The following is a 72089-nucleotide window of genomic DNA, read 5'->3' on the forward strand; positions in this document are numbered from 1 at the left end:
TCAATTGGTGCAAGGCTAATTGGACATGAAACTAGACACATAATGGCACAACTTTGGTGAAGAAACCATGCCCATAAAACCAAACCAAGTAGACCAAAAGTTTGCCCTAATCCGGGTGACCTGTAGTCTGCCTGGGCAAAATGATCAAATGAATAGTGTTTGGTCATTTAGCCATAACTCAGTGTAGAAAGGTCTAATTGACCTGAAATTTTACCAGAAATAACCTGAGATATAGAGAAACAACTTTCATGAAGAACAAAAATCCAAATTCTGGCCATAACCTACTCAAATTTCCAACCAAACTTAGGTCACCAAATCTGGCAGAACCAAATTGCCCAGAAAATCTGGGTACAGGTCACTCCGGCCAGTTATGGTAAAATGACCATAACTTGAGCTACAAAACTCCAAATGGAGTGATTCAAAAAACGAAATTCAACTAGACAAAATAAGGAACAACTTTCATGTTGATCATTTTGCCAAATTCCCAATTCAAAAATAACCAATGGAACAGTAAATACAAAGCATAAAAACTGAAAATTCTGCCCAATTAACATTAAGCTTGGAAATGGTATTGGCAACTAATACCAACAAATTTTGAATACAAAATGTGGTATCTTGGAGAACTTAGGTTCAATAAATTTATTATGTATTAAAAAGTCAACAATTTGAGTGAATAGTAATATGAATAGTAATATAAAGAAACAAAGTATAATAACTAAGTTGGTAGAGGAAATTAAGGTATGAAATTTAGAATCCATAAAACATTCATCGGTTACTTGGAATAGAAATAGTAATTCACCTAAATAGCTTAATGAACATTTAAGTTATGTGAGTATATAGTTAAGATTTATTTCCATTACTAGTAGGTCTAATAAAACATAAGTAATACCACTTGAATAGGAAATGACATTAACCTAGATAGATTGTTGAGTATAAATGGGATGAGGTTTACATTAGGATTTAAGTTTCCATTACAAATAAGATAATAACACCTTGTATGAGTTATGAATTCATATAAATATTGTAATAAATAAATGAATCACATGAAAATATGAATGGAACATTAGTTTTCTTTATAAGAGAAAGGAAAAATGTTTTGAGTACAATGGTATATGAACACCATTGTTGTGAATTGTGATCAATATGAATGATGTAAGGAATGTATAAATTATGAAATTTATCATGAAATAATAAAGTCATAAAACACAATATATTAATATTTAATGATATTATGTGCCCTTGTATTGCCTAGACATGTGTGTCAGATTGGATAGTTTGGCATGCCAATAGGGTATTGTTTTAGCAGTACTGCGAAAGGCTATATGCCTGTATTCATGGCTTTATGCCTGTATTCATGGCTTTATGCCCGCATTCATGGCTTTATGCCCGCACTCATGGCTTAACGCCCGATTATGTGTTATCATGGCTTTTTAGCCATACTGACTGCATACGTGGTTGACGTTCTGCGTCCCATGGTATGACTGCCAGAGGCATCGCGGTGTCCAGTGCCAACGACCCGTTATCCAGTTTAGTCAGCCTGTCATAGGTTACTTGGGCAGTGAAATTTATTGAAATAAGTTAAGAATATTAGCAATTAAAAATATTAGAAATTAAATAAAATAAATGAGTAAGATGACCTAAAATAAATTAGAATAGTTATTTATTAGAAAGAATCGAAATGAACTGGACCGATATCAAAATTTACTTATTATGAAATAATCTGAGACAACCTAGAAAGTATTGAGAAAATGCTAAAAGATTAGCAAAGAAAATTATAACATACATAAATATTGCAAATGTGACTTACATGATAATATAAGCATAAATTTATTATTTTTAGATCATTTTTCTTTGTACATTATTACTGTACATTGGCGAAATAAACACAAAGAAGACTAAATTAGGATAAAACATATTAAATTTTAGAACCGCATGTGAAGTATAAATAAATCTTAATTATTTAAATTATGTTTTATTTCTATCTTTATTTGTATATTATTTCCTTGTTATATTATTGCACCACTAAGCAGCAATGCTTAGAGCGATGGAATTGTTTCCTCGCGCAGGTACTGAAGTTAAAGCCTAGCGAATACTAAACAGAGATTTTGGAGTTCTGATCTGCAGAGCGTTCAAGGTTGTCACCTCCTAAGCAATGCATGTAGATAGGGCTCACATTAAGCATATCATGTACTTTGTGTATGTTATTTATTTCTTATATTGCAATGTAAATTAGCAAATTATAATTAATTTGTATATCATGTAAATTAAGGATTTATTTAATTATTACAAATGATGTAAATTAATGCAAATTTGAGAATTTTGCTATAATAATGGAGCATGAATGAATTTGTACAAATGAGTATAGATTTGAATTACATAATGATTTTTCAAATGATGATATGAGTATGGATGAGATTATACTTAGAAAATATTGGTGCATTTTCAAACAGATGAATAGTAAAACACGTCAAACGAAAATAAAATAGAGGAAACTCCATTAGTTTCTTCGTCGAAAAATAATCGATATTAAATATAATGAAAACAAAATTTTTAAAGAAATAAAGTAAAGTAAGTTAGGGTGCTCCAGCACTGAATGTAGCACGCCTCGCTCGGCTACACTGTAGTTGGGTGAGGGGTGTTACAAATTCTTCCAAAATTAATGTCAATCATACTTGTTATTATAGTTTTTATCCTAAAAGACTAGTCACTAATACATCAAAATTCATTCCCATATAAAGGAATAGCAACAGAACATATAGTTCTAACACTAACATACAACTAAGTAGTGCTGGGATCAAATAATAACTAATTGTTTCTTTCAAAAATTAAGAACTTACCAGCAGCTACATCCGAAGTTTCTGTTCTTTCTCCTTGGCGCATAGTGGACGCTCTGACTGGGGCGCTACCATATTCGGGTTAATTCACTGTGTTATAGTGGTGAGGAGTACCAACTCTATTTCTATCTCGACTCTGACTGACGGTCTGTGAACTCCGGAGAGCAGATCGAGGTGCTCTAGTAGAATCTCTAACAAAGTGTCTAAGCTTTCCACAATTGTAGCAGGGTCTAGAGTCCTTACGACAAATACCTCCATGTAGCTTACCAAAAACATGGCAGAAACGGGTAGAATAGGAAGTTCTGGTTGTTCGACGACTAGATCTTGGTGTTCTCTGCCCTGATGATCCGCCTTTGTCATATCCTTGAGCTCGGGATTCCTCAAATTCTTTTCTCTTCCCTAAATTACTGCTCGAGCTCTAACCCATATGTTTCTCTCTCTTCTCCATTTCACACTGCCTTTGTGGGGGTTGGGTTTGTGCTTTAGCTTAAGCTGACAGAGTATCAGCCATTTGTTGAAAGAAAGTGGCCATTTGCTGGGCCATTTGTGCGGTAATTTGTACAGGTAAAACTGGTACAGTCGGGCCTTCGACACTTTGTGGGGCTGGGGCCTCAACTTGTACTTCTGCCATCACAGACCGTTCTATTGTCTCATTCTTCTCTTCCATATCTTTTCATCGGATTTTCTATTCCTGTACAACCAACACAAGGAGATTCCTCTCCATTAGTTCATATTTATGATGTAAATGTACTATATATATCAAACATTTGAGCTGTTGTAGTTACTGACAATAAGATTTCAAATTCACAGTTTAAAATTTACTTTAAAACCATTGCTCTGATACCACAAAACATGTCACACCCTACTCCCCCATAAGATGTAACATGATCCCGTAGTACACCTAGTCAAGCATCTATAGTGAGATATAAAATAATATCACAATCCTTTTAGTGAGCATAAATCACAATACAATTTGATTCAAAGTTAATTCCAATATCCAATAATTTTTATGCTCATTACAATTCAAATCATAAATTTGCATTTTTCCATGCAAATTGCCCATCACAATTCGAAACATGTTCAATCACAATTTTCTAAAACATAATTTTTTCAATTTACAACAATGCTTAATACTTGTGGAAATACCATTTCACAAAGCTAAATTCATACATACTATAACAATTTCAATAATCATTGAATTAAATCCAATGCTTGTTAAACATAATACATAAAAAAAAATGTCATTTAATCATATGAAATATTCAGAACAAAATCAGTTAAAAACTAGTTGTGCACAAACCTCTGATATCTATCTCTTGGCTTTGACTCAGTGTTTCCTTCCCCTTCCCTGAGTCTTTGCTAATTGAAACACACAATTTGAAGTGTTTCAGTACTCATTTAAACTGTCTCTAAAGATAATGCTTAATAATTAATTTATTAAATACTATTATTTCATTAGTCAACCTAAGATGTTGACCCTCTATGCAGTCTAGGTGAATTAGGTCTTAATGTTACCAATATGTCACATTTGTAGCCTTTTAGTGTTGGTACATGTTACCCAATTCATTCTCATGTATGTTGCATTTTATTGCAATTTGCCGGATTCCGGTATACTAATTTGACCTAGCCGGATCACCTAGTTCCCTCGGTTTTTGGTTTCGGTCAAAACTACAAACTTGTAGGTCTATGTCTTATTGCACGCGGGGCAAAATTTCAGGTTATTCTGAGTTATGTAGACCAAGTTATGGTCAATTTACCAATGCTGGTCAGAATGCATCAAAATAGTCATTTTAGGTCATTTTTAGGTCACTTTCGGTTCGGCCAGTTTTTGGACCTGAATTTGTGCAAGCTATTTGACTTGCTTATGGTCATTTATGGGCTTTAGTGTCTTCATAAGAATTGTAGATATATGTCTCAACTATTCATGGTAAAAATTTCAGGTCAATTAGACTGTTTTGAGTGAGTTATGGCCAAAACACTAACTGCTGGCCAAATGGTCAATTTTCAGGCCTTAAATGCACTAATCCGGATTTGGTCATTTTTCAAGTCATCTTCCAAGCAGAATTTTGGAAAGCTTCCTTCATGAAAGTTGGCACATTTTGTGCCTAGTTTCACCTCCAATTGGTCTCATACCAATTGGAGTCACACACTTAAGGTTGTAAGCCAAAACACACACTGCCCTATTACACATTATTCATCACTCATCAAAGGACACATTCAACACTTACCAAGTCACTTCCTTCATGCCATTTCTGTTTTGTACCATAACATAAACACATTTTACTTAACATTGTTGGTCATCTTGGCAGCTTGTAACCACACTTAATATGCACATTATAGTACAGAATTTTCCAAGTTCAAATTACAAATAATTTAACCACATGACCTAGCTCATTTATATGTCCACATTCAAACCTCTATTCACATATACATGCTGCCATAACAAGTACCATAGTTCAACAATATAATTCCATAACCCAAACCATGAAACAACACATTTTAGTCCACACATCAAAGTTGCCAAATTGTACATCTCTCCAATTAGCTTCCAAGCTTCCAAAATCAAGTGTACAATCACACACATATTTAGTATACATTACCCAATTTATTCCTACACATATAAATACTTACATCAACACTTTAATCTACCATTTACATGCAAAGATAAACTGCCCTTATTGAAGTTCCATGGCTGCCAAAACCTCTCCCTTAACTCATCAAACTTCAAAAATCCTTCCACAATTCAACTACCCATGACATCCATACAAAGTTTAATGAAGCAATAATAAAAAACACATACTTACCACTTTTAAAACTCTTCAAAACCTCACCAAAACTTGATCTTCTTGCTGTCTATCTACTGCCCAAGTGGTGTAGAGCAATTTTAGTGAAGGAAGCATTAAAGGATCATGGCTTGATCATGGGGAATGGGATCTCCAAGGTGGGACGGCAATAGAGGTTTTCTTTCTTCCATTTTCGGCTGGTTTTTGGGAGGGTTGAAGAAGATGAAATTTCTGTCCAAATGAAGGCTTAGTGGTCCACTTAAGTGAGGTGAGTGGAGCACTAAGTGAGGGTTAAGTATTAATTTATTCTAAAGTTTCTAAAATCCACATTTAATTCCTAACTTTTGCTATTTAATTTATGTACCACCAATTTAATTTTTCATGATATTTTCCAAGTGTAACATCATTTATTTTTAATGGATATTTAGGTCAAAAGACAACTCGGGGTGTCAAATGACCACAATGCCCCTGTTCGGGTTGCATTCCCAATTTTTCGGTAACACTGAGTTTTGTCGTTTTCTCGATTTCCCATTTTTTTTGTACTAATTAATTAATTTTTCTTTGATATTTCTAATGATATTTATTTTTCAATAGGTCTTTAATTATGTCTTAAAAATATTTTCTAGGGTTCCCTACGGTCCAGGGCTAATTAACGGTCCACGCCGCAACTTCCCGGTGCGGTCACCCATCGCTAGGGTTCTCGGCTCATTTAACTTGGTTACATTTCATTGCTATTATTTTTCCTTCGTTTTTCTTGTATTTTCTTTTCTTGTATTTCATTATTTTATGTCTCCTCATCAATATCTAAGTGTAGTTTTAAGCATCCTAGCTGTCTGGATAACACTGGTCACAGGAACAGTAGAACGCACTACAGAACTTAGGGGTGTTACAATTCTCCCCCCCTTAAAATAAATTTCGTCTCAAAATTTTACCTGGCATTAATCTCTGAATAGCTGTGGGTGCTGTCTTCTCATATCCTCTTTACATTCCCAAGTAGCTTCCTAGCTTGAATGATGGTTCCACAGCACTTTAACCAGGTGTATCTGTTTATTCCTCAGCTGCTTCACCTCATATGCCAGAATTTTTATGGGTTCTTCCTCATATGAGAGGTCTGGATTTACCTCAATCTCTTCAACTGATAGTACATGGGATGGGTCAGATCTGTACCTCCTTAACATGGACACATGGAAGACACTGTGTATCCTTTCTAGCTCTGGAGGTAATGCCAACCGATATGCCAAAGGACCTACTCTTTCCAGAACCTTATATGGTCTGATGAAACGAGGACTCAATTTCCCCTTTCTGCCAAATCTCATAATCCTCTTCCAAGGAGAAACTTTAAGGAATGCCTTATCACTCACTGCATATTCAATGTCTCTTCTCTTCAGATCAACATAGGACTTCTGACGGTCTGATGCAGCCTTGAGTCTATCTCTGATCAATCTGATCTTTTCCTCTGTCTGCTGAACAATTTCTGGCCTAATCATTTTCCTTTCACCTACTTCATCCCAACATAGGGGAGTTCTACACTTCCTGCCATACAAAGCTTCATATGGAGGCATCCCAATGCTTGATTGGTAGCTGTTGTTGTAAGCAAACTCAATCAAAGGCAAGTGTATATCCCAACTACCTTCAAACTCAATCACACAAGCCCATAGCATATCCTCCAATATCTGAATTACCCTCTTAGACTGGCCATCTATCTGTGGGTGGAATGCTGTGTTGAAGTTCAATCTAGGTCTTAGGGCTCTCTGAAGACTACCCCAGAATCTAGAAGTGAACCTAGGATCTCTGTCTGATACAATCGATACTGGCACTCCATGCAGTTTTAGAATCTCATTTATGTATAATCTGGCCAATCTCTCCAACTATAGTCCATCCAGACTGGCAAAAAGTGAGCAGACTTGGTTAGTCTATCAACTATAACCCATACTGCATCATGACTATTCTGTGTCTTCGGAAGTCTCATCACAAAATCCATAGTTATCCATTCCCTTACAGTGTTTCATAGGGTGCCGTTTGTATGCTAGCTTAACACTTATTATTGTATACAAATTCTGTTAGTGGAAGGTATCTGTCCCATCTTCCCTCGGATTCAAGGACATAAGTTCTCAGTATATTCTCGAGGGCTTATTACATTTTACAGGTTATTATTATCATTTCATTTCATTATTTACAGAAACTCAATGAGTTTCAGAATTTACCTGAATTACTTGTTTCGACTATCCATCCGTCTGAGGATGATAAATCATACTGATATCTCTAAACTTATAGCAATTATTGCGGTACAGGTAGTTCACATTATTGTAGCCGAGTTACTGACGCTAGCTACCTTACAAATGTAGTCTTTCGACAGGCTAGTTCTGAAGTTTTAAATTTCTGACTAAAATTCTCACATTTATTTCTAGTAATAGCACTCTATTCGGGCGTAACTGTATCAATTTATAGATTACTTACAAATATTCTTATTTTATTGTACCACAAGGAAGCACGTAGCTCTATATAACAATCCCATGTCGGTACTGTAATCTGTAGCTTACAATACAAACATCGAGAATATTACATAGTCACTACGTTATAACCTCATGGTCTAGGTTTTCTAACATCTTATCTTTCTCGAATCCACTAATATCCTAAATCGATTCTGATTACAATATCCCTTGACAATTACTAACAGTAACATCTTCGCCCTCATCTAGAGCAATTCTATTACTGTAACTTACTTTTAGGTCCTCTTGCCTTACATTAAGTAGGCTCACTAATTAGCTTTATAATTTATGGTGTTTTAGAAAATACATATAGCTAACAATTCTTCCAAAATTAATGTCAATCATACTTGTTATTATAGTTTTTGTCCTAAAAGACTAGTCACTAATACATCAAAATTCATTCCCATATAAAGGAATAGCAACAGAACATATAGTTCTAACACTAACATACAACTAAGTAGTGCTGGGATCAAATAATAACTAATTGTTTCTTTAAAAAATTAAGAACTTACTAGCAGCTACATCCGAAGTTTCTGTTCTTTCTCCTTGGCGCATAGTGGACACTCTAAGTGGTGCGCTACTATATTCGGGTTGATTCACTGTGTTATAGTGGTGAGGAGTACCAACTCTATTTCTATCTTGACTTTGACTGACGGTCTCTGAACTCCGGAGAGCAGATCGAGGTGCTCTAGTAGAATCTCTAATAAAGTGTCCAAGCTTTCCACAATTGTAGCAGGCTCCAGAGGCCTTACGACAAATACCTCCATGTAGCTTTCCACTAATTTCACTATCTAGCACCCAAGCTCCAATTTTTCCATGAAACCTAATCTCCAATAATTGAATTTATACACATTTCATGCAATTTCTTTGCCCCAATCATGTATACTACTTCAACTAAGCTTAATCTCGTCATCAATTTCATTCAAAGACATCAAACTCTAACTTTTCTCCAATTTGGCCAAAACACTAGTTTAGATTCCATACATGTTTTCTTTCATTTTCTTATGAAATTTCATCATAATCTAACTTAATTTAAGGTTTGTATAATTAAATGAGCATTAAAGAACTTACCTCTTAATGACTTCCTTTCAACTCTACAAATCTTCAATTTTCTTCTAATATCTTATTTCCCCTTGCTTTTAATCTCTCTATCAAAGATCTCTTTGATGTTTACTGTAAGTTAAATGGAAAACTCATGAAAGATAAGCAAGGGATTGAGCTTGGAGGATGGGTGTCTATGGAGGAGGAAGAAAGAAGAAGAAAGAAATAATGAAAGAGGGAGAAAGGAGGTGGGGCGGCATGAATGGGAGAGGTGAAGGAGCAGAAGTATGAAAAACAGAAGTTTATATCATTGAATTCAAAAATTTTCACCTAGGGTCACATGCATCATGCAAGATTTATTTTTATCTATTTGATTTCAATGATAAACAACATATTAAAACTCTTTTAATATGTTTTTAGATATGTATTTGCCATTTAAGATTTTAGAATTAATCAGATTAATTTTAGAACCCTATATTAGATCAAGAACAAGTGCACTAACCTCTTGATGCTCTGCAGTGTGTTTAGCACCTTTGGGATGCATCTTTAGGACACCAAATGTTGTCCCTCTAGCTTGTCCACACCAAGATCACCTATGGCAACCCTTGAACAGCTTCTAAAGCTTTTTCTATTAATTAGAAAATCAAGTTTTGCCTTTTAAGAGATTAAAGATATAAACAGGACACTACAAATGATTTCTAGTATTTTTAATTTAAGAGATTGTTGGGAAATCTCTTTGAATTGATGAGAGTTGAAGAAGATGAAAGGGAGAGGTGCTTTGGGGCAGCACCAATGAAACAAATAGCAGCTAGGTATTTTTCTTTTCATCCTTTCCCTTACATAGCTAGGTACCACTTAAAACCCTTGCCACATGTCACCTTCTGATTGGCTCTAGGTTTAATTGACCCAATCACATTGTGCCAAGTGTAAAACCTATATTTAATCTTGACTTTAATCATCTTACATGATTAAAAGACATATGGCAAGCTTATGTGAAGTGCCATGTGTCACTATCTCATGGTGCCACATGTCACCTTGTGAAATGACCAAAATATCCCTGTGTCTTAATTTTGAGTTCTCAATCCAAAATAATTATTCCTCTTCTTCTAATCAATTTATATCAAATATAAATTAATTAATCAATCTCTATTAATTAATTTCTCATTAATTAAATTCATATTTAAACACTTTAAATATAAATTTAACTTATACTATACATCCAATAACCTAGATTTGGTTTCAAGCCATGCTAGGGACTTTGCAATCTAATTGCAAACCGAACCTATTTAATTAATCAATTAAACTCTTTAATTAATTAATTAAATCATATTTAATTTGGTGATTACTTGTGTATGTATGTGACTTACTAGGCTCATCAATAATTGGCAATGAGATATGATATCAACTCTTAATATCATCAGAACTCTTTCTTACCATAAATGATTTCTCTAAACCATTTTATGCACCTCATAGACCATGGTTAACACCTAGCATAGCATGCCATGGCTACCCAATCAGTAATAAGGTTTACATTAAATGATCTTATAATCATATGTTACCATGCACTAGAATCTCTCTGTTACAAAATCCCAACTCAAGCTAGAGTCATGGTTTATGTCAAACCCCATTTGCTATAAATATTATGTTTTCTTTTAATTCCAGTTCTTGATTAAAAAGATTTTCTCATCAGAAACTCTTTTCTGATTAAATCTATCTGTTCTGGCCAGGAACTTGAAACATCAAGAATAATTAAATGAACATAGGATTTTATCCCTATTTACTTAGAGGAACAAATTCCATCTTGATCAACACCTACCTCCATATATAACTAGTAGGAGCCAACACATGCCCATATACCCATACACAGTATAAGTATGAAAGCAGTATCAAACTCAAACCATCTATATACAAGATAACTGTGCTATCTCAGGTCGAAAGATTATATGCACTGATATGATTTATGACAATACATTGACAAGAGTAAACTCCATGTTCTTATCATAAATGTCACTGTTTCGACCTACTTATCATGTGTAAGTGCCTATCATGTTTGTTATATGGCATGAGACTCATCATTCCATCTTATTTACATCTCATATAAATAACTTGGGAACAAACATGATTACAATCTTTCTGGATAAGTCATGTCCTTATTATGAAGTATCCTCGATTGTGAACCTATTTATGATACTTTGTGCTAGAAATACTGTCACTCATATTCTTAATAACTTAAGAATAGAATTTCTAACAAAATATTAATGGACTTTTTCTATTATACATAAATATATTATGTAAACGAAAAAATGAAATGCCTTTTATTAATAAAAACATGTACAAGATACATACTAAATGATATGCTCTAGGGCATACTACTAAAAATCTCCCACTAGCACTAGAGCCATTCATTACAATACCTTAGACCCATCTTCTCAGGATGTCGGTCTAACTGTGCTTGTGACAAAGCTTAGTGAATGGATCAGCTGGATTTTTTAGCTGATGCTATTTTCTGCATGGCTATATCGCCTTGCCCAACTATCTCTTTGATAATGTGATAGCGCCTTTCTATGTGTTGGATTTCTAGTGAGATCGAGGTTCCTTATATCCAAACAGCTTCTTTTGCAGCATCTGATGCAGCAAAATACTCAGGCTCGGTAGTGGAATCTATAGTCATACCCTGTTTGGAACTGTTCCAACTGACTGCATTTCCATTACAAAGGAACACATACCCAGAGGTAGACTTTCTATCATCGATATCTGATTGGAAATTAGAATCAGTATGATCATCCAATTGCAAGTCACCACCTCCATATATTAAGAATAAATCCTTAGTTCTTCTCAAGTACTTAAGGATATTCTTGACAGCTATCCAGCGTTCCAAACCTAGATTGGATTGGTGCCTGCTAGTCAAACTAACAGCATGTGCGATATCCGGCCTAGTACACAGCATTGCATACTTCAAACTTTCAATAGCTGAAGCATATGGAATCCTGGCCATTTTATCTCTTTCTTCAGGTGTCTTTGGAGACATCTCTTTAGAAAGGTGGATACCATGTCTCACTGGTAACAATCCTTTCTTAGAAATAAGCATGTTAAACCTCTTTAACGCCCTTTCCAAGTATAGACTTTGGGATAAACCAATTATTCTTTTCGCTCTATCTCTATAGATGCAAATCCCAAGAATATAGGTTACCTTCCCTAAGCCTTTCATGGAGAATGTATTTAACAACCATACCTTTATAGTTGTCAGCATACCTGTGTCATTAACTATCAATAGAATATTATCCACATATAAGATAAGAAAAGTGACAAGACTATCACTAATCTTCTTATATACATATGGCTCATCCTCATTTTTGATAAAATCAAATGACTTAATAGCTTCATCAAAACAGATGTTCCAACTCCTCGAAGCTTGTTTTAACCCATAAATGGATCGCTTTAGCTTGTGCACTTTGGAACCATCTTGGGATTCAAAACCCCTAGGTTGTTCCATGAAAATGTTTTCTTCAATGTATCCATTGAGAAAAGCTGTTTTGACATCTATTTGCCAAATCTCATAATCATAGCATGCAGTTATTGCTAATAGAATCCTAATTGATTTAAGCATGACAACATGCGAGAAAGTGTCCTCATAGTCGATTCCCTGCCTTTGATGAAACCCTTTCGCTACTAGCCTTACCTTATTGGTCTCTACCTTTCCATCAGAACTAATTTTATTCTTGAAAACCCATTTGTTCCCTATAGGTACAATACCTTCGGGTGGGTCAACAAGATCCCAAACTTGATTCTTATACATGGAATCAATCTCGAATTTTATAGCATCAATCCATTTTGAGGAGTCTATATCTGATATCGCTTCTTCATAGGTAAGTGGATCATCTCCATGATCTACTTCTTCATGAGTAGACAACTCTTGTTCTTCTTCATGAAGGGAACCATATCTCACTGGTGGGTGAGATACCCTGGTTGTTCTACGAGGAACAACTGTAGATGTTTCATCAATAGGTGTAGGTTGACTAAATAGATCTATATCCATCTGATCTGTTTGTTGGTCAGAATTCTCCAATTCCAACTCTATTTGCCTTCCTTTGCCTTCTTCTTGAACAAACTGTTGTTTCAAAAAATATGGCATCTCTACTTATCACAACCTTTTGTGATGTGGGCAAATAAAAATAATGTCCAAAACTATCTTTTGGATATCCAACAAATCGACCCTTTTCTGATCTGGTTTTCAATTTATCAGTGTTTAGCTTTTTGATATAAGCTGGACAACCCCAAATCTTAACATGCTTAAGACTTGGTTTTCTTCCATGCCCTATCTCATAAGGTGGAGAAGATACTGATTTTGTTGGAATCCTATTAAGAATATACAAAGCTGATTCTAATGCAAATCCCTAAAAGGAGATTGATATATTAGTATAGCTCATCATACTACATACCATATCCAATAGGGTATGATTTCTCCTTTCAGATACACCATTTAGTTGTGGTGTTCCTGGAGGAGTCAGCTGGGAAACAATGCCATACTCTCTTAAGTATTCATCAAATTCAGTAGTCAAGTATTCACCTCCACGATTTGATCGAAGAGCTTTAATACTTTTTCCTGTTTGATTTTCTACTTCAGATTTAAATTCTTTGAACTTTTCAAAGGATTCATGTTTGTATTTCATCAAATACAAATACCCAAACATTGATTTATCATCAGTAAAGGTAATAAAATAATGAAAACTGCCTCTAGCCATTTCTTTAAATGGACCACATACATCACTATGTATTAGCTTCAAAATATTTTCAGCTCTTAGTCCTTGTCCAACAAAGGGTGATTTAGTCATTTTGCCCTGAAGACAGGATTCACAAGTTGGAGTAGGTCCAAAACCCAATGAGGATAAAATCCTCATTTTCCCCAGCTTTGCAATCCTATCTTCTGCAACATGGCCTAACCTTAGGTGCCAAATATATTTTGAACTTGAGTCGATTTTCATCATGGCATTGCATTCTTTTAGATTGCTTGCATTAGATTTGTATTTAACATTATTATCTAGATAATAAAGACCATCATTCATATAGCCCGAATTAACATATTTATTTTCAAAATAAATATTGTAAAAATCATCTGTGAACTGAAATTCATAGCCATTTCTAGTCAAACTAAATATAGAAATGATGTTCTTAAAAGCATCAGGTACATATAAAATATTATCCAAACACAAAACATGTTTATACATGTATAAAGATTTAGATCCTATGGCTAAAGCTTCAATAGTTGAGCTTTTGCCAACCCGAAGTCTAAAATCTCATTAGTGCAAGCTTCTATTATTGGCTATACTCTGGGTAGTTCCTATTTCTGTGCCCATCATTATGGCAGTGGAAACACTTTCCTTTTGCCTTTGTCAGCTTTGGTCTTCCCTATCTGTTTAGCTTATCTTCTTGGAAGGATTAGGAATATGAGGTTTTTTTTTCTTATTGCCCTTCTTCTTATTGGACTTTCCAGCAAAAGAAGATGCAATCAAAGCTACCTCTTTTCCTTTATTGCCTAGCATATTCTTTTGGGCAATAACCAACATGTTGAGTAAACCAGCCAAGGTGCATTTCTGCTTATGTAACACCCCTATGTTCGGTAGTGCATTCTACTATTTCGATGACCAGTGTCAGTCCGGACAGCTAGGATGCCTAGAACTACATTTAATTGTTAGTAAGGAGACATAAAATAATGAAATACAAGAAAGGAAAATACAAGAAAAATAAAGGAAAAATAATAGCAATGAAATGTAACCAAGTTAAACGAGCCGAAAACCATAGCGATGGGTGACCACACTGGGAAGTCACGGCGTGGACCATTGACTAGTTCTGGACCACGGGGAACCCTAAAAAATATTTTTAAGACTTAAATAAGCATCTATTGAAGTATAAATGTTTTTATAAATATCAAAGAAAAATTAATTAATCAGTACAAAGAAAAATGAGAAATCGAGAAAACGATAAAACTCGGTGTTATCGAAAAATTGGGAATGCAACCCGAATAGGGGCATTGTGGTCAATTGACATCTCGAGTTACCTTTTGACCTAAATGTCCATTAAAAATAAATGATATTAAACCTTGAAAATATCATGAAAATTAAAATGGTGGTACATAATCTAAATAGTAAAAGATATGAGGAAAATGTGGGAAATTGGAAACTTGGACTAATTTAATACTTTAATCCAAGTTAGTGCTCCACTAACTCATAAATTGGGACACCTTTATCAGCCATTTGGGACAGATAATGCCATCATCTTCAACTTCCTCTCATCCAGCCGAATTGATCCACCATGAAAACTCCATTGCCGCATCATTTTCCAAGCTTCATGCACCTCCATTTAAGCCCTTCTTTTCCACTAGTTTCCTTCATTAATCTTTGCCTACACACCTTGGGCAGTAGTTTGGGAGCAAGAAGGGAGAGATTTGAAGGAGTTTTGATAAGCTCCACTTGAGGTACATGTTCATTTCTTCATCCTTTCTCCATTAAAGCTTATGTGGGTGTTGTGGTGAATGGATTTATGGAAGGAAAGTTGAAGTTTGGTGAGTTATGATGATGCTCCATTTTGGCTGCCATGGAACTTCATATTGTATAGCGTGCTTGTGCATGTAAATGGTAGTTTGAGATGTTGAATTAAATGTTTAATTGTATTGAAGTTGAATTCCATGTGTGAAGTTGAATGGTAAGCTTGAAAAGTGAAAATGGAAGTTGATGTGTATGTGTAATTTTTGGGCAGCCTCAAATTGGAAATTGTAATATTCAAATTCATGAAATGTTGTTGAAATATTGTACAAAAATTTGATAGCATATATGTTTGTGGAATAGTAGTGATAGGTATGTAATTTGATGATGGAAGTTTGTGTGATGATTATAAGTATTTATGTGTATACATTATTGGGATTGAACTTTGTGAATGGTGACTGCATTTGGTGTATTTGAAGTGGTTATATTCTATCCAATTTGACCTATAATATAGAGAATGGAATGGTTTTGGTTAGTGCCAAATGCAGAATATGGTGGGGAAATGAAGATCTAATTAGTAAACTTGCGTTTGGTTTGGTGTTTTGAAAGGATGTAGAGGGCAGTGTGCAAATGGACCTATAACCCTAAGTGTGTGGCTCCAATTAGTATGAGGTCAATTGGAGGTGAAACTAAGCGCAAAATGTGCCAACTTTTATGAAGAAAGTCTACCTAAATTTTGTCCAGAAAGTGACTTGAAAAATGACCAAATCCGGATTAGTGACTTGAAAGCCTGAAAATTGACCATTTGGGTAGCAGTTAGTATTTTGACCATAACTCACTCAAAACAGGTCCAATTGACCTGAAATTTTTACCATGAATATTTTAGACATATATCTACAACTCTTATGAAGACACCAAAGCCCAGAAATGGCCATATCCAAGCCAAATAGCTAGCACAATTTCGGGTACCAAAACTGGCCAAAGTGAAAATGACCTAAAAATGACCTAAGCCTACCATTTTAGTGCATTCTGTCCAGCATTGATAAATTGACCATATCTTGGTCTACACAACTCAAAATGACCTGAAATTTTGCCCCGCATGCAATAAGACATAGACCTACAAGTTTGTTGTTTGGACCAAAACCCGAAAACCGAGAAAACTAGGTCGTCCGGCTAGGTCAAAATAGTATACTGAAATCCGGTAAATTGCAATAAAATGCAATACACTTGAAAATGAATTTGGCAACATATACCAACACTAAAGGGCTATAAAATGTGACATATTGGTAACATTGGAATTTACTCACTTAGAGTGCATCAAGGGTCACTATTATAAGTTGACTAATAAAATGAATTGAAGGGAATAGTATCGAGAAAATTTAGATATTGGATTTTATGGTTGGAAACAAATTCATTGAGTACTGGAACACTTTAAATTGTGTGTTTCAGTTGATAAGGATATTGAGAAGCATAAAGAACATTGAGTCAAGGCCTAGGAGCGACTCAAATCAGGTTTTTGCACAACTAGTTTTTAACTGATTTTGTTCTGAATATTTCATATGATTAAATGATATATTTTTCTTATGTATTATGTTTAACAAGCATTGGATTTAATTCAATGATTATTGAAATTATTATAGTATGTATGAATTTAGCTTTGTGAAATGGTATTTTCCACAAGTATTAAGCATTGTTGTGAATTGAATAAATTATGTTTTGAAAAATTGTGATAGAATATGTTTTGAATTGTGATGGGCAATTTGCATGGAAAAATGCAAATTTATGATTTGAATTGTGATGAGCATAAAAATTATTGGATATTGGAATTGACTTTGAATCGAATTGTATTGTGATTTATGCTCACTAAAAGGATTGTGATATTGTTTTATATCTCACTATAGATGCTTGACTAGGTTATTACCCGTCTCTCTCATCTGTTGAGAAGACAATGGAGTTAGTTGTGTTTTGATTACCATAGTATGTGCACAGGCTTAGATTCTCCTCTTATTAGAGGTTAGATCTAAGCTTTTTTATATTATAGCCCTTTCGAAAGATTCATTATTGTGATGTATACTGTGCATGATGATTCGATCTCCCAACCATAGGGAGTTAGAATCTGATTCGACCTCCCCAACCATAGATAGTTAGAATCACCCCGAAGATGGCCCTTTCGGATTAGTCTTGCATAGTTAGTGAGATAAAGAATTATTTTTGAGATAAAGAATGGTTTTCGAATAGTAAAGAATAGTGATTTCAATTAAAATTTATGTATAATTGATTTTGCTAGAATTACCTTAAATGGTTAGTTATAATTTGATAAATTGAATTTCGTGATCAAAGTCATTTTATACAAATGATTTATATTATTGGCAATGAATATTTTGAGTTTTGGAATTTGATGAGTATCCAGATTTCCAAATTATTTGCTGTAATTTTTGTTAAGGTATATTGTACTATGTTTTAAATTATAGTTGTGCACCACTGAGTTCACCACTCAGCGATAGCTTTGTATGCTGTCGCAGGTGAAAAGAGCATAGATGTAACACCCTCCCTGTAGCAACTCCGTACATTCTACTGTTCCGGTGACCAGTGTCGGTTCGGACAGTTAGAACGTCCGAAAAAATATTTAAACTAAAGTGAGGAACCATAATTAACTCAAATATTAATAAGAAAAATTTAGTAAAAATTTTAGAAATAAAATACAACTAAGTCAAATGAGCCGGTGCCCAAGCGATGGGTAACCCAATGGGAAGTTGCAGTTCTCGCAACTAGGAGCCCTAGACCCGAGAGAAAATTCATAAAATAATTTTTGGGACTCTAGAGAAGGGTCATTGAGGTTCCTATGGCATTAGAATGCCAAGAAAATATTTAGAAAATTTTTTTAATCGGTACAGACAATTTTGACCCGTTAAGCCAAACGGAGGGCATTTTGGTCATTTCGCCTTCAGAGACGATTTTTGGCCGACTTGTCCAGTTGAGTAAATAATTATTATGACATAAAATATGAATAAACATTACTAAAAATTAAATTGAAAATGAGTAGAGATGAAAGAAAAGAAAAATAAAGAAAATTAGGAATAATGACATCACATGATGTCATTATCTTACTCCCAACCAATCACAAGTTAACAAGCATTCTTAAAACACTTAAAAGAGTCAAAATAGACCAAAAAAAAATTCTGGTCTTCTTCTTCTCCTTCAGCTAGCCGAAACCCTTCTCCCCTCTCCCTCCATTGATTCTCAACCAAAGCTCCCTTTCTCTCTTTGTTTCACTACTAAACCCTAGACACCTTTTATTAAAACTTGTCCATACCTCTTGGGAAAGTGTTTGGCAGCCTAGAAAAGGAAAGAAAGTGAAGTTTAAGTTTGGAAAATTCTGCCCTACAAGAGGTTAGTGCTTATTTATGCATATATTTCTTTTATTCCATGTTAGGGACTTGAAATTAATATGAAATTGTGAAGTAAATGGACTAAAACTCATGTGTATATATACCATGGAATTCGGCTGCCCAGTGAGGGTTATGACTTTGATGGTTTAGATGGGCTTAGAGTGGATTAGAGAGGGTGTTTAAAGTGTGTATATATATATATATATATATATATATATATATATATATATATATATATATATAAGGAATGAAAGTGTTAACTAAGGTGTGTGGTGTAAATCATAATGGGAAATTAGGGTTTTGGGAGTGAAATTTGTACTTGGCTTATGAAATGATGAGTAAACATTTTAATGGTCAATTAGTGACCATTTGAGGTAAGTTGACCATAATTTGAACTGAACTAGAGTGTTACAAACCAAATTGGTAGGCTGCCTAGTGACAGCAGCAGGTGAGGCTGTGAATCCAGCCTGTTTGGACTGCTATATCTTTGGCTGTGTAGGTTTAATTGGCATTTGGCCAATTGGAAATGAAACTAGACACATAATGGCACAATTTTGCTGAAGAAACCATGCCCAAAAGACCAAAGCAAGTGGACCAAAAACTGGCCCCAATCCGGATACCTTGCAACCAGAATCTGCAGAATGACCAAATGAACAGTAATTGTTCATTTGGCCATAACTCATTGTAGAATGGGTCAATTGACCTGACATTTTTACAGAAACAAGTTAAGATATAGACAAACAACTTTCATGAAGAAATCTACCCCAAATTATGACCAGAACCTATCCAACAAGGCAGTGGCAGTCACTGTTCACTGCACTGTAGATATGGTCAATTCTGCAATTTTCAATCAGGCCAGCTGTGGTTTTTGGACCATAACTGGAGCTACAAAACTCCAAATGGAGTGATTAAAAAAAGGAAATTCTACTAGACAAAATAAGGAACAACTTTCATGTTTATCATTTCCTCAAATTCCCACTGTAACAGTCACTAATGAAACAGTAAAGTTAGGGTACAAAAACTGAAAATTCTGCTCCCTTAGTTCTAAGCTTAGAAATGGTATTGGTGATTAATTCCAACAAGTTTTGAATGCAAAATGTGGTACATTGGGGGTGTTAAAACCAATGTACCTATTTTCTATCCAAAAGTCAACATTTTTATTGACCAATGAAGTGAATAGTGACACCAAAACTTGAAATTCAAAAATTGAAGAATTCAAAAATTGAAGAATTCAAAAGTATCAAATGCCCTAGTATACCTAACAAGATTGGTTTGGATAGTTTGGCATACCAATAGGGTTCAGCTAGCAGTACTGCACATGGCATTATGCCATTTTGTGATTTCATGGCTTTTGGCCATTCTGACATTGTGTTGATATTTGGCCTTGTGCCTATGGTCATTACAGCTTATTAGCTGTTTTGTTGCACACCGGGAGATGCATACGTGACCGATGGTGTGACGGCCCGAGGTACTAGATACCCAGCGCTAGTATACCCGTTTATCCAGTCCAGTCGTCCAGTATAGGTTACTTGGGCAACCAAAAGAATGAAAGTAGATAAAGTTAACAAAATAAATGATTATAACAAGTACAAAACCAGTAAAACATCGATACATTCAATACATATTTATTTTCTGCTATTCCTTTTATTTTATTATTGCACCACTAAGCATTATTGCTTAGCGCGTTGCTTTTGCGACGCGTAGGTTCTGGAGATACTGATCGAGAGCCCAGTAGACCGCAGACTGGGTGAGACCATCCTGCAGCTCTGCATAGTATCCGTGTCACCTCACCTTCTACAGTGCATTGGTAGGACACTAGGTTTCATTTTAGTATTTTGTAACTAATTTTTATTTTATCATATGTAATTGAACTTATGTAATGTATTTTGATGTCCATGTAAATAATGAGAATTGTATTTGTGAATGGAAAAGTGAATATCTATCTGTGACTTGTACATGATTATCACATGAGATGAATGATTGAGAAATGAAATTGAAAAATATGGAGATTGTGATATTTGAGTTGAGATGATTGAATATGATTATTGGAAGTGTTTTTCACAGGTTCCGAAGAACTGTTTCCTCCATTTTTAGCTGGTACTCTGCCAGATTTTCTTTAAAAATTTTCGGAACCTCAAATAAATTATAATGTCAATAAATGACTTAAATGAATTATATTTCACAAGTTATATTCAAAACTATGATAAAAAAATTAATTAAGATAAAATAGAGTGTTCCGGTACATCGTGTGACATATCTTACTCAGATATACTATAGACGGGTAAGGGGTGTCACATTTAGTGGTATCAGAGCACGGTTTAGGCGTTTCTGGGCCTAGATTGAGTCCATACCATGCATTGCATTTGTAAGAGTCGAGGTGACACTAATGCAGATCTGTTTGTTTCTCTTATTTTGAATACGATATGGACCCTACATCTCAGAGGGCAGTTGAGGAGGAAGTGGAGAGTCATGCTCCACCTGCAGTAGCTAAGACTGGGGGTATGGGAGAACTTGCTCCGCCCGACTCAAGCGAGCACCTTTCGGCCTCCACGAGCCATGTTCGAGAAATGGCGAATTTTTCAAACAAATGGCTGGGGTAATGCCAGCACCACCACCACCTCCACAACCAAAATCACATCTAGAAAAATTGAGAAAGTTTGGAGCAGTGGACTTCTTTGGCAAGAGAGAAGATGATTCTGTTGCAGCCGAGAATTGGTTGAACAGGACAGGCAGAGTTTTAAAACAACTCCACTGCACTCCAAAGCAAAATTTAGAAGCTGCCATATCTTTGTTGCAAGATGATGCATATGAATGGTGGGACACAGTATCCAGTGAAGTGCAGTCAGAAATAGTAACTTGGGACTTCTTTCTCTCTGAATTTAAGAAGAAATATGTGGGTAGTGTATACCTGGAAGAGAGAAGAAGAGAGTTCATTAATCGAGGCGACAGTGTCGATTCTTAAGTATGAAAAGGAATTTGTTAGATTGAGCCGCTCTGAGAAGGAGATAGTCCCTAATGAGGCTGAAAGGTGTAAGAGATTTGAAGAGGGACTAAATGACAACATAAAGATCATGATCACTGCCTTGGGAATTACCAACTTCACTAAGTTAGTGGAAGCTGCAATAAAGGTTGAAAAAGTAAGAATCAGTGAGCAGACTAGAAGGGAAAGACAGCAGAAGAGGGGCCCAGGTCAGTCTAGTTCATCTCCTGCATTTGGGAAGAAGTTCAAAGGTCCACCTGCACAGAGTTCAGGTCAGCCACAAGGTCAGGGTCAGTCTCAGGGGCCCAGGCCACAGTTTACCCCTAGGAGAGGTCAGTCCACACCATCAGTGGGCAGCTCTCCAGGGATGGGGTTCAGGGGACCAGCCCCAGCATCTTCTGCATGTCCACATTGCCTGAAGTGGCACAAGGGGGAGTGTTGGAGAGTGGCGGTGCACTAAGGTGTGGGTCAACAGAGCATCAGTTGAGGAACTGTCCACGCAGAACCACTACAGCTGCTCCAACGCAAGCAGACAGACCTGCTCCTGCACCACAAAGGGGTAGAAAATCTGGCAAATCTGAGGCAGTGGGATCATCTCAGAGGCCTGCATCTGAACCAGCAGAGAGGCCTGATAACAGACCACCTGCCAGAGCTTATGCCATTAGAGCTCAGGAGGAGCAAGATGCCCCAAACGTCATCAGGGGTACGTTCTCCCTCTACAATACATCTGTGCATGCATTAGTGGATCCAGGATCCACTCATTCATACATCTGCATCAACCTACCCGTAGAAAGGGGGATACTAGTAGGGGAGAGTGACCAAGACATTCTGGTCACTAATCCATTGGGCCATAGTGTAGTGGTGAACAAAGTATACAAGGGTTGCCCGTTAAGGATTCAGGGGTATGAATTTTTGGCAGACCTGATTGAGTTGCCCTTCCACGAGTTTGACGTGATTTTGGGAATGGACTGGTTGTCATGTCATCAGGCAATAGTTGATTGCGAATTGAAGAGAATTTCTCTGAAAACTTCAGAGGGGAATGAGATCACTGTTGTGGGTGAAAGGATAGATTTCCTGTCCAATGTCATCTCAGCCACAGCTGCAAGAAGAATGATGAGAAAAGGCTGTGAAGCCTACCTAGCACATGTGGTGGATACTAGGCAGGCTAAGCCAAACCTGAGTGATATACCCACAGTAAGAGACTTTCCAGATGTATTCTCTAAAGAATTGCCTGGTTTGCCACCAGAAAGGGAAGTCGAGTTTGCTATTGAGACACTGCCGGGTACAGCACCAATTTCCATTGCTCCTTATAGGATGGCACCCACTGAATTGAGGGAGTTGAAAACTCAGTTGCAAGAGTTGCTTGATAAGGGGTTCATACGCCCCAGTGTGTCACCATGGGGAGCTCCAGTGCTGTTTGTGAAGAAAAAGGATGGGACTTTGAGGCTATGCATCGATTACCGGCAGTTGAATAAAGTGACTATGAAGAACAAATATCCATTGCCTAGAATTGATGATCTGTTTGATCAGTTGAAGGGAGCAGGAGTATTTTCTAAGATTGATCTCGAATCGTGAGTATCATCGATTGAGGGTGAAGGATGTAGATGTGCCAAAGCGCATTCAGACCCGGTATGGGCATTATGAGTTTCTGGTGATGCCCTTTGGCCTAACAAATGCACCAGCAGCATTCATGGACCTTATGAACCGTATCTTCCATCTATACCTAGATCGGTTCGTAGTGGTCTTTATTGATGATATTTTGGTGTATTCCAAGACCAGGGAAGAACATGATGAGCATTTGAGGATTGTTCTGCAAACCCTGAGAGAAAAGGAGCTGTATGCTAAGTTTTCCAAGTGTGACTTCTGGTTGAATGAGATTGCATTCCTTGGACACATAGTGTCAGCTAATGGGATTAGGGTGGATCCCAAGAAAATATAAGCAGTGATGGAATGGAAGCCTCCCAGGAATACAACTGAGGTCAGAAGCTTCTTGGGGCTAGCTGGGTATTACAGGAGATTTGTGAAGGGATTTTCCTTAATAGCTGCTCCAATAACCAAGTTGTTACACAAGAATGTCAGATTTGACTGGAATGACAAGTGTCAGACCAGTTTTGAGAAGTTGAAGGCTATGTTGACAGAGGCACCAGTGTGCTGCACAGTGTCAGGAAAGGACTTTGTGGTCTACAGTGATGCCTCTCATAATGGGTTAGGGTGTGTATTGATGCAAGAGGGGAAGGTGGTCGCTTATGCTTCCAGGCAGCTAAGGCCACATGAACAGAATTACCCTACCCATGATTTAGAGCTTGCAGCAATTATCTTCGCACTGAAGATATGGAGGCATTACTTGTATGGTGAAAAGTGCTACATTTACACGGACCACAAAAGCCTGAAATACTTGCCAACCCAGAAGGAACTCAACCTTAGACAGAGACGATGGATTGAGTTCCTGAAGGACTATGATTGTGTAATTAACTACCATCCTGGGAAGGCAAATGTAGTTGCTGATGCTTTGAGCAAAAAATCCATGACAGCTTTGAGATCATTGAATGCCCGTCTATCTTTGGTTCGAGATGGAGCTATTTTGGCTGAGTTACAAGTGAGGCCAAACCTGTTACAACAGATTTTAGATGGGCAGAAGGCAGATGAAAAATTAATGGCTATTATGAGCAAAATCTCAGAGGGAAAAGCAACTGACTATGAGGTGAGAGCAGATGGGTGTCTGTACTACAAAGGAAGAGTATGTGTACCAGATGATGGGGAATTGAAGGCCAGTATTCTGAAAGAGGCACATACCAGTGTTTATGCTATGCACCCAGGAAGTACAAAAATGTATCATGATCTGAAGCTTTAGTATTGGTGGCCTGGTATGAAGAAGGACATAGCTGACTATGTGACTAAATGCTTGACATGTCAGCAAGTTAAGGCAGAACATCAAGTTCCATCAGGTTTGCTACAGCCTATACGCATACCTGAATGGAAATGGGATCGGGTCACCATGGATTTTGTAAGTGGTCTACCTCTCACCCAGAAGAAATATGATGCAGTATGGGTGATAGTAGATAGATTGACGAAGTCAGCACACTTTCTGCCAGTTAGGGGACTACTCCTTTGGAGAAGTTAGCGAGTGTATATTAGTGAGATAGTTAGGCGCATGGAATTCCACTTTCCATCATATCGATCGAGACCCAAGGTTTACATCGAGATTTTAGAAGAAGTTGCATGAGTCCTTGGGTACACAACTCCACTTCAAGATGACTTTCCATCCTCAGACGGATGGGCAATCAGAAAGAGTAATCCAGGTCCTTGAGGATATGCTGAGGAGTTGTGTCATTGAGTTTGAGGGAAGTTGGGATAGATACCTCCCACTAGCAGAATTTGCATACAACAATAGCAACCAAGCTAGTATCCAAATGGCCCCGTATGAAGCACTGTATGGGAGGAAATGTAGAACTCCAGTGTGCTAGACGGAATTGGGCGAAGACAAACTGGTAGGGCCAGACCTGGTGAAACAGACTGAGGAGAAAGTAAAACTAATCAAAGCCAATCTGAAGGTTGCCTCAGACAGACAGAAATCTTATGCCGACCTGAAGAGAAAAGAAATAGAATATGTGGTTGGCGACAAAGTGTTCCTCAAGGTGTCACCGTGGAAGAAGGTATTGAGATTTGGAAGAAAAGGTAAGTTGAGCCCTAGGTTCATTGGCCCATATGAAGTCATTGAACGTGTGGGACCAGTAGCCTACAGGCTAACTTTACCACCAGAGCTGGATAAGATCCACAATGTGTTCCACGTGTCTATGCTAAGAAGATACCGCTCAGATCCTTCACATGTTATCTCCAGGGAAGAAATTGAAATACAACCGGATTTGACATATGAAGAAGAACCCATATGGATCCTGGCTCGAGAAATGAAAGAGTTGAGGAATAAGCAGATTCCACTGGTGAAAGTGCTTTGGAGGCACCACAACACCGAAGAGGCAACTTGGGAAAGTGAAGAGACGATGAGGCAACAGTTTCCTCAACTGTTTGCATCAGGTAAATTTCGAGGACGAAATTTAAATTAGAGGGGAAGATTTGTAACACCCTCCCTGTAGCAACTCCGTACATTCTACTGTTCCGGTGACCAGTGTCGGTTCGGACAGCTAAAACGTCCGGAAAAATATTTAAACTAAAGTGAGGAACCATAATTAACTCAAATATTAATAAGAAAAATTTAGTAAAAATTTTAGAAATAAAATACAACTAAGTCAAATGAGCCGGTGCCCAAGCGATGGGTAACCCAATGGGAAGTTGCAGTTCTCGCAACTAGGAGCCCTAGACCCCAGAGAAAATTCATAAAATAATTTTTGGGACTCCAGAGAAGGGTCATTGAGGTTCCTATGGCATTAGAATGCCAAGAAAATATTTAGAAAAAATTTTCAATCGGTACAGACAATTTTGACCCGTTAAGCCAAACGGAGGGCATTTTGGTCATTTCGCCTTCAGAGACGATTTTTGGCCGACTTGTCCAGTTGAGTAAATAATTATTATGACATAAAATATGAATAAACATTACTAAAAATTAAATTGAAAATGAGTAGAGATGAAAAGAAAAGAAAAATAAAGAAAATTATAGATAATGACATCACATGATGTCATTATCTTACTCCCAACCAATCACAAGTTAACAAGCATTCTTAAAACACTTAAAAGAGTCAAAATAGACCAAAAAAATTCTGGTCTTCTTCTTCTCCTTCAGCCAGCCGAAACCCTTCTCCCCTCTCCCTCCATTGATTCTCAACCAAAGCTCCCTTTCTCTCTTTGTTTCACTACTAAACCCTAGACACCTTTCATTAAAACTTGTCCATACCTCTTGGGAAAGTGTTTGGCAGCCTAGAAAAGGAAAGAAAGTGAAGTTTAAGTTTGGAAAATTCTACCCTACAAGAGGTTAGTGCTTATTTATGCATATATTTCTTTTATTCCATGTTAGGGACTTGAAATTAATATGAAATTGCGAAGTAAATGGACTAAAACTCATGTGTATGTATACCATGGAATTCGGCTGCCTAGTGAGGGTTATGACTTTGATGGTTTAGATGGGCTTAGAGTGGATTAGAGAGGGTGTTTAAAGTATATATATATATATATATATATATATATATATATATAAGGAATGAAAGTGTTAACTAAGGTGTGTAGTGTAAATCATAATGGGAAATTAGGGTTTTGGGAGTGAAATTTGGACTTGGCTTATGAAATGATGAGTGAACATTCTAATGGTCAATTAGTGACCATTTGAGGTAAGTTGACCATAATTTGAAGTGAACTAGAGTGTTACAAACCAAATTGGTAGGCTGCCTAGTGACAGCAGCAGGTGAGGCTGTGAATCCAGCCTGTTTGGACTGCCATATCTTTGGCTGTGTAGGTTCAATTGGTATTTGACCAATTGGACATGAAATTAGACACATAATGGCACAATTTTTCTGAAGAAACCATGCCCAAAAGACCAAATCAAGTGGACCAAAAACTGGCCCCAACCCGGATACCCTGCAACCAGAATCTGCAGAATGACCAAATGAACAGTAATTATTCATTTGGCCATAACTCATTGTAGAATGGGTCAATTGACCTGAAATTTTTACAGCAACAAGTTAAGATATATACAAACAACTTTTATGAAGAAACCTACCCCAAATTATGACCAGAACCTATCCAACAAGGCAGTAGCAGTCACTGTTCACTGCATTGTAGATATGGTCAATTCTGCAGTTTTCAATCCGGCCAGCTGTGGTTTTTGGACCATAACTAGAGCTACAAAACTCCAAATGGAGTGATTCAAAAAAGGAAATTCTACTAGACAAAATAAGGAACAACTTTCATGTTTACCATTTCCTCAAATTCCCACTGTAACAGTCACTAATGGAACAGTAAAATTAGGGTACAAAAACTGAAAATTCTGCTCCCTTAGTTCTAAGCTTAGAAATGGTATTGGTGATTAATTCCAACAAGTTTTGAATGCAAAATGTGGTACATTGGGGGTGTTAAAACCAATGTACCTATTTTCTATCCAAAAGTCAACATTTTTGTTGACCAATGAAGTGAATAGTAACACCAAAACTTGAAATTCAAAAATTGAAGAATTCAAAAGTATCAAATGCCCTAGTATACCTAACAAGATTGGTTTGGATAGTTTGGCATGCCAATAGGGTTCAGCTAGCAGTACTGTACATGGCATTATGCCATTTTGTGATTTCATGGCTTTTGGCCATTCTGACATTGTGTTGATATTTGGCCTTGTGCCTATGGTCATTACAGCTTATTAGCTGTTCTGTTGCACACCGGGAGATGCATACGTGACCGATGGTGTGACGGCTCGAGGTACTAGATACCTAGCGCCAGTATACCCGTTTATCCAGTCCAGTCATCCATTATAGGTTACTTGGGCAACCAAAAGAATGAAAGTGGATAAAGTTAACAAAATAAATGATTATAACAAGTACAAAACCAGTAAAACATCGATACATTCAATACATATTTATTTTCTGCTATTCCTTTTATTTTATTATTGCACCACTAAGCATTATTGCTTAACGCGTTGCTTTTGCCACGCGTAGGTTCTGGAGATACTGATCAAGAGCCCAGTAGACCGCAGACTGGGTGAGACCATCCTACAGCTCTGCATAATGTCCGTGTCACCTCACCTTCTACAGTGCATTGGTAGGACACTAGGTTTCATTTTGGTATTTTGTAACTAATTTTTATTTTATCATATGTAATTGAACTTATGTAATGTATTTTGATGTTCATGTAAATAATGAGAATTGTATTTGTGAATGGAAAAGTGAATATCTATCTGTGACTTGTACATGATTATCACATGAGATGAATGATTGAGAAATGAAATTGAAAAATATGGAGATTGTGATATTTGAGTTGAGATGATTGAATATGATTATTGGAAGTGTTTTTCACAGGTTCCGAAGAACTGTTTCCTCCATTTTTAGCCGGTACTCTGCTGAATTTTCTTTAAAAATTTTCGGAACCTCAAATAAATTATAATGTCAATAAATGACTTAAATGAATTATATTTCACAAGTTATGTTCAAAACTATGATAAAAAAATTAATTAAGATAAAATAGAGTGTTCCGGTACACCGTGTGACATAGCTTACTCGGATATACTATAGACGGGTAAGGGGTGTCACAATAGAGCAATTGAGTAAGCTTCTTTGAAGACACATTCAGATCAGCTCCAGGTATAACATAGGTATACCCATGTACATAGGTTTTGATGTATGCATGTAATAATATGTATGTAAATTATTTGAGCAGTTGTATAAAAACTCTTGTAAAATATTTTGGTATGTAATTAAATGTAAATTATTGTGATATAAATGTTAAGTCTTGTAATCAATGAAATGTTCTTTATAATGAGACTGGTTTGAAAATGAATTGATTTGATTATTGAGATTTGAATTGTGAGTTAAAATGAAGTTATTGGAGTTGTACTTGAGAAAACATATTGGGAGTGTTTTCCTTTTCATGTTTGAAGAACTGTGTAATGGTCGAGCTCCAACCACTTAAGGAATTGTCTGCTTTGGCCATAAGCCTTACGGTTTTGTCCCATAGGTGGAATGGAGAACTTCACAGGAGGTCACCCATCCTAGGATTTCTCTCAAGCGAGCATGCTTAACCCTGGAGTTCTTCCAACTCTCCAGACCATTTCACCAAAAGGCGCCTCTAGTGATTAGTTCCCCCATTTTATATATCATTACTTTTTGAACCCAAGACCATCTCCGTGCTTTATCGATGTGGGATTTTCCTAAGGGACCTTTTTGATACCACTAAAACATGTCACACCTCACCCCTCTGTAAGGCATAACATGTTCCTGTAGAATACCTAATGAACTACCGAACTTCACCTATCGATAATTCATTAAGTACACTACAAGGGATTTTAAAACTATTTTATTGCATTTTTAAAGTGGTGAGCATTTTGGTAGGAAGTAAAATAATTTATTCAAAGCTTATAAACTAGTAAAAATTTTTATCCATTTTAATTTTTACCACAAATTTTATAAAAATTTTGACAGAGTTTCGTTTGTATTTGAAAAAAAACCGTTCTTCAAAAACCTGTAAAAAGCACTTCCAAAAATTTTTCACAACTCCCAACCACCAAATAATTTCAAGTCAATACATCTCAAAATTCTCAAAACAAACTATTTCATGTCATTCCATCAATATTGTATGCACAATTTAAATTTATAGATATACAATCCAAAAATAAAATTATTACAATTTATTATACAACTGCTCACTTTACATTGATACACACAACATCACAATATTTACATCAAAAGAACTGCAAGGGTATAAAACAATACCCGTACAAAAAGATCAATGGAATCTTCAATATTAACAGCAGCTTACTCTGTTGCTTTCTCCTTACTCTTATCTACGACAGCAAAACAAGCTATCGCTGAGTATATAAATACTCAGTGGTGTACAATAAAAATTTTAAATACAATACATAAATCATTCATTGCCAAAATACAATTTAAATACTTCACAATTACATTTCACAAATTATCAAAGCTCATAATAACACAATTTAGTCAAATAATTTAAGAAACACAGTGTTGCCAATTCATACACACTTAAAGCCATGACACAAAATTTTTGATCAATGCCGCGTTGTCCACCACGATAAAGCAATCTATAACCTTACTAATCGAAATCAATGAGGGAGGTGGCTAGCTAGCTAATGAGTACTCATCCGATCTACAACCTCAACTGGTAAACCAAAGAGGGAGGAAAGACAACCGATCTCACCCCATAAATGGAGGAGGAATAATAAGATACTGTCATGCTAAGTGTGAATCAAAAATCAATTTCAAATATTTTATTCAAATGATTCGTGAGAAATCTAATAAATTTCCAAAGTGATAATTTCATTCACAAGATGGCAACACAATTCATAGTTAACTTCAAATTTTCATAAATCACACTAAATCAATTTTTCAATGACAAAAGGCTCAAATAAGGTTTATTGTGCACAAACCTAACGTGAGTCGCCTCTAGGCCTTGACTCAGTCTCTTTGATCTTCCAAGTCTTTTTTAGCTGAAACACACAGTTTTACAGTGTTTCAGTACCATAGCTTAGCATAAATCCAAAAATAAATTTAACTTCACTTTTACCTAGCTCTAATGTGCTAAATTCGACGTTCTCGAAATTTTTGTGTTTCGGGTTACTATTCACTATACTTTTCAAGTCAAATGGTTGACTTTCTAAGATTTAATAGGTATGGAAATTCCAACTTCACCCACATACCACATTTTGGTCACCAAACTTCTTGGTTTTGGTCATTTTCTCAACACTTAAGTCTTTTAGGCAAAATTGTAAATTTTCAGTTTTTGGTGTCTCGGTTGCATTGTTCCATTGGTCATTTTACTGTTGGAATTTGGCAAAACTTCCTTCATAGAAAATGTTCCTTATTGTCTTAAGTTTATTCTCCTTTTTGAATCACTCCAATTGGAGTTTTGTAGCTCAAGTTATATGCAATTTACATTTACTGTTCATGCTGCAGAATTTATTTCTGGCAGATTTATTGCTCCAACTTCATTCAGTAATTTGATCAAGTTAAGTCCATAATTTGGTATAATTTTCTTCATATGAAATGTTCTAATATGTCTTAGGTTTCCATCGGTTCAAGAATCACCTTAATCGGAGTTTTCTAGAGAGAGTTATAGCCATTGAAACTTTACTGTTCATGTGGTAAATCTGCAGTTTTGCAGATTCAGTGAGTCAACTTTGCTCACTAATTTGATTGGGTTAATGGCATAATTTGGGTTGGTTTCTTCATGAAAGTTTTAGGTCTATATCTCATCTAACCACTGGTAAAAGTTTGGGTCATTTACACCTTCCTAGCTCAATTTATGACCCAAACACGATTACTGTTTATGTGTACTGTTCATACTACAGATTTTCAAGTTTGGTCAGTTTGTTCACTAGGTTTTGGTCACTTTTTAGGTATGCTTCCTGAATGAAAATTGTGTCATTTAGTGCCTATTTTGAGTCCCAATTGGTTCCATACCAATTAGACTTGTAAAATTTCATTTTTGGTCCCTCAAAGTTGACTTTTGGTCATGCTTCATACCCAATCCGAATTTGATTCAAACACTTCTAACACACTTAATTAGGTCACAAATGACCATTTGTCACTTCACATTAGGTCAAAGACACCATTTATAAGTTTTTCACATTTTTTTATCACAAATGACCATTTGTCACTTCACATTAGGTTAAAGACACTATTTATAAATTAGGTCACAAATGACCATTTGTCACTTCACATTAGGTCAAAGACACCATTTATAAGTTTTTCACATTTTTTTATCACAAATGACCATTTGTCACTTCACATTAGGTCAAAGACACTATTTATAAGTTTTTCACATTTTTGGTCTCTAACCCTAATGTCCAAAACCCATTTTTCACTTCACATTAGGTCAAAGACACCATTTATAAGTTTTTCACATTTTTGGTCTCTAACCCTAATGTCCAAAACCCTAACTCATGTCATTTGTTGCATTTAGCTACTTTCAAGGTCTTTAATCATAACCATTCACTAATTTAAGTTTCTAAACCCATTTAAACCATTCAAATCATGCAAATCACCCTCCCCCTTCATGCTGGCTGAATTTCAGTTTGGTCCCTCAATAAATTTTCTTTCCATTTTAAGTTTATTTACAAGTTAATCAAGCTAAAAATGCAACAATTAAACTAACTTCACATCTTAAATCACTAACCTTATTAGGTGTCTTTGAGCTTTCCTTTTTTTCCTCTTTCTTTGATAACCAATCTCCTTCTTAAGTGACTAGAACAAGTTTTTATGAAGTTTCTATGGAAGCTATTGAGGTTTAATGAAGGATTGTAAGCTTGAGTGCAAGCTTTAATGGAGGATATCCATGGGGAAATGAGGGAGAGTGAGGGTGGCAAGGGAGAAAGGAAGAAGAAGACCTTTGGTTTTTGTTTTTCTTTTCTTTGTTTTGTTTTTATCCTTATGGAAGACCCAAAAATCTAAATAAGTAAATAAATTAATTATATTCTTTATGGCATCATTCATGATGTCATCACCTTTTTGACTTTTTCATTTTCTCTTCTTTTTTTTATTTTTCTATTAGTTCTTTAATTTAATTCTCGATTCTGAAATTTTCTTTTCTCCAATTTTACTTCACAGTTAGGTTAGGAGTCAACTCTCGGGGTCAATTGACCAAATTGCCCCTCGCCGGTTCATCCCGGTTTGCAATTAATTCCATATTTCTTTCAGCTCCCTGACCTAATTATTTGAATGGCTTAATAGTTCTTTTTCGTGATTTTCTCTTTTCCACTGTGTTCGTAATGGTCCTAAGGACAGCGGCGTCACATTTTACGGTTCGAAATTTGAGTTTAAATCGACTTCGCAGTTGTTCCCGAGAAGGTCACCCATCGCTGTGACTCTCGGCTCTTTTAACTTCTTATGTTCTGTTTTTCTTATTCGTACTTAACTAATTGAACATTACTAATTATTTGTGTTTATGGCTTATTTAGTTGTCTTAAGTGTGGTTCTAATCCCCTTAATTGTCCGGCCCGACACCAGTCACCAGAATAGTAAAATATACCAGGCTATGCAAATAGGGGTGTTACAATTCTCCCCCCCTTAAATAAATTTTGTCTCGAAATTTTACCTAGTATTAATCTCTAAACAGCTGTGGGTGTTGTCTCCTCATGTCCTCCTCTCGTTCCCAAGTAGCCTCCTGGCCCGAATGATGGTTCCACAGCACTTTTACTAACGGTATCTACTTATTCCGTAGCTACTTCACCTCATAAGCCATAATCTTTATGGGTTCTTCTTCATATGTGAGGTCTGGATTCACCTCAATTTCTTCCACTGGTAGTACATGAGATGGGTCTGATCGGTACCTCCTCAACATAGACACATGGAAGACATTATGTATCTTCTCTAACTTTGGAGGTAGTGCCAAACGATATGCCAAAGGACCCACTCTTTCCAGAACCTCATATGGCCCAATGAAACGAGGACTTAGTTTCCCCTTTCTACCGAATCTCATAATTCTCTTCCAAGGAGAAACTTTGAGGAAAACTTTCTCACCCACTGCATACTCAATATCTCTTCTTTTCAAATCAATGTAGGACTTCTGACGGTCTGATGCAATCTTAAGTCGATCTCTGATCACTCTAATTTTCTCTTCAGTTTACTGAACAATTTCGGGTCCAATCATCTTTCTCTCACCCATGTCATTCCAACACAACGGGGTTCTACATTTTCTGCCATACAAAGCTTCATATGGAGGCATCCCAATACTTGATTGGTAGCTGTTGTTGTAAGCAAACTCAATCAAAGGCAAGTGTGTATCCCAATTGCCCTCAAACTCAATCACACAAGCCTGTAGCATATCCTCCAAGATTTGAATTACCCTCTTAGACTGGCCATCTATCTATGGGTGGAATGCAGTACTGAAGTTCAATCTAGTTTCTAGGGCTCTCTGAAGACTACCCCAGAATGTAGAAGTGAACCTAGGATCTCTATCTGATACAATGGATACTGGCACTCCATGAAGTCTCACAATCTCATCGATGTACAACCTGGCCAATCTGTCTAAACTGTAGTCCATTCGGACCGGCAGAAAATGAGCAGACTTAGTCAGTCTGCCAATAATGACCCATACTGCATCATGACTCTTTTGTGTCATCGAAAGTCCTATCATAAAATCCATTGTTATTCTTTCCCATTTCCATTCTGGCACTGGTAGTGGATGTAACAATCCAGTTGGTACTTGGTGCTCTGCCTTCACTTGCTGACAAGTTAAGCATTTGGAAACAAACTTTGCCACATCTTTTTTCATACCCATCCACCAGTAATGCTCCTTTAGCCCTCTATACATTTTTATACCACCAGGGTGCATGGCAAAAGGAGACTCATATGCTTCTTTCAAAATGATCTGTCTCAAATCAACATCATTAGGAACACATATTCTGGCCTGGTGTAGCAGTAGACCATCATCCCTGATTGAAAACTCTGGTTTCTTGCCCTGTCTAACTTCTTCCAATATCTTCTGATACTTTTCATCATTCTGAGCAGCCATTCTGATCTGATCAATCAATACTGGCTGTACATGCCATGCAACTGCTGTCTATCCCTCATCATTAATCTCGAAGCTAGCATGCAATGATCTTAACTCGTGTACCAAAGACAAAGGAGTAACCTGTAGACTTGCCATAGTCTTGCAACTTAAGGCGTCAGCCACCACATTAGCTTTCCCTGGCTGATAGTCTATCAGACAATCATAGTCTTTTATCAACTCTAACCATCTCCTCTGTCTCAAATTCAACTCTTTCTGGGTGCCCAAATACTTCAAACTCTTATGATCTGTGTAGATGTAACATTTCTCCCCATACAAATAGTGCCTCCAGATCTTAAGAGCAAACACTATAGCTGCAAGCTCCAAATCATGTGTCGGATAATTCCTCTCATGCGATTTCTGTGACACCCCTTACCCGACTACAGTGTAGCCGAGCAAGTTATGCCACTCAGTGTGCCGGAGCACTCTATTTTATCTTAATTCATTTTTATCATAGTTTTGAAAATAACTTGTGAAATATAATTCATTTATTGAAATTGTAATTTATTTGAGGTTCCGAAAATTTTATAGAAAATCCGGCAGAGTACCGGCTAAAAATAGAGAAAACAGTTCTTCGGAACCTGTGAAAAACACTTCCTATGATCATATTCAATCATCTCATCACTCTCAAACTTCAATATCAAAATCTCAACATTTTTCACCATTCATTTCTCAATCATTCATCTCATGTGATAATCATGTACAAGTCACAGTTATGTATTCACTTTTCCTTTCACAAATACAATTTTCATTATTTACATGAACATCAAAATATGTTACATACGTTCAATTACATATGAGAAAATAAACATTAGTTACAAAATACCAAAATGAAACCTAGTATCCTACCAATGCACTGTAGCCTGTGAGGTGACACGGACACTATGCAGAATTGTGAACGGCCTTACCCAATCTGTGGTCTACTGGGCCCTCTGTCCAAATCTTCAGTACCTACGCGTTGCAAAAGCGACGCACTAAGCATAAAGCTTAGTGGTGCCAATAATACAAGAAAATATAATATGCAAATAAAAATAATAATTTCCTTGCTATTGTGTTCATAAGAAATGATTAATTACTAACTTATTGTTTAGTCGAGGGCTAATCATGTTTTATGATATTAACTTCTTCATGCATTTCGTTATTTTTTTTTTTTCATGATCTTGAGCTTCCTTGTATTTTTGTAATCATTCCTGATACTTAATTTTCGTATTTTCTTTAATAATCAGTTCACAGTTATACTTTTCCATTCATTTGGTTGCCCAAGTAACCTATACTGGATGACTGGACTGGATAACGGGTCGTTGGCACTGGGCACCGCAGTGCCTCGGGCCGTCATATCATGGGACGCAGAACGTCAACCACGTATGCAGTCAATATAGCTAAAAGCTATGATATCACATAATCGGGCATAAAAGCCATGAATACAGGCATAAAAGCCATGAATACGGGCATAAAGCCATGAACACAGGCATAAAGCCTTTCGCAGTACTGCTAAAACAATACCCTATTGGCATGCCAAACTATCCAAACCAATCACATTAGGCCTACTAGGGCATTTTGCATTTTTAAGTTTCACATTTTTGAATTTCAAGTTTTGGTGTCACTATTCACTTCATTAGTCAAACAAAAAGTTGACTTTTGCATAGAAAGTAGGTACATTGGCTTTGGCACTTCAAACATACCACATTTTTCATTTAAATCTTGTTGGAAGTGATCACCATTACCATTTCTAGGCTTAAACCAAGGGAAACAAAATTTTCAGTTTTTGAAGCTTAACTTTACTATTCCATTAAGCACTGTTACAGTAGGAATTTGAGGAAATGGTAAACATGAAAGTTGTTCCTTATTTTGTCTTGTTGAATTTCCTTTTTTGAATCACTCCATTTGGAGTTTTGTAGCTCAAGTTATGGCCAAAATAAGTTTACTGTTCACGTGTACTGTTCATGCTGCAATTTTGGGTTTTGGCAGATTTGGGTCCAAATTTGGTCAGTAGTTTGATCAAGTTAAGTTCATAATTTGGTCTAACTTTCTTCATATGAAATGTTCTACCATGCCTTAGGTTTCCATCGGTTCAAGAATCACCTAAATCCAAGTTTTCTAGAGAGAGTTATAGTCCTCCAAACATTACTGCTCAAATGAAAATCTGCAGAGTTGCAGGTTTGATAACTCAACTTTGCCCAATAATTTGAATGGGTTAATAGCATAATTTGGGGTGATGTTCTTCATGAAAGTTGTTTGTCTATATCCTATCTTGTTTCTGTAAAAATTTCAGGTCAATTGACCATATCTACAGTGAGTTATGGCCAAATGAACAGTTACTGTTCATTTGGTCATTTCTGCAGGTGCTAGTTGCAGGGTATCCGGAATGGGGCCAACTTTTGGTCCTCTTGCTTTGGTCTTTTGGGCATGGTTTCTTCAGCAAAAATGTGCCATTACAAGCCTAGTTTCATGTCCAATTGGCCAAAAACCAATTGGACCAACACAGCTCAAGATATGGCTGTCCAAGTGGACTGAAATTTCAGTCACCTCTTTGCACTCATGGGCGGCACTGCCCATTCCACTTTGCCATGCAATAATTCACTCCTAATTATGGTCAACTTACCTCAAATGGTCACTAATTGACTATTAGAATGTTCTTTAACAATTTCATAAGCAAAGTCAAATTTTCACTCCTAAACCCTAGCTCAAAGTCATGGTTTTCACAATTTCTTTAGTTAACTCTTTCATTCTTATATATATATATGTATACACTTTAACATAATCTCCAATTCACTCTAAGTCCATTAATACAATCAAACTCATTCCTTCCTAGGGCTGCCGAAAATTCATAGGGTCCATATACATAGATTCCATTCATTTAATTCACAAAACCTTACTCACTTTAAGTCTTTAACATGAATTAAAAGAGATTTAAGTGTAAATAGGCACTAACCTTGAATAGGGCAGAATTTCAAACTACCCAAACTCCTTCTTTCTTCTTCTTTTGGCTGCCTAGAGGTTACTCAAGTTGCTAGGTTAATTTTTTGTGAAGCTAGGTTATGATTTTGTTGGGTAGAAATGGGTGAATCAAGCTTTGAAAAGCTTGAATATACTTAGCTATGGAAGAAGAGGTTCACGTCCAAATGAAAAAGAAGAACCAGAAAATTTGTTTCTTCATTTGTCATTTTTCTCTTTTTAATTTGGCTTGTTGGGTTGTGATTGGTGGAAGCCTTCCAAATGACATCATGTGATGTCATATTTAGGTTTTTCTTTCATTTTCTTTTCTTCTTTTCTCTACTCATTTTCACTTTAATTTTTAGTAATATTTATTCATATTTTATGTCATATTAATTATTTACTTAACTGGACAAGTCGGCCAAAAATCACCTCTGAAGGCGAAATGACCAAAATGCCCTCCGTTTGGCTTAACGGGTCAAAATTGGCTGTACCGATTGAAAAATTTTTCTAAATATTTTCTTGGCATTCTAATGCCATGGGAACCTCAATAACCCTTCTCTGGAGTCCCAAAAATTATTTTATGAATTTTTTTCCGGGTCTAGGGCTCCTCGTTGCGAGAACCGCAACTTACCTCTGGTTACCCATCGCTTGGGCACCGGCTCGTTTAACTTGGTTGTATTTTATTTCTAAAATTTTTACTAAATTTTTCTTATTAATATTTGAGTTAATTATGGTCCCTCACTTTAGTTTAAATATTTTTTCGGACGTTCTAGCTGTCCGGACCGACACCGGTCACCGGAACAGTAGAATATACGGAGTTGCTACCGGGAGGGTGTTACAATTTCAGCTGGCATGATGCATAGGCAATGACATTTCGATCTTGCATCAATACACAGCCTAACCCATTGTGAGAAGCATCGCTGTAAACTATATATTCTTTACCCGATGTAGGTAAAGTCAGGACTGGAGCCTCAGTAAAACATCTTTTCAATTCATCAAAAATTTGCTGGCATTTATCCGTCCACTGAAATTTCACATCCTTTCTAAGTAGCTTGGTCAATGGAGATGCCAAAATAGAGAATCCCTTCACAAATCGACGGTAGTATTTAGCTAAACCCAGAAAATTGTGAATCTCTGTAATATTTCTGGGTGGCCTCCAATTAAGGACAGCTTCAATCTTACTTGGATCTACCTTAATGCCCTCTTCTGATACTATATGCCCTAAGAAAGATATTTCTCTCAGCCAAAATTCACATTTCGATAATTTGGCATATAGCTGTTTCTCCCTCAAAGTCTGCAGTACAATCCGCAGATGTCTATCATGCTCTTCTGCATTTCTCGAATAGACCAATATATCATCAATGAATACCACCATAAACTGGTCGAGGTATGGTCTGAAGATAGTGTTCATCAGATCCATAAAAGCAGCCGGAGCATTAGTTAACCCAAATGGCATGAACAATAACTCATAATGGCCATAGCGGGTTCTAAAGGCAGTTTTAGAAATACTCTACTCTTGTACTTTCAGCTGATAATAACCTGATCTCAGGTCAATTTTGGAAAACACAGCTGCACCCCTCAACTGATCAAACAAGTCATCAATACGGGGCAATGGATATCTGTTCTTTATTGTCACCTTATTCAACTGCTGATAGTCAATACATAACCGGAGAGTGCCATCCTTCTTCTTTACAAACAACACTGGTGCTCCCCAAGGTGACACACTAGGGCGAATGAAGCCCTTGTGAAGCAATTCTTGCAATTGCACTTTCAATTCTTTTAGTTCTGCTGGTGCCATTCTGTATGGCGTTATGGAGATTGGGTCCACACCAGACATAACGTCAATTTCAAACTGCACTTCTCTTTCTGGAGGTAATCTTGGCAATTTATCAGGAAATACATCCAGAAAATCACATACCGTGGGGATGTCCCTCAATGCTGGACTATCCACTTGGGTGTCTATCACAAATGCCAAGTACGCTTCACACCCTTTCCTAATCATTTTTCTAGCCAGTGCAGCTGAAATGATGTTTGAAGGCAATAACTGCCTCTCCCCATGTATTACTACATCACCATACTGAGGAAGACCAAAAGGTTCCTTAGGCAAATCCCACATCGACAAAGCACGGAGATGGTCTTGGGTTCAAAAAGTAATGATATATAAAATGGGAGAACTAATCACTAGAGGCGCCTTTTGGTGGAATGGTCTGGAGAGTTGGAAGAACTCCAGGGTTAAGTGTGCTCGCTTGAGAGAAATCCTAGGATGGGTGACCTCCTGGGAAGTTCTCCATTCCACCTATGAGACAAAACCGTGAGGCTTATGGCCAAAGCGGATAATTCCTCTAGTGGTTGGAGCTCGACCATTACAATTGGTATCAGAGCCGCTTGCGTGTCCTCTTGGGCGATGGTGGGGCAAATCTCAGCGAGGACGCTGAGTCCCGAAAAGGGGGAAGAAAGGTCCCTTAGGCAAATCCCATATCGACAAAGCACGGAGATGGTCTTGGGTTCAAAAAGTAATGATATATAAAATGGGGGAACTAATCACTAGAGGCGCCTTTTGGTGGAATGGTCTGGAGAGTTGGAAGAACTCCAGGGGTAAGCGTGCTCGCTTGAGAGAAATCCTAGGATGGGTGACCTCCTGGGAAGTTCTCCATTCCACCTATGGGACAAAACCGTGAGGGTTATGGCCAAAGCAGACAATTCCTCTAGTGTTTGGAGCTCGACTATTATAAACTGTTTTCTCAAAATATAGCCGGCACTTTGCTGAAATTTTAAAAAAATTTTATAACACCAGATTTTAATCTATGATTTAAATTTCACGAAAATTGTTTTAAAATCCCTTGTAGTATATTCAATGGGTTATCGGTTGGTGAAGTATGGTAATTCATTAGGTGTACTACGGAATCATGTTACATCTTACGGGGGAGTAGGGTGTGACATGTTTTGTGGTATCAGAGCAATGGTTTTAAAGTAAATTTCGAATTGTGAATTTGAAATCTTTGGGTCGGTAACTACAACTGTTCAAATGTTTGATACATATAGTACATTTACATCATAAATATGAACTAATGGAGAGGAATCTCCTTATGTTGGTTGTATAGGAATAGAAAATCCTGTGAAAAGATATGGAAGAGAAGAATGAGAAAATAGAATAGTCTATGATGGCAGAAGTACAAGTTGAGGCCCCAGCTCCACAAAGTGTCAAAGGCCCGACTGTACCAGTTTTACCGGTACAAATTACTACACAAATGGCCCAGTAAATAGCCACTTTCTTTCAATAAATGGCTGATACTCTGTCAGCTCAAGCTCAAGCACAAACCTAACCCCCATAAGGGCAGTGTGAAATAGAGAAGAATGAGAAACCTATGGGTCAAAGCTCAAACAGTAATTTGGGAAAGAGAAAAGAATTTGAGGAGCCCCGAGCTCAGGGATATGACAAAGGCGGATCATCAGGGCAGAAAACACCAAGATCTAGTCGTCGAACAACCAGAAGTTCCTATTCTGCCTGTTTCTGCCATATTTGTGGTAAGCTACATGGAGGTATTTGTCGTAAGGCCACTGGAGCCTACTACAATTGTGGAAAGCTTGGACACTTTGTTAAAGATTGTACTAGAGCACCTCGATCTACTCTCCAAAGTTCACAGACAGTCAGTAAAAGTTGAGATAGAAATAGAGTTGGTACTCCTCACAACCATAACATAGTGAATCAACCCGAATATAGTAGCTCACCAGTCAGAACGTCTACTATGCGCCAAGGAGAAAGAACAAAAACTTTGGATGTCGCCGCTGGTAAGTTCTTAATTTTTGAAAGAAAGAATTAATTATTTTTGTTTGATACCAGCACTACTTAGTTATATGTTAGTATTAGAACTATATGTTCTGTTGTTATTCCTTTACATGGGAATAAATTTTGATGCAGTAGTGATTAGTCCTTTAAGATAAGGAATGTGATAATAAGTGAAATTAGTTCTGGTAGAGTTTATCAGCGAAAGGTATTTTCTAACACACCATAAATTATAAAGCTAAACGGCAAGCTTACTTAATGTAAGGCAAGAGGACGTAAAAGTAAGTTACAGTAATAAAATTGCTCTAGATGAGGGTGAAGATGTTACTGTTAGTAATTGTTAGTGGATATTGTAATCAGAATAAGATTCAAATATCAGTAAATTGGAAAAGGATAAAATATAGGAAAATTTGATCTATTGGGATGTATCGTAGTAACTGTGCAATGTTCTTAATGTTTATATTGTCAGCTGCAGATTACAGTACTGACTTAAGATTATTGTGTAGAGCTACGTACTACTCGATAGTACACCAAGATGAGAATAGTTGCCAATGACATCTGTATTGGTATAGTTATGTCAGGAAAAAATTTTATTGTTGGTAATGAGTTTGGAAATCCTACTTAGGGAGTTAAAACTCAAAAATTGGATTATCAAAAGGTTATAGTTCAGTACAAAAGGAAGTAAGTTATAGAATATTAATAGATAAAAAGAGTTGTGAAAGTAAAAATTTAAACAGTTGATTCAGATATAAAGAAATGTTACGAATGTGAGTAAGATTATTGACTAGAATGGTCAAAGGACCCATGATTAGATAAATAATTTTAACATGACCTCAATGGTCTTTCAAAAAGGGAACATGAATCGAAATATTAAACGGAACGATAGTAAGAAAAGATTAGTGCTATATAAACAAAGTAAATGTTATATTAGATTGTTAAAAGTTTTATACAAATTCAGAGGAAAGAAGATTATACGATCATATAAAAAGGAGAAAATAAACGTGTGAATATTGTAAGATGGCTATTGGGTAAAATTTCACGGACAAAATTTATTTTAAGGGGGGAGAATTGTAACACCCTTATGTTTGGTGGTGCATTCTACTGTTCTGGTGACCAGTATCGGTCTGGATAGCTAAGATGCCTAGAACTACATTTAATTGTTAGTGAGGAGACATAAAATAATAAAATACAAGAAAAGAAAATACAAGAAAAAAAGGAAAAATAATAGCAATGAAATGTAACCAAGTTAAACGAGCCAAAAACCATAGCGATGGGTGACCGCACTGGAAAGTTGCGGCGTGGACCGTTGACTAGCCCTGGACCGCGGGAAACCCTAGAAAATATTTTTAAGGCTTAAATAAACATCTATTAAAGTATAAATCTCATTAGAAATATCAAAGAAAAATTAATTAATTAATTAGTACAAAGAAAAACGAGAAATCGAGAAAACGACAAAACTCGGTGTTATCGAAAAATCGGGAATGCAACCCGAATAGGGGCATTGTGGTCAATTGACATCTCGAGTTGCCTTTTGACCTAAATGTCCATTAAAAATAAATGATATTAAACCTTGAAAATATCATGAAAATTAAAATGGTGGTACATAATCTAAATAGTAAAACATATGAGGAAAATGCGGGCAATTGGAAACTTGGACTAATTTAATACTTTAATCCAAGTTAGTGCTCCACTAACACATAAATTGGGACACATCAGCCATTAGGGACAGAAAATGCCATCATCTTCAACCTCCTCTCATCCAGCCGAATTGATCCACCATGAAAACTCCATTGCCGCACCATTTTCCAAGCTTCATGCACCTCCATTTCAGCCCTCCTTTCCACTAGTTTCCTTCATTAATCTTTGCCTACACACCTTGGGCAGCAGTTTGGGAGCAAGAAGGGAGAGATTTGAAGGAGTTTTGATAAGATCCACTTGAGGCACATGTTTATTTCTTCATCCTTTCTCCATTAAAGCTTGTGTGGGTGTTGTGGTGAATGGATTTATGGAAGGAAAGTTGAAGTTTGGAGAGTTATGATGATGCTCCATTTTGGCAGCCATGGAACTTCATATTGTATAGCTTTCTTGTGCATGTAAATGGTAGTTTGAGATGTTGAATTAAATGTTTAATTGTATTGAAGTTGAATTCCATGTGTGAAGTTGAATGGTAAGCTTGAAAAGTGAAAATGGAAGTTAATGTGTATGTATAATTTTTAAGCAGCCTCAAATTGGAAATTTGTTATATTCAAATTCATGAAATGTTGTTGAAATATTATACAAAAATTTGGCAGCATATATGTGTGTGGAATAGTAGTGATAGGTATGTAATTTGATGATGGAAGTTTGTGTGATGATTAGAAGTATTTATGTGTAAACATTGTTGGGATTGAACTTTGTGAATGGTGACTGCATTTGGTGTATTTGAAGTGGTTATATTCTATCCAAGTTGACCTATAATGTAGATAATGGAATGGTTTTGGTTAGTGCCAAATGCAGAATATGGTGGGGAAATGAAGATGTAATTAGTAAACTTGTGTTTGGTTTGGAGTTTGAAAAGGATGTAGAGGGCAGTGTCCAAATGGACCTATAACCCTAAGTGTGTGGCTCCAATTGGTATGAGGCCAATTGGAGGTCAAACTAGTCACAAAATGTGCCAACTTTTATGAAGAAAGTCTACCTAAATTCTATCCAGAAAGTGACTTGAAAAATGACCAAATCCGGATTAGTGACTTGGAAGCCTGAAAATTGACCATTTGGGCAGTAGTTAGTGTTTTGATCATAGCTCACTCAAAATAGGTCCAATTGACCTGAAATGTTTACCATGAATAGTTTAAACATATATCTACAACTCTTATGTAGACACCAAAGCCCAGAAATGGCCATAACCAAGCCAAATAGCTTGCACAAGTTTGGGTACCAAAACTGGCCGAAGTGAAAATGACCTAAAAATGACCTAAGCCTACCATTTTAGTGCATTCTGTCCAGCATTGGTAAATTGACCATATCTTGGTCTACACAACTCAGAATGACTTAAAATTTTGCCCTGCGTGCAATAAGACATAGACCTACAAGTTTGTAGTTTGGACCAAAACCCGAAAACTGAGAGAACTAGGTCGTCCGGCTAGGTCAAAATAGTATACCGAAATCTAATAAATTGCAATAAAATGCAATACACTTGAAAATGAATTTGGTAACATATACCAACACTAAAGGGCTATAAAATGTGATATATTGGTAACATTGGAATTGACTCACTTAGAGTGCATCAAGGGTCAATATTATAAGTTGACTAATAAAATGAATTGAAGGGAATAGTACCAAGAAAATTTAGATATTGGATTTTATGGTTGGAAACAAATTCATTGTGTACTGAAACACTTTAAATTGTGTATTTCAGTTGATAAGGATATTGAGAACCATAAAGAACATTGGGTCAAGGCCTAGGAGCGACTCAAATCAGGTTTGTGCACAACTAGTTTTTAACTGATTTTGTTCTGAATATTTCATATGATTAAATGACATATTTTTCTTATGTATTATGTTTAACAAGCATTGGATTTAATTCAATGATTATTGAAATTATTATAGTATGTATGAATTTAACTTTGTGAAATGGTATTTTCCACAAGTATTAAGCATTGTTGTGAATTGAATAAATTATATTTTGAAAAATTATGATAGAATATGTTTTGAATTGTGATGGGCAATTTGCATGGAAAAATGCAAATTTATGATTTGAATTTTGATGAGCATAAAAATTATTGGATATTGGAATTGACTTTGAATCGAATTGTATTGTGATTTATGCTCGCTAAAAGGATTGTGATATTGTTTTATATCTCACTATAGATGATTGACTAGGTTATTACCCATCTCTCTCATTTGTTGAGAAGACAATGGAGTTAGTTGTGATTTGATTACCATGGTACATGCACAGGCTTAGATTCTCCTCTTATTAGAGGTTAGATCTAAGTTTTTTTATGTTATAGCCCTTTCGGATGATGCATTATTGTGAAGTGTATTGTGCACGATGATTCGACCTCCCCGACCATAGGGAGTTAGAATCACGCCGAAGATGTGTAACACCCTCCCGGTAGCAACTCCGTACATTCTACTGTTCCGGTGACCGGTGTCGGTCCGGACAGCTAGAACGTCCAGAAAAATATTTAAATCAAAGTGAGGGACCATAATTAACTCAAATATTAATAAGAAAAATTTAGTAAAAATTTTAGAAATAAAATACAACCAAGTTAAATGAGCCGGTGCCCTAGCGAGGGGTAACTCAGAGGGAAGTTGCGGTTCTCGCAACGAGGAGCCCTAGACCCAGAAAAAAATTCATAAAATAATTTTTGAGACTCCAGAGAAGGGTCATTGAGGTTCCTATGGCATTAGAATGCCAAGAAAATATTTAGAAAAAATTTTCAATCGGTACAGCCAATTTTGATCCGTTAAGCCAAACGGAGGGCATTTTGGTCATTTCGCCTTCAGAGGTGATTTTTGGCCGACTTGTCCAGTTAAGTAAATAATTATTATGATCTAAAATATGAATAAATATTAGTAAAAATTTAATTAGAAATGAGTTAAAGAAAGAAGAAAGAAAAATCAAATAAAAAGGCATTAATGACATAAGCTTGATGTAATTAGAACCCCTTAGCCAATCAAATTAAAGGAAGACATTTATAATACATAAATGGGCAGAAAAAGAAGACCATTTTAGAGAATTTTCTGCAGCTACTCTTCTTCCCCAATAAAACGTTTCATGCTTCTCTTTTCCCTTCTCCATTTTCATGCTTACAAAGCTTGAATCCACACCCTTTCTCACCTCAAACCCTAAGTTATCTTCACTAAAACTTGTCCCCACATCCTAAGCAACCTCTAGGCAGCCAAAAGAAGAAGAAAGAAGGAGTTTGGGTAGCTTGAAAAATCTGCCACCTAAAGGTTAGTGCCTATTTACACTTAAATCTCTTTTAATTCATGTTAAAGACTTAAAGTAAGTAAGGTTTTGTAAATTAAATGAATGGAATCTATGTATATGGACCCTATGAATTTTGGCTGCCCTAAGGGAGGAACAAAGGTGGAGTGTTTTTGATGGTTTTAATGGACTTAGAATGAATTAGAGATTATGTTTAAGGTGTATATACACATAAATAATGAATGGAAGTGCTTAATTAGGTGTATGTGTGAATCATAAGGGAAAACTAGGGTTTTGAGAAGTGAAAAATTGACTTGGCTTAGGAAATTGTTAGAGAACATCTTAATGGTCAATTAGTGACCATTTTAGGTGAGTTGACCATAAATTGGACTAAAATATGGCATGGCAAAGTGGAATGGTAGGTCTGCTAGGACAAGAAAGATAGTGGCTGAGATTTCAGTCCACTTGGACTGCCATATCTTTGGCTGTGTTGGTCCAATTGGTGTTTGGCCAATTGGACATAAAACTAGGCTTATAATGGCACATTTTTGCTGAGGAAATCATGCCCAAAAGACCAAAGCATGAGGACCAAAACTTGGCCCCAATCCGGATACCCTGCAAACAGCCCCTGTAGAAATGACCAAATGAACAGTAACTGTTCATTTGGCCATAACTCACTGTAGATATGGTCAATTGACCTGAAATTTTTACAGCAACAAGATAAGATATATAAAAACAACTTTCATGAAGGACACCAATCTAAATTATGCCACTAACCTAATCAAATCATTGAGCAAAGTGAAGTTTACTATACTGAGATTTCCAGAATTTTCATTTGAGCAGTAATGTTTGGATGGCTATAACTCTCTCTAGAAAACTCGGATTTAGGCAATTCTTGAATCGATGAAAACCTAAGGAATAGTAGAACATTTCATATGAAGAAAGTTAGGCCAAATTATGAACTTAACTTGATCAAATTACTGACCAAAGTTGGACCAAAATCTGCCAAAACCCAAAAGTGCAGCATGAACAGTGCACGTGAACAGTAAACTTATTTTGGCCATAACTTGAGCTACAAAACTCCAAATGGAGTGATTCAAAAAAGGAAATTCAACTAGACAGAATAAGGAACAACTTTCATGTTTACCATTTCCTCAAATTCCCACTGTAAAAATAACAAATGGAACAGTAAAATGAAGCACCAAATCTGAAAATTTTGTTCAATTAGCATTAAGCTTAGAAATGGTATTGGCAACCAATACCAACAAGTTTTAAATACAAAATGTAGTATGTTTGGGGTGTTAAAACCAATACACCTATTTTCTATCCAAAAGTCAACATTTTTGTTGACCAATGAGGTGAATAGTAACACCAAAACCAAAAATTGGCAATTTTGCCAAAATGACCTAAGCTTTGAGAAAGTGACCAAAACCAACAAGTTTTGAATACAAAATGTGGTATGTTGGGAGTACTAAAACCAATGTACCTATTGTTTATGCAAAAGTCAACATTTTAGTTGACTAATGAAATGAATAGTGACATGAAAACTTGAAATTCAAAAATTGTGAAACTTAAAAGTGCAAAATGCCCTAGTAGGCCTAATGTGATTGGCTTGGATAGATTGGCATGCCAATAGGGTATTGTTTTAGCAGTACTGCGAAAGGCTTTATGCCTGTATTCATGGCTTTATGCCCGTATTCATGGCTTTTATGCCCGTATTCATGGCTTTTATGCCCGATTATGTGATATCATGGCTTTTTAGCCATATTGACTGCATACGTGGTTGACGTTCTGCGTCCCATGGTATGACGGCCCGAGGCACCGCGGTGTCCAGTGCCAACGACCCGTTATCTAGTCCAGTTGTCCAGTATAGGTTACTTGGGCATGGAAAAGTATAACTGTGATTGAACTGATTATTAAAGAAAATACGAAAAATTAAGTATCAGGAATGATTACAAAAATATGAAGAAGCTCAAGATCATTAAGAAAATAATTAACGAAATGCATGAAGAAGTTAATATCATAAAACATGATTAGCCCTCGACTAAAACAATAAGTGAGTAATTATTCATTTCTTATGAACACAATAGCAAGGAAATTATTATTTTTATTTGCATATTGTATTTTCTTGTATTATTGGCACCACTAAGCTTTATGCTTAGCGCGTCGCTTTTGCAACGCGTAGGTACTGAAGATTTGGACAGAGGGCCCAGTAGACCACAGATTAGGTAAGGCCGTTCACAGTTCTGCATAGTGTCCATGTCACCTCAACTTCTGCAGTGCATTGGTAGGACACTAGGTGTCATTTTGGCATTCTGTAATAAATTTTGATTTTCTCATATGTAATGAAACTTATGTAATGTATTTTGATTTTCATGTAAATAATGCAAATTTGTGTTTGTGAAAGGAAAAGTGAATACATAACTGTGACTTGTACATGATTATTACATGAGATAAATGAATGATTAAATGAATGGTGAAAAATGTTGAGATTTTGATATTGAAGTTTGAGAGTGATGAGATGATTGAATATGATCAGAGGAAGTGTTTTTCACAGGTTCTGAAGAACTGTTTTCTCTATTTGTAGCCGGTATTTTGCCGGATTTTCTTTAAAATTTTCGGAACCTCAAATAAATTAGAATTTCAATAAATGAATTATATTTCACAAGTTATTTTCAAAATTATGATAAAAATGAATTCAGATAAAATAGAGTGCTCCGGCACACTGAGTGGCATAACTTGCTCGGCTACACTGTAGTCGGGTAAAGGGTGTCATATTTAGTGGTATCAAAGCACGGTTTAGGCGTTTCTGGGCCTAGATTGAGTCCATACCATGCATTGCATTTGTAAGAGTCGAGGTGACACTAATGCAGATCTGTTTGTCTTTGTTATTTTGAATAGGATATGGACCCTACATCACAGAGAGCCATTGAGGAGGAAGTGGAGAGTCATGCTCCACCTGCAGCAGCTGAGACTGGGGGTATGGGAGAACCTACTCCGCCAGCTCAAGCAGAGCCTGCTCAGCCTCCACAGGCCATGTTTCAACAAATGGCCGATTTCTTCAGACAAATGGCTGGGGTAATGCCAGTAGCACCACCACCACCACCTCCACAACCGAAATCACATTTGGAAAAACTGAGGAAGTTTGGAGCAGTGGACTTCTATGGCAAGAGAGAAGATGATTACATTGCGGTGAAAATTGGTTGAACAGAACAAGCAGAGTCTTAAAACAACTCCACTGCACTCCTGAACAAAACCTAGAGGCTGCTATATCCCTGTTGCAAGACGATGCATATGAGTGGTGGGATACTGTGTCCAGTGAAGTGCAGCCAGAAATAGTAACTTGGGACTTCTTTCTCTCAGAATTCAAGAAGAAATATGTGGGTACTGTATACCTAGAAGAGAGAAGAAGGGAATTCATTAACCTGAGGCAGAGACAGTTGTCAGTGGCTGAGTATGAGAAGGAATTCGTCAGATTGAGCCGTTATGGAAGGGAGATAGTCCCTAATGAAGCTGAAAGGTGCAAGAGATTCGAAGAGGGACTGAATGACAATATAAAGATTATGATCACTGCCTTGGGGATCACAGACTTCACCAAGTTAGTGGAAGCTGCATTAAAAGTGGAGAAAGTGAGAATAAATGAACAAAATAGGAAAGATAGGCAGCGTAAGAGGGAATTTGGACCAGGACAGTCAAGTATACCAACTGATAGTAAGAAGTTTAAGGGTTCTAGTTCACAAGATCAGACACAGGGCCACAGAGGCCAGATTGGAATATCTATAGCTAGTTCCTCGGGCACAATAACAAGGGGATCAAACCTAATGCTTGAATGTATGCATTGTGGTAGAAGACACAGAGGGGAGTGCCGACTGTTAACTGGAGAGTGTTTTAAGTGTGGGGCTACGGATCATTTCATAAGAGATTGCCCTCAGAGGAGTGGTTCAATAGCTCCGGTACAAGTTGATAGACCTTCCCCTATAGTCCAAAGGGGTAAAGGCTCGGGTAGAGCAAAAACGGCTGACATTGCATAGAAGATTATTTCTGAGACAGTTGAAAAGCCCGAAGTCAGGGTGGCACCACAAGTATATGCTATGGAAGCTCAGGAAGAGCCAAACCCAGACACTGATGAGGCGATACAAGGAAGTGAAGAAACAAGGAAGTAGCAACTCCCCGATTACTTAAGTAAGGTAAATTTCGAGGACAAAATTTAAATTAGAGGGGAAGAGTTGTAACACCCTCCCGATAGCAACTCCGTACATTCTACTGTTCCGGTGACCGGTGTCGGTTCGGACAGCTAGAACGTCCGAAAAAATATTTAAATCAAAGTGAGGGACCATAATTAACTCAAATATTAATAAGAAAAATTTAGTAAAAATTTTAGAAATAAAATACAACCAAGTTAAACGAGCCGGTGCCCTAGCGAGGGTAACTCGAGAGAGAAGTGCGGTTCTCGCAACGAGGAGCCCTAGACCAGGAAAAAAATTCATAAAATAAATTTTGGGACTCCAGAGAAGGGTCATTGAGGTTCCTATGGCATTAGAATGCCAAGAAAATATTTAGAAAAATTTTTCAATCGGTACAGCCAATTTTGACCCGTTAAGCCAAACGGAGGGCATTTTGGTCATTTCGCCTTCAGAGGTGATTTTTGGCCGACTTGTCCAGTTAAGTAAATAATTATTATGATCTAAAATATGAATAAATATTAGTAAAAATTTAATTAGAAATGAGTTAAAGAAAGAAGAAAGAAAAATCAAATAAAAAGGCATTAATGACATAAGCTTGATGTAATTAGAACCCCTTAGCCAATCAAATTAAAGGAAGACATTTATAATACATAAATGGGCAGAAAAAGAAGACCATTTTAGAGAATTTTCTGCAGCTACTCTTCTTCCCCAATAAAACGTTTCATGCTTCTCTTTTCCCTTCTCCATTTTCATGCTTACAAAGCTTGAATCCACACCCTTTCTCACCTTAAACCCTAAGTTATCTTCACTAAAACTTGTCCCCACATCCTAAGCAACCTCTAGGCAGCCAAAAGAAGAAGAAAGAAGGAGTTTGGGTAGCTTGAAAAATCTGCCACCTAAAGGTTAGTGCCTATTTACACTTAAATCTCTTTTAATTCATGTTAAAGACTTAAAGTAAGTAAGGTTTTGTAAATTAAATGAATGGAATCTATGTATATGGACCCTATGAATTTTGGCTGCCCTAAGGAAGGAACAAAGGTGGAGTGTTTTTGATGGTTTTAATGGACTTAGAATGAATTAGAGATTATGTTTAAGGTGTATATACACATAAATAATGAATGGAAGTGCTTAATTAGGTGTATGTGTGAATCATAAGGGAAAACTAGGGTTTTGAGAAGTGAAAAATTGACTTGGCTTAGGAAATTGTTAGAGAACATCTTAATGGTCAATTAGTGACCATTTTAGGTGAGTTGACCATAAATTGGACTAAAATATGGCATGGCAAAGTGGAATGGTAGGCTGCCTAGGGACAGCAGCATAGTGGCTGAGATTTCAGTCCACTTGGACTGCCATATCTTTGGCTGTGTTGGTCCAATTGGTGTTTGGCCAATTGGACATAAAACTAGGCTTATAATGGCACATTTTTACTGAGGAAATCATGCCCAAAAGACCAAAGCATGAGGACCAAAACTTGGCCCCAATCCGGATACCCTGCAAACAGCCCCTGCAGAAATGACCAAATAAACAGTAACTGTTCATTTGGCCATAACTCACTGTAGATATGGTCAATTGACCTGAAATTTTTACAGCAACAAGATAAGATATAGACAAACAACTTTCATGAAGGACACCAATCTAAATTATGCCACTAACCTAATCAAATCATTGAGCAAAGTGAAGTTTACTATACTGAGATTTCCAGAATTTTCATTTGAGCAGTAATGTTTGGATGGCTATAACTCTCTCTAGAAAACTCGGATTTAGGCAATTCTTGAATCGATGAAAACCTAAGGAATAGTAGAACATTTCATATGAAGAAAGTTAGGCCAAATTATGAACTTAACTTGATCAAATTACTGACCAAAGTTGGACCAAAATCTGCCAAAACCCAAAAGTGCAGCATGAGCGATTGCACGTGAACAGTAAACTTATTTTGGCCATAACTTGAGCTACAAAACTCCAAATGGAGTGATTCAAAAAAGGAAATTCAACTAGACAGAATAAGGAACAACTTTCATGTTTACCATTTCCTCAAATTCCCACTGTAAAAATAACAAATGGAACAGTAAAATGAAGCACCAAATCTGAAAATTTTGTTCAATTAGCATTAAGCTTAGAAATGGTATTGGCAACCAATACCAACAAGTTTTAAATACAAAATGTAGTATGTTTGGGGTGTTAAAACCAATACACCTATTTTCTATCCAAAAGTCAACATTTTTGTTGACCAATGAGGTGAATAGTAACACCAAAACCAAAAATTGGCAATTTTGCCAAAATGACCTAAGCTTTGAGAAAGTGACCAAAACCAACAAGTTTTGAATACAAAATGTGGTATGTTGGGAGTACTAAAACCAATATACCTATTGTTTATGCAAAAGTCAACATTTTAGTTGACTAATGAAATGAATAGTGACATGAAAACTTGAAATTCAAAAATTGTGAAACTTAAAAGTGCAAAATGCCCTAGTAGGCCTAATGTGATTGGCTTGGATAGATTGGCATGCCAATAGGGTATTGTTTTAGCAAGATCTTGCGAAAGGCTTTATGCCTGTATTCATGGCTTTATGCCCGTATTCATGGCTTTTATGCCCGTATTCATGGCTTTTATGCCCGATTATGTGATATCATGGCTTTTTAGCCATACTGACTGCATACATGGTTGACGTTCTGCGTCCTATGGTATGACGGCCCGAGGCACCGCGGTGTCTAGTGCCAACGACCCGTTATCTAGTCCAGTCGTCCAGTATAGGTTACTTGGGCATGGAAAAGTATAACTGTGATTGAACTGATTATTAAAGAAAATACGAAAAATTAAGTATCAGGAATGATTACAAAAATACGAAGAAGCTCAAGATCATTAAGAAAATAATTAACGAAATGCATGAAGAAGTTAATATCATAAAACATGATTAGCCCTCGACTAAAACAATAAGTGAGTAATTATTCATTTCTTATGAACACAATAGCATGGAAATTATTATTTTTATTTGCATATTGTATTTTCTTGTATTATTGGCACCACTAAGCTTTATGCTTAGCGCGTCGCTTTTGCAACGCGTAGGTACTGAAGATTTGGACAGAGGGCCCAGTAGACCACAGATTGGGTAAGGCCGTTCACAGTTCTGCATAGTGTCCGTGTCACCTCAACCTGCGAGTGCATTGGTAGGACACTAGGTGTCATTTTGGCATTCTGTAATAAATTTTGATTTTCTCATATGTAATGAAACTTATGTAATGTATTTTGATTTTCATGTAAATAATGCAAATTTGTGTTTGTGAAAGGAAAAGTGAATACATAACTGTGACTTGTACATGATTATTACATGAGATAAATGAATGATTAAATGAATGGTGAAAAATGTTGAGATTTTGATATTGAAGTTTGAGAGTGATGAGATGATTGAATATGATCAGAGGAAGTGTTTTTCACAGGTTCTGAAGAACTGTTTTCTCTATTTGTAGCCGGTATTTTGCCGGATTTTCTTTAAAATTTTCGGAACCTCAAATAAATTAGAATTTCAATAAATGAATTATATTTCACAAGTTATTTTCAAAACTATGATAAAAATGAATTCAGATAAAATAGAGTGCTCCGGCACACTGAGTGGCATAACTTGCTCGGTTACACTGTAGTCGGGTAAAGGGTGTCATATTTAGTGGTATCAAAGCACGGTTTAGGCGTTTCTGGGCCTAGATTGAGTCCATACCATGCATTGCATTTGTAAGAGTCGAGGTGACACTAATGCAGATCTGTTTGTCTTTGTTATTTTGAATAGGATATGGACCCTACATCACAGAGAGCCATTGAGGAGGAAGTGGAGAGTCATGCTCCACCTGCAGCAGCTGAGACTGGGGGTATGGGAGAACCTACTCCGCTAGCTCAAGCAGAGCCTGCTCAGCCTCCACAGGCCATGTTTCAGCAAATGGCCGATTTCTTCAGACAAATGGCTGGGGTAATGCCAGTAGCACCACCACCACCACCTCCACAACCGAAATCACATTTGGAAAAACTGAGGAAGTTTGGAGCAGTGGACTTCTATGGCAAGAGAGAAGATGATTCTGTTGCAGCCGAAAATTGGTTGAACAGAACAAGCAGAGTCTTAAAACAACTCCACTGCACTCCTGAACAAAACCTAGAGGTATTCTGTTGGATTTTCTTTAAAATTTTCGGAACCTCAAATAAATTACAATTTCAATAAATGAATTATATTTCACAAGTTATTTTCAAAACTATGATAAAAATAAATTCAGATAAAATAGAGTGCTCCGGCACATTGAGTGGCATAACTTGCTCGGCTACACTATAGTCGGGTAAGGGGTGTCACAAGATGGCCCTTTCGGATTAGTCTTGCATAGTTAGTGAGATAAAGAATTATTTTTAAGATAAAGAATGGTTTTTGAATAGTAAAGAATTGTGATTTCAATTATGATTTATGTATAATTAATTTTGTTAGAATTACCTTAAATGGTTAGTTATGATTTGATAAATTGAATTTTGTGATCAAAGTCTTTTTATACAAATGATTTATATTATTGGCAATGAATATTTTGAGTTTTGGAATTTGATGAGTATCCAGATTTTTAAATTATTTGCTATAATTTTTGTTAAGGTATATTGTACTATGTTTTAAATTATAGTTGTGCACCACTGAGTTCACCGCTCAGTGATAGCTTTGTATGCTGTCGCAGGTGAAAAGAGCATAAAGCAACTGAGTAAGCTTCTTTGAAGACACATTCAGATCAGCTCCGGGTATATCATAGGTATATCCATGTACATAGGTTTTGATGTATGCATGTAATAATATGTATATAAATTATTTGAGTAGTTGTATAAAAACTCTTGTAAAATATTTTGGTATGTAATTAAATGAAAATTATTGTGATATGAATGTTGAGTCTTGTAATCAATGAAATGTTCTTTATAATGAGACTGGTTTAAAAATGAATTGATTTGATTATTGAGATTTGAATTGTGAGTTGAAATGAAGTTATTGGAGTTGTATTATTGGGAGTATTTTCCTTTTTAGGTTTGAAGAACTGTATGTTCTCATGCTGCTTCTGTAACTCATTTCTCATGGAAGCAAGCATATAACACTTAGCTCTCATATCATGCTCCTTCCACTTGTCCAAAGTTTCATGTTCCTTTTGAGTGGCCTCTAGAGGTAAGGGACTAGGAACATTTGAGTCTAGAACATATCCTATATATTCAAGGTTCAGGACAAGTTTCAAATTTCTTAGCCAATCAGACAGATTAGGTCCTGTCAACCTATTGCGATCAAGTATGCTTGCAAGGATATTGGATGGTGGTGGTTGTTCTGTGCTCATTATTATCAGAAAATTAACTGCAGAAAATAACCAGATTAATTAATAAATGTATCATGTAATTAACCAAAATGATTATGGTTTTGTAATCAAATTTGTCCTCCCACTAACTTAACGAATCCTACACTTCCAAAGTAGAAAACGGAACTCCTAGTTGGATGGATTTCTAGTGGGTGATTGAATTCTTATAATTCTATTGATCATCCTCAGGTACATCCATTATTGGAATTACAATAAACTATAAGTGAGCAACTCCTTGCCAATCACATCTCATGTGAGGTTCAATCCTTTACCTAGCCCCTAATGCTAAAAATCTCATGTACATCCATTATTGACTTATCTTGCATTAGTTAAGTTGATCCCACTGAGCTAGTAATTATGCAAATAATTTTAATGTCCTCTGGTACATCCAATATTGGCCATCAAACTATTTACATATTTAAAACATCTCATGCTTAATAATTATTCTTAAGAAAATCTCTTAAATTAATTCCATCTTATGCAAGTATATAAAATTTCTTAAAATAATTGCTTCAATGGAGGGCCCATGTTATAATTACTTTAATTATACCATTTCCAACTTAATCATTTGTTTGGAAGATTTTATGGTCGTCCTAATTAATATTAAGGTCTCACTTTGCACATTATCCATTTAGCATGCATATATCATATAGTTGCATACATTCCCATACATCTCATGCATTCGTGGATAAATAGTAAATATGGTATGATCATGGACTTTCTAAGGGATTCAATTCTGAGCCACCAAGAATTGAATAAGGGCATTTCTAGGTGCATTTCATTCATTCATTTTATAAGAGTTGCTGAAGGAGTACACAATCAACACTTGATCTTGAATTCCTTCCACTGGTCCCACCAATGCTCTTGATCTTCTTGCAATCCAATATTACATAGTAATCCTTGGCATACCAAGGCAAATTTACAAGAACTAAATAAATAAAATTACAACCCAAAAAATTATTACAACCTTAATAATACATGCCCAAAAATAAATTAAAATAAATTAATTTAAATTACAACCCAAAGAAAATATAAAAGAAATAAATCCAATCACATTGGTATTTTATAGTCCATGATCATCCATCATGCATATCACTATTTAACAATTAAATAAAACAAAAATACTTAAATTAAATTGAATATCTCATATTTAACTTAAAAATCCAGATTTGAATATGATTCAAACAAATTTAAAAATTCAGATTTGAATCACATTCAAACAAATTTAAAAATTTAGATTTGAATCACATTCAAACAACCGTAAAAATTCAGATTTGAATCACATTCAAATAATTTTTAAAAATTAGATTTGAATCATATTCAAACAATTTTTAAAAATTTAGATTTGAATATTATTCAAACAACTTTAAAAATTTAGATTTGAATATGATTCAAACTACTTTAAAAATTTAGATTTGAATCACATTCAAACAATTTTTAAAATTCTGATTTGAATCAAAATTTAATTGTGTGATTAAAACTACTAATTAAACACTTTAATTAGTCATAGGATAGGCCTTAGATCATACAACAATTGTAGAATTTAAAACCAAACCTTGGCCACCCATGAAGCCCAAAGATGGCACACCATTGATGGTGAGATCAAGCATGCCGCCACACTTCTTTATCCAACCAGCAATGAATCTATCATCTCATAATTATTCCACACAATTAAATCATATAATCAACAATCCAAATAGCAAATATAGTGTCTCTAATACCAATTGAAGGAGTGGAAGCATGAAAACACAAGTTTATATCATTGAATTCAAAAATTTTCACCTAGGGTCACATGCATCATGCAAGATTTATTTTTATCTATTTAATTTTAATGATAAACAACATATTGAAACTCTTTTAATATTTTTTTGGATCAGTATTTGCCATTTAAGATTTTAGAATTAATCAGATTAATTTTGGAACCCTAGATTGGATCAAGAACAAGTGCACTAACCTCTTGATGCACTGCAGTGTGTTTGGCACCTTTGGGATGCGTCTTTAGGATACCAGATGTTGTCCCTCTAGCTTGTCCACACCAAGATCACCTATGGCAGCCCTTGAACAGCTTCTAAAGCTTTTTCTATCAATTAGAAAATTAAGTTTTTCCTTTTAAGAGATTAAAGATGTAAACAGGACACTAGAAATGATTTCTAGTATTTTTAATTCAAGAGATTATTGGGAAATCTCTTTGAATTGATGAGAGATGAAGAAGATGAAAGGGAGAGGTGATTTGGGGTGGCACCAATGAAACAAATAGCAGCTAGGTATTTTTCCTTTCATCCTTTCCCTTATATAGCTAGGTCACCACTTAAAACCCTTACCACATGTCACCTTCTGATTGGCTCTAGGTTTAATTGACGCAATCACATTGTGCCAAGTGTAAAACCTATATTTAATCTTGACTTTAATCATCTTACATGATTAAAAGACATATGGCAAGCTTATGTGTAGTGCCATGTGTCACCATCTCATGGTGCCACATTTCACCTTGTGAAATGACCAAAATACCTCTGCGTCTTAATTTTGAGTTCTCAACCCAAAATAATTATTTCTCTTCTTCTAATCAATTTATATCAAATATAAATTAATTAATTAATCTCTATTAATTAATTTCTCATTAATTAAATTCATATTTATACACTTTAAATATAAATTTAACTTATACTACATATCCAATAATCTAGATTTGGTTTCAAGCCATGCTAGGGACTTTGCAATCTAATTGCAAACCAAACCTATTTAATTAATCAATTAAACTCTTTAATTAATTAATTAAATCATATTTAATTTAGTGATTACTTGTGTATGTGTGTGACTTACTAGGCTCATCACTAATTAGCAATGAGATATGATATCAACTCTTAATATCATCAGAACTCTTTCTTACCATAAATGATTTCTATAAACCATTTTATGTACCTCATAGACCATGGTTAATACCTAGCATAACATGCCATGGCCACCCAATCAGTAATAAGGTTTATCTTAAATGAACCTATAATCATATGTTACCATGCACTAGAATCTCTCTGTTACAAAATTTCAACTCAAGCTGGAGTCATGGTTTATGTCAAACCCCATTTGCTATGAATATTATATTCTTTTTTAATTCCAGTTCTTGATTAAAAAGATTTTCTCATCAGAAACTCTTTTCTGATTAAATCTATCTATCTAAGCCAGGAACTTGAAACATCAAGAACAATTAAATGAACATAGGATTTTATCCCTATTTACTTAGAGGAACAGATTTCATCTTGATCAATACCTACCTCCATATATAACTAGTAGGAGCCAACACATGCCCATATACCCATACACAGTATAAGTATGAAAGCAGTATCAAACTCAAACCACCTATATACAAGATAACTGTGCTATCTCAGGTCTAAAGATTATATGCACTGATATGATTTATGATAATACATTGATAAGAGTAAACTCCATGTGCTTGTCATAAATGTCACTGGTTCGACCTACTTATCATGTATAAGTGCCTATCATGTTTGTTATATGGCATGAGACTCACCATTCCATCTTATTTACATCTCATATAAATAACTTGGGAATAAACATGATTACAATCTTTATGGATAAGTCATGTCCTTATTGTGAAGTATCCTCGATTGTGAACCTATTTATGATACTTTGTGCTAGAAATACTATCACTCATATTCTTAACAACTTAAGAATAGAATTTCTAATAAAATATCAATGGACCTTTTCTATTACACATAAATATATTATGTAAACGAAAAGTGAAAATGCCTTTTATTAATAAAAACATGTACAAGATACATACTAAATTATATGCTTTAGGGCATACTACTAACAATAGGAAGGCAGGATTTTGTCTTCTTTTAATTAACAATTGAATTTAATTATCAAAAGCCCATAAGTCATAATTTTAAATTTTGTCTTAATGAAAATGAAAATTAAAGCTTTCACTTCTTAAATTTCCCCTTGCGCATTTTTACTTGAATTTTTCCTCAAAAATTTATTCATAATTCAATTTATTATTTTCATTTACTTAAATTGACATTTTGGTCAAAAATCAACTCTTAAAGTGAATTAACCAAAATGCCCCTTATCGGGTCATAATCCCTCTTTTACAATATACCCGGTGAGTCCTTATATTTTTAGGTCACTTGAATTTTTATTATGTCTATCTCAATTAATTTTCTATTTATTATTAGTCCGCAAGGTTTCTTTAAATAGTACTAGTCACGGACCAAAAATGGTACTATTTATAACTCGGAGGCTCGAGGTGTTACAATTTTCCCCTCCTTAAAAATAAATTTCGTCCTCGAAATTTACCTAGTCTCAGTCTCTGAATAGCTGTGGGTGCTGTCTCCTCATGTCCTCCTCATGATCCCATGTAGCCTCCTGGCCTCAATGATGGTTCCACAGCACTTTGACTAGAGGTATCTATTTGTTCCTCAGCTGTTTTACCTCATATGCCAAGATCTTTATGGGCTATTCATCATATGTCAGGTCTGGATTCACTACAATCTCCTATACTGGCAAAATGTGAGAGGGGTCTGATCTGTACCTCCTCAACATGGAGACATGGAAGACATTGTGAATCTTTTCCAACTCCGGAGGCAATGCAAGTCTATATGCCAATGGACCCACTCTTTCCAGAACCTTATACGGCCCAATGAAGCGAGGACTTAGTTTCCCCTTTCTACCAAACCTCATGATCCTCTTCCATGAGAAAACTTTCAGGAATACCTTGTCACCCACACTGTACCAAATATCTCTTCTCTTTAGGTCAATGTAGGACCTCTGTCATCCGTTGCAACTTTGAGTCTGTCTCTAATGAGCTTAACCTTTTCTTCCGTCTGCTGCACTAATTCTGGGCCAATCAACTTCCTCTCTCCCACTACATCCCAACACAAGGGAGTTCTACACTTTCTGCCATAAAGTACTTCGTATGGAGGCATCCCGATGCTTGACTGATAACTGTTGTTGTAGGAAAATTCAATTAAAGGCAAGTGTGTGTCCCAATTCTCTTCAAACTCAATCACACAAGTCCAAAGCATATCCTCCAAAATTTGAATGATCCTTTCAGATTGGTCATCTGTCTATGGATGGAATGTTCTACTGAAGTTCAATCTAGTTCCTAGGGCTTTTTGGAGACTACCCCAGAATCTAAAAGTGAACCTTGGGTCTCTATCTGACACAATAGATAGTGGCACTCCATGTAACCTCACTACATCATCAATGTACAGTTTGGCCAATCTTTCCAGGCTGTAATCCATCCTTACTGGCAAAAAGTGTGCAGACTTGGTCAATTTATCAATAATAACCCAAACTGCATCATGATTCTTTTGTGTACGTGGAAGTCCTGTCATGAAATTCATAGTGATTCTTTCCTATTTCCACTCGGGAATTGGCAAAGGCTGTAGTAACCCTGCAGGCACTTGGTGTTTTGCCATTACTTGCTAACAAGTTAGGCATTTGGCAACATATTCTGCAATGTCTTTCTTTATTCCTCTCCACCAATAGTGCTCTTTCACACTTCTGTACATTTTGGTTCCACTAGGGTGTATTGCAAAAGGTGAATCATGTGCTTCCTTTAAAATGGTCTACCTCAGTTTAACATTCTCAGGATTGCACATTCTGCCCTTATATAACAAGAAGCCCTCATAATTTACTGATAATTTTGGTTTCTTTCCATCCCAAGCCTCTTCCATTAACTTCACATACTTATCATCCTTTTGTGCAACTGCTTTAATTTATTCTGCCAGCATTGGCTTCACTTGCCAAGTAGCTACCTTCTACCCATCTTCATTAATCTCCAAATTGGCATGCAATGCCCTAAACTCATGGACCATGGACAATGGAGAAACCCTTAAACCAACCATAGTCTTGTGACTTAAAGTGTAACACCCTCACTGTAGCAATTCCACACATTCTACTGTTCCAGTTATTGGTGTCAGTCTGGACAGCTAGAACATCTAGAAAAATATTTAGACTAGAGTGAGGAGTCATAATTAACTCAAATATTAATAAGAAAAATTAAGGAAAAATTTTAGAAATAAAATACATCCAAGTTAAATAAGCCGGTGCCCTAGTGATGGGTAACCCAGTGGGAAGTTGCGGTCTTTGCAACTAGAAGCCATAAACCCAGGAGAAAATTTATGAAATAATTTTTGAGACTCCAGAAAATAGTCATTGAGGTTTCTATGACATTAGAAGGCCAAGAAAAGGTTTAGAAAATTTTTTTGATGGGTACAGACAATTTTAGTCTGTTAAGCTAAATGGAGGGCATTTTGGTCATTTCGTCTTCAGAGATGATTTTTGGCCGACTTGTCCAGTTAAGTAAATAATTATTATGATCTAAAATATGAATAAATATTGCTAAAAATTAAATTGAAAATGAGTAGAAAGGAAAAAAAAGAAAATGAAAGAAAATAGGAAATATGACATCATATGATGTCATTAGTTAGGTCTCCACCAATCACAACTCAACAAGCTAATTAAAAGGAGATAAATTAGACAAAAATTGTCAAACAATCTGCATCTTCAACCTTTGGGCAGCCAAAAACGTAGAGAGAGAGAGAGAGGAAAGAAAACTCCATGGAAGCTTGATCAAGCTTGAGCTAACCCACCCAAATTACCCCAAAACCCTAGCTTTCCTTCACAAATATTTACCCTTACACCTAGAGCAAGTCTTGGGCAGCAAAAAGAAAGAGAAAAAGAAGAGTTCTCAAGCTTTGGAAATTAGCTAAATCAAGGTTAGTGCCTATACTTACTTCCCTATCTTTTTAATCTTTGTTAGGAAGAAAAATTAAATGAGAATTTGTTATAGAATTGAACAAAACAATTATATTGAAGTATGTATGAGAATTAGCAGCCATGGGAGAAGGATGAGATTTGTTGATTTGTATGAATTGAATTGTTTAGAAGTGGTTTTTGATGAGAAAACTTGAGTTAGATGTTGGATTATGTGTGTTGGATGTGTTAGATGGCATGATAGCATGAAATGGACACTTGGAAATTAGGGTTTGTGAAAAAAATTAGGGTTTGGTCTTGAAATGGTATAATAACATTGTAATGGTCAATTAGTGACCATTTGAATGTGTGTGACGAGGAATTGAAGTGAGTAAGGATAATGGAGTTGAGCTTAGGGATGCTGCCCTTGGTGACCTGCAGAACTGGGTGTGAGTCCAGTAGGTTTGGACAGCTATAACTTGAGTTTTATAGGTTCAATTGGTGCAAGGCTAATTGGACATGAAACTAGACACATAATGGCACAACTTTGGTGAAGAAACCCTACCCATAAAACCAAACCAAGTTGACATAAAAATTACCCTAATCTAGGTGACCAAAATGCTATCCTTGGAAAATGACCAAATGAACAGTATTTGTTCAAATGGTTATAACTCAGTAGAAAAGCTGAATTGATCTGAAATTTTACCATCAGAAAGCTGAGTCATAGCCCTACAACTTTTATGAAGAATACAAATCTAAATTTGGACTATAACCTAGTCAAATTGCCAACCAAACTTAGGTCACCAAAACTGGCAGAACCAAATTTCCCAGAAATTCTGAGTACAGGTCAATCCGGCCAGTTATGGTAAAATGACTATAACTTGAGCTACAAAACTTCAAATGGAGTGATTCAAAAAAAGAAATGTAACTAAACACAATAAGGAACAACTTTCATGAAGATAATTTTATCAAATTCCTACTGTACAAATGACCAATGAAACAGTAAACCTAGAGTATGAAATCTGAAAATTTTGAATAACATAAGATAAGCTTTGAAATGGTATTGGAAATCAATACCAACAAAAATAAAATGCAAAATGTGGTATCTTGGTGAACTTAGGTTCAATAAATTTATTATGTATAAAAAAGTCAACAATTTGAGTGAATAGTAATGTGAATAGTAATGCAAAGATACAAAGTGTAAAAACTAAATTAGTAGAGGAAATTAAGGTATGAAATTTGGAATCCATAAAATGTTCATGGATTACTTGGAATAAAAATAGTAATTCACCTAAATGACTTAATGAACATCTAAGTTATGTGAGTATATAGTTAAGATTTGTATTCTCATTACTAGTAAGTCTAATAAAACATAAGTGATACCACTTGAATATGAAATGAAATTAACCTAGATAGATTGTTGAGTATAAATGGGATGAGGTTTACATTAGGACTTATGTTTCCATTACAAATAAGATAATAACACCTTGTATGAGTTATGAATTCATAGAAATATTGTAATGAATAAATGAATCACATAAAAATATGAATGGAACATTAGTTTTCTTTATGAGTAAAGGAGGAATGTCTTGAGTACAATGGTACATGAACACTATTATTGCGAATTGTGATCAATATGAATGATATAAGGAATGTATGAATATTATGATGAATATATAAATTATGGAATTTGTCATGAAATAATGAAGTAATAAAACACAATATATTAATATTTAATGATATTATGTGCCCTTGTATTTCCTAGACATGTGTGTCAGATTGGATAGATTGGCATGCCAATAGGATATTATTTTAGCAGTACTGCGAAAGGCTTTATGCCTATATTCATGGCTTTATGCCTGTATTCATGGCTTTATGCTCACACTTATGGCTTTTATGCCCGATTATGTGTTATTATAGCCTTTTAGCCATACTGACTGCATGCGCGGTTGACGTTCTGACTCCCATGGTATGACAGCCCGAGGCACCGCGGTGTCTAGTGCCAATGACCCGTTATCCGGTTTAGTCAGCCTGTCATAGGTTACTTGGGCTAAAAAATTTATTGAAATAAGTTAAAAATATTAGAAACTAAATAAATCAGTAAGAAAAATCCGAAAGGTATTAAACTAGTATTAAGAATTTAATTATTACGAAATGATCCACAACACAAAGAAAATATTAAGAGAGTAAATGAAAGACTAGCAAAATAAGCATAACGTAAGTAATTATTAGAAATGCATCCTCCATAATAATATAAACATAAACTAAATATTTAGATTTATTTGTACATTATATAAATGATTATTGTAAACTTATGACAGAAGAGATTCTAGAGAGTAACATAAATGACGAAAAATATACTGTATGGCAAATTTCATATGATCCCAGTAAAAATCTTGAGTATAGAAAATATGCTCTAAATATTTTTATTTGTATATATTATTTCTTGTTATATTATTGCACCACTAAGCACCAATCCTTAGAGCGATGGATTTGTTTCCTTGCGCAGGTACTGAAGTTAAAGCCCAACGAATACTAAATAGAGATTTGGAGTCTGATCTGCAAAGCGTTTAAGGTTGTCACCTCCTCAGCAATGCATGTAGATAGAGCCCATATAGATCATATTATGTATTTTGTATGTGACACCCCTTACCCGTCTATAGTGTAGCCGAGCAAGTTATGCCACTCAGTGTGCCGGAGCACCAATTTATATTTCTATTACAATTTATCTCTTTTAATTCATTTATTTTCAATTTTGATAAATCTGAATTTATCCGCAAATTTTATAGAAAATCTGGCAGAGTGCCGGCTATAAATTGGAAAAATAATTCTTCTGAACCTGTTTAAAAACACTTCCAAAATAATTTCCAAATCCAAACTCCATTATACACATTCAAGTCAATCTCAAAATCTCAATCTCAAATCACAATACTATTTTCAAAACCTTTCTGTTCACTTCATCACTTGAAGCATATTCACAAATAATTCTCAATATTTCATTTATCAACATACATTATGCAGAAAATCTCAATAATATGAAATTTCATATATTTACATTAATACATAATTACAGAAGTTTATAGTTACAATACAAACTAATACAAAATGCAAAAATACAAAAGGGCCACCTGTAGTCCCAATGTCCTACCATATGCAGTGTAGATGTGAGGTGACTCTGGACCCTGGATGTAGCTCTAAAGGCTCACCCCGTCTGATGTCTGCTAGGCTCCCCAGCTAGGTCTCCAGTACCTGCGCGTGGCAAAAGCGACGCGCTAAGCAATTCTACTTAGTGGTGACAATATAAAATAAAATAAAATAGAATAAAATAATTATGCAGAATGTATGATTTCATTTTTGGGTAGACTTAATTTCTGGTATTATTTACAGTATTATTCACTTAAATTTTTGTAAGGTTTATTATCATTGCCCGAGTAACCCATACTAGTTGACTGGACTGGATAAACGGGTAAACTGGCACTGGGTACTAAGTACCTCGGACCATCACACCATTGGTCACATTGTGTCTCCCGGTGTGCAACAGAACAACTAATAAGTTGTAACAATTATCAGGGTTAAAACCCAAGTATATCAACTCAAATAACATAGCCAAAGGCTATTATGTCACAGAATAGCATGAAGCCATATGTAGTACTGCTAACAGAACTCTATTGGCATGCCAAGCTATCCAAACCATTCTTGTTAGGTATACTAGGGCATATTGCATTTTTAAGTTTTACAATTTTTGAATTTCAAGTTTTGGTGTTACTATGCACTTCATTAGTCAACCAAAATGTTGACTTTTGCTTAGACAATAGGTACATTGGTTTAAATACTCCCAACATACCATATTTTGCATTTTAAACTTGTTGGTATTAGTTGCCAATACCATTTCTAAGCTTAATGCTAATTGGACAAAAATTTCAGTCTTCATGCTTTATCTTTACTATTCCATTAGTCATTTTTGCAGTGGGAATTTGGCAAACTAATCAACGTGAAAGTTGTTCCTTATTTTGTCTAGTTTCATTTCCTTTTTGAATCACTACATTTGGAGTTTTTTAGCTCAAGTTATGGTCCAAAAACCACAACTGGCCGGATTGAAATTTTGTCCAGAATTTCTAGACTAACCCTATCTACAGTGCAATGAACAGTGAATGCAACTCACTTGTTGGATAGGTTCTGGTCATAATTTGGGTTAGGTTTCTTCATGAAAGTTGTTGGTCTATTTCTCAGCTTGTTGCTGGTAAAATTTCAGGTCAATTGGACCTTTCTACACTGAGTTATGGCCAAATGACCAAATACTGTTCATTTAGTCATTTTGCCCAGGCAGACTGCAGATCACCCGGATTAGGGCAAGCTTTTGGTTCACTTGGTTTGGTTTTATGGGCATGATTTCTTCACCAAAGTTGTGCCATTATGTGTCTAGTTTCATGTAAAATTGGCCTTGCACCAATTAAACCTCTACAATTCAAGTTATGGCTGCCCAACCTTGTTGGACTCATGTCCAATTCTGCAGGTCACCAAGGGCAGCCACTACAAACCCAAATCCCATCATTCAACACACTTCATTTTTGATTTAAACAGAACTAAATGGTCACTAATTGACCATTAATACCTATTTTCATCATCACATTGTCAAAGTCCTATTTCTCCACCCCAAACCCTAACTCACACATTACCACACATGCATTTTCACTTCATTTCATCAATCCACTTAGTGGGTACATATTGTGGGCTGCCATGATGGTCTTTTAACTTTATTAAACTCAACACAATCAAACCCTAACCATGGCTGCCGAAAAATATGGGATGGCATACAAGTGGTTTTTAACAAATTTCCTTTGAAATTTACACTCATTCCAGTCCTTAAACATGTATTCAAAGTAATAATTAAGGTTAGGTCACTAACCTGTATGGAGTGAGATTTTCCCACTTGCTAAAGTTCTTTCTTTCCTTTTCTTTTTGCTCCCAAAAGACTCACCAAGATGATAGAACATTTTTTTGCGTTGGAAAATTTAAGTTTTAATGGATGGAAACCCAAGAAATCAAGCTTGGTAAAGCTTGGTTATGGAGGGTTATGGTGAAGGTGTGTGTGACAGCAAAGAGAGAAAGAAGAAGAGAGGTTCTGATTTTTTGTTTCCTTTTCCAGCCCATTTTATCTCTTTTAAATAGAGTTATGCCATGTGTCAATGTTAGATTGGGTGGGAGAACTTTAATGACATCATTATGATGTCATAAGTCCATTTTCCTTCATTTTCTCTTCATTTCTTGTCTATTTAATTGCAATTAAATTTTTAACAATATTTCTTCATATTTTATGTTATATAAATTATTTATTTAACTGGACAAGTTGGCCAAAAATGATCTCTGAATACAAAATGACCAAAATGCCCTCCATTTGGCTTAACGGGCCAAAATTGTCTGTACTGATTGAAAATTTTTTCTAAGTATTTTCTTGGCATTATAATGCCATGAGAACCTCAATAACCCTTCTCTAGAGTCCCAATAATTATTTTATAATTTTTTCCCCGGGTCTAGGGCTCCTAGTTGCGAGAACCGCAACTTCTCATTAGGTTACCCATTGTTAGGGCACCGGCTCATTTAACTTGGTTGTATTTTATTTCTAAAATTTTTTTTCCTAAATTTTTCTTATTAATATTTGAGTTAATTATGGTTCTTCACTTTAGTTTAAATATTTTTCCGAACATTCTAGCTGTCCGTACTGATACTGTTCATCGGAACAGTAAACTGTACGAACTAGCTAAAGTGAGGATGTTACAACTCTTCCCCTCTAAGAGAAATTTCATCCTCGAAATTTACCTGATGCAAACAGTTGAGGGAACTGTTGCCTCATTATCTCTTCACTTTCCCATGTTGCCTCTTCAGTGTTGTGGTACCTCCAATGCACTTTCACCAGTGGAATTTGTTTATTTCTCAGTTCCTTCACTTTCCTTGCTAGGATTTGGATAGGTTCTTCTGTATATGTGAAGTCCGGTTGGATTTCAATCTCTTCCATGGAAATGACATGTGAAGGGTCTGAGCGATATCTTCTCAGCATGGAAACATGGAATACGTTATGAATTTTATCCAGTTCTGGTGGTAAAGCTAGCCGATAGGCCACTGGTCCCACACGTTCAATGACTTCATATGGGCCAATGAACCTAGGGCTTAACTTACCCTTTCTCCCAAACCTCAGTACTTTCTTCCACAGTGAGACTTTGAGAAACACTTTATCGCCAACTGCATACTCTATCTCTTTTCTCTTCAAGTCGGCATAAGATTTCTGTCTATCTGAGGCAACCTTCAGGTTAGCTTTGATTATCTTTACTTTTTCCTCAGTCTGTTTCACCAGGTCTAGTCCTACCAGCTTATCTTCACCCAATTCAGTCCATCACACTGGGGTTCTACATTTCCTCCCATACAGTGCTTCATACAGATCCATTTGAATGCTAGCTTGGTAGCTATTGTTATATGCGAATTCTACCAGTGGAAGGTATCTATCCCAACTCCCCTCAAACTCAATGACACAACTCCTTAGCATATCCTCCAGGATCTATCACATAATTCACAGTGTTACTATCATTTCAATTTATTACTTGCAAAAATTCAATTAGTTCTTAGGTTTACCTGGATTACTCATTCTGACTGTCCATCCGTCTAGGGATAAAAAGCAGTGCTAAAAAGGAGTTGTGTGCCCAAGGCTTCTTCCTACTTTTTCTAGAATCTCAATGTAAACCTTGGGTCTCGGTCACATATGATGGAAAGTGGGATTCCATGCAGTCTAACTATCTCACTGATATACAATTCTGCTAGTTTCTCCAGTGCGTAGTCAGTCCTAACTGACAGAAAATATGTTGACTTTGTCAATCTATCCACTATCACCCACACTGCATCATGCTTCTTTTGGGTGAGAGGTAGACCACTAACAAAATCCATAGTGATCCGGTCCCATTTTCATTCAGGTATGCTTATAGGCTGTAGCAATCCTGATGGAACTTGATGTTCTGCTTTAACTTGCTGACATGTCAAACATTTAGTCACATAGTCAGCTATATCCCTCTTCATACCAGGCCACCAATAATGAGGCTTCAAATCATTATACAATTTTGTGCTTCTTGGGTGCATAGCATAAACACTAGTGTGTGCTTCTCTTAGAATACTAGTCTTCAGTTCCCCATCATCTAGTACACACACTCTTCCTCTGTAGTACAAACACCCATTTGCTTTCACCTCATATTCAGTTTCCTTTCCCTTTGGAATTTTACCCACAATGGCCATTAGTTTTTCATCTGCCTTCTGCCCATCTTGTATCTACTGTAACAGGGTTGGTCTCACTTGCAACTCAGCCAAAATAGCTCCATCTTGAGCTAAGGACAGATAGGCATTTAGTGATCTTAAAGCTATGATGGACTTCCTGCTCAAAGCATTAGCAACTACATTTACCTTCCCAGGATGATAATCTATCACACAATCATAGTCCTTTAGGAACTCAATCCACTGCCTCTGTCTAAGATTGAGCTCCTTCTGGGTTGGCAAATATTTTAGACTCTTGTGGTCTGTATAGATGTAGCATTTTTCACCATATAAATAATGCCTCCATATCTTCAGTGCGAAGATAATTGCTGCTAACTCCAAGTCATGAGTAGGGTAGTTCTGTTCATGTGCCCTTAACTGCCTGGAAGCATAGGCGACCACTTTCCCCTCTTGCATTAATACACACCCTAGCCCATTATGTGAGGCACTACTGTAGACCACAAAGTCTTTTCCCGACACTGGCTGTGTTAACACTGGTGCTTCTATCAACATAGCCTTTAGCCTCTCAAAACTGGCTTGGCACTTGTCGTTCTAGCCAAATTTCACATTCTTGTGCAACAACTTGGTCATTGGAGCAACTATAAGAGAGAACCCTTCACAAATCTTCTGTAATACCCAGCTAGCCCCAAGAAACTTCTGACCTCAATTTATTTCTAGGAGGCTTCCACTCCATCACTGCTTCTATCCTTTTGGGATCCACTCTAATCCCCTCAACTGATACTATGTGTCCAAGGAAGGAGATTTCACTCATCCAGAATTCACACTTGGACAACTTAGCATACAGCTTCTTTTCTCGCAGGGTTTGTAGAATAATCTTCAAATGTTCATCATGTTCTTCCCTGGTCTTGGAATACACCAGAATATCATCAATAAAGACCACTACAAACTGATCTAGATATGGATGGAAGATACGGTTCATAAGGTCCATAAATGCTGCTGGTGCATTTGTTAACCCAAACGGCATCACTAGAAATTCATAGTGCCCATATCGGGTTCTGAATGCAGTTTTTGACATATCTGCATCCTTTACCCTCAACTGATGATACCCTGATCTGAGATCAATTTTTGAAAATGCACCGGCTCCCTTTAACTGATCAAACAGATTGTCAATTCTGGGCAATGGATATTTATTCTTCATAGTTACTTTGTTCAGCTACCGGTAATCAATACACAATCTCAAATTTCCATCTTTCTTCTTCACAAATAACACCGGAGCTCCCCATGGTGACACACTGGGGCACATGAACCCCTTATCAAGCAACTCTTGCAACTGAGTTTTCAACTCCTTCAATTCAGTGGGTGCCATCCTATAAGGAGCAATGGAAATGGGTGCTGTACCCGGCATTACCTCAATAGCAAACTTGACTTCCCTTTCTGGTGGTAACCAGGCAACTCTTCAGGAAATACATCTGGGAAGTCTCTTACTATGGGTATATTACACAGGTTTGGCTTAGCTTGACTAGTATCAACCACGTGTGCTAGGCAAGCTTCACAGCCTTTTCTCATCAATCTTCTTGCAACTGTGGCTGAGATAACATTAGACAGGAAATCTATCCTTTCACCCACAACAATAATCTCATTACCCTCAGAAGTTTTCAGAGAAATCCTCTTCAATTTGCAATCAACTATTGCCTGATGACGTGACAACCAGTCCATACCCAAAATCATGTCAAACTCGTGGAATGGCAACTCAATTAGGTTTGCCGAGAATTCATACCCCTGAATCCTCAACGGGCAACCTTTAT

This window comes from Hevea brasiliensis, chromosome 10, assembly GCF_030052815.1.
Source record: "Hevea brasiliensis isolate MT/VB/25A 57/8 chromosome 10, ASM3005281v1, whole genome shotgun sequence".
NCBI classification, from domain to species: domain Eukaryota; kingdom Viridiplantae; phylum Streptophyta; class Magnoliopsida; order Malpighiales; family Euphorbiaceae; genus Hevea; species Hevea brasiliensis.